This window comes from Dendrobates tinctorius, unplaced genomic scaffold, assembly GCF_039654945.1.
Source record: "Dendrobates tinctorius isolate UK_male_01 unplaced genomic scaffold, ASM3965494v1 ptg000320l, whole genome shotgun sequence".
NCBI classification, from domain to species: domain Eukaryota; kingdom Metazoa; phylum Chordata; class Amphibia; order Anura; family Dendrobatidae; genus Dendrobates; species Dendrobates tinctorius.
Genome location: NW_027361987.1, coordinates 1,955,134 through 2,016,081, shown reverse-complemented (window position 1 = coordinate 2,016,081; position 60,948 = coordinate 1,955,134). Strand labels below are relative to the sequence as shown.

Genomic DNA, 60,948 nt, shown 5'->3' with positions numbered 1-60,948 from the left:
CAGAACTGGAGAGGTGAGGACTCTGGAAATGTCTGTAGTGAGATTTATTAATGTGTCTCTCCATAACCAGGATTACACAGTGGTGAAGACCTCTAGTGATCGCTGTCAGGACCCTGTGTCTGAGGGATGGGGAAGACCCCTGAGCCCAATCACGGGGCCTCCACCTCACCCCCTGAGCCATGAGGACATCAATGAGCAGAAGATCCTAGAACTCATCTACAAGATGATTGAGCTGCTGACTGGAGAGGTGACACTGCTGGGAATGCTTGGACATTATACAGTAACACTATGAAGGGATCTGGGGATGACGGTATGATTGTATGTGTCAGGTTCCTATAAGGTGTCAAGATGTCGCTGTCTATTTCTCCATGGAGGAGTGGGAGTATTTAGAAGGACAAAGAGATCTATACAAGAACGTCATAATGGAGGTTCCCCAGCCCCTCACATCTCCAGGTAATAGACAGGACTAAATACACACGGCCTATAATTATCTGTATGTAGAGAATGAATTCAGTCCCTGTATGTGTTTCCTCCAGATCTATCCAGTAAGAGGACAACACCAGAGAGATGTCCCCGTCCTCTTCTTCCACAGGACTGTAACCAAGAAGATCCCAGTGCTCCTCAGGATCATCAGGTAGATGGAGAGAAGGTGTCAGGAGATCTCCCCTATGATGTGTAGACGGCTGTGAAGGTCTTGTGCTCAGTCTTGTTTTATCCACCAGTATTATATGTTTTATACTTGTGTAATGAGAGCGGTGGAGATGGCAGGATTAAAGCTGATCATAGATGGGACTTCTCCATCTGTCTGTGACTTTTACAATATTTGTTTCAGGGTGAAGATCTGACCCATATTAATACTACAGAGACATATGTGAGGGATGATGAGTGGTGTAAAGAGGAGATTCCTACATATGACTACCCAGGTGAGTAGTAACCACTGAATGCAGAGAAGTCACAGATTCCTCTCAGTCACCGGCTGTGGCTGCTTTATCGGTGGTGTAGTCCGGCCGTATTACCATGATCACCATTTTGCCTCTAGACCACAACATTCTCCTCCACCCAAAACTGTTCAAATGACTTTGGGCATTGAAAGCCCTTTTCTATAGAACTTACAACCTGGCAGATCCACCTACTCCCTGGGATTAGGAGACGCTGACCGTTACCTGCCCAGATCTGTAAACTATAAAGCCAAATGACAGCGTACGTAGAATGTGCTGGCTAGTTAGAAAATCACTTGATGAAAAATATTATACTGGGCCTGTAAGAGAAAGTGGAGTGTAATGATGCTGTTGGCTTCCTAGAATCCTGAGATCTAATTTCAGGGCTGAAATCTCATATCCTGAGATCTTGATACCGAGATCTCCATCTGCGTATGCGCCGCCCCGAGCAGCCATGTTCACTGAGTCCACCGCACAGGAGGAAACCACGGACATGCGAGGGGCTCTGACCTATCACGAAAAGTTGGCAGAGTCCCCCCCGCAGCAGCGGACACTTCAGGCAGCAGCAGCAGCGGTGGACACCCCGAGCTGCGGCAGCAGCAGCGGAGGCGGCCACCTTGGGCAGCAGCGGACACCCCGGGCAGCAGTGCCAGGCACCCTAGCAGATCCAAACACTCGCAGCGGTGCACTGCACATCGGACACCCCCTCATCCCACCCTGCGGTCTGCAGCATCACCCCACTCCTGCCTCCTCCAGCAGCGACCCTGGGACCCCGCTTCACCACAGCAATAAGACGCATGGATTATAAGAAGCACCACCGTGTTGTTAAAAAAAAATTCCTATTTTTCTCCTCAAAATTTGGGGAGCGTCTTATAATCCTGAGCGTCTTATTATCCAAAAAATACGGTAACATGTTTTTTTATTCTAGTTCTTTTTGTACAGGTTCATTTTGTATGGTAGTCTGATGATGGTGGGATCGGCCTGCCTCACTTATGTGAGTCTGCAACTACCTGGTAGCCTTTAAAATAAGGTCTCCATTACCTCTGCCAAATGCCTGAGATCTAAATTTAAGACACATCAGCTCTGCACTATTATAAAAAGTTCTCTATGAATATCTAATATTTCTTCTTGAAACTCATTTGACAGAAAATATTGGCCCTTACGATAGTTTAGATTGCCAAGAGCCACCGAGCCCCATACTCTAATTACCCAGAGAGTTTTCACCAGAATCATAGGAAACAAATGGACCTTACAAATTATTTCCCAATGTCTCTTGAGTCCAACAATCCCCTATATATGGTTGTACACTACTGTCTGGGCACATGGTAGAGTTAAGAAAGGAAGGAGCGCCATTTAGCTATTCATACACAGATCTTGATGGAATAGTTTGCAGACACGATGTACTGGGAGCACTGTTAGTGGTCACCTGGCAGATCAAAAGATGGCCACCATGAGAAGGCTTGGCTCTATCTACTCTATTTTCCAGATCCCAGTGATTGCCTTGCTCATCATCCTTTAACCCCTCTACATGGATCTGGACTTACACAGAGACCCCAAGGCTTGGGCCATGGTGTTACCCGCTATTCTGTGGAGTGAGATGGTAAGAAGAATAGTCAGGTAGTTGGTCATAACCAGGAGGGCAGAGAAAGTACAAAATCAGAAGACACAAGTGTAGTCAGTAAGCGGGCTGGGATTACACCAGGACAAATACACCAGCTGAGCACAGAGGACTGAACCAGAGGAGAACAAGGCTGTATCTAGCAGATTCCGGGAATAGGCTTCAAGCTTTAGGAGGGTTTGGTGCTTTCTAATTGGCTTAAGCAGGTAGCAGATTGCTACCAGATTGCTGGACAGCACATAAACCCATACTGCCAGGCTGGATCAAACTACTGGTCTCAGGCACCCTAATCTTAGTGGCTGGACAGAGCCAGCGCCACCCAGAGCTTCTGGTTTCGACGTCTCTTCTATTACCAGCAACGCCTGCACAATAAATAAGGCGCTGCTTGGTGATGGAATCAAACATCACAGGAGCAGATTCCAGTGGAGAGGGGACACACCATCTGCAGATGCCCTAATATAACACAATTACAGGAAACTAAAGCAGTAGAAATCCCCATAAAGTGACTCCATTATGGAAATTATAACCCTCAGTGAATTATCCTATGGGAGTAGTGACACTTTACGGAAATTAGCTCGCACTGGATGTTGCAACATGAAAATTGCACATTTGCCATTTTATTACCCAGCACATAATGCCCAGATTGTGCTCCAGGAAACACACACCGTAAATTAAGTGGGTTCTTCTCACTATAGTAATGCCCAATATATGGATGCGAAATATGGTTTGGGCGCACTACAAGGCTCAGAAGAGAGTGGATATTTGACTTTGGGAGAGCGGATATTGCTGGATTGGTTTATGGAAGCCATGTTGCTTTTCAAGAGCTTTTGAGCCACAAATATTGTGGAAACCTTCTGGTTTTCTTCTGACAGATGATGGACCTTAGTGGTGTCTTGTGTTTCCGTGAGATGAGTAGAAGTTTTATTGGTATAATTTTCACCTATATAACATTGTTTGTTGGCTTTTTATTCCATGTTTGGGAGGCAGAATGAACAAACCATTGAACACCATGATGCGCTGGTTCATGCTATGAGGCTTTCGATTAGACTGTGAACTCTCATTGTCTTGGTGAATAATTCAATGGTTTTAAAAAGCTTGTATCTTTTATGGACAGCTTAAGTAGAAATGTTCAAAAGTATAAAATTTGAAGATATTTTATTCAAAATTATTAACTGGTTTTATTTTTAGGAACGCTGACATCTTCAATTTTTAAATCTGATGATCTTGAGATCACACAGGATACAACTGAAGTGAATGCTATTACTCCAGATATACCATCATCCCTTCATAGCAAAGATCTGTCATCTGATCCTATGAAACAGGTCCCATCTTTTGGTTCATTACCAACTACTAAGGAAAATCAAAGTCACAATATAGGCATTAAAAAATTAATTGCTTCTAAAGGAAAGGAGCCATTTTCAGATTCAGAATATGGAAATAGTTTTCTTGAAAAGACTTTTCTTAAACATGAAAAAATACACATAACAGACAATAGATTTTCCTGTTCTCAATGTGGGAAATGTACAAAGAAATCAGATTTGGTTAAGCACCATAGAACTCACACAGGGGAGAAACCTTTTTCCTGTTTAGAATGTGGGAAATGTTTTGTGAGGAAATCATCTCTTCTTAGTCACCAAAAAACTCACACAGGGGAGAAACCTTTTTCATGCTCAGAATGTGGGAAATGTTTTAACCAGAAATCTAATTTTGTTACACACCAGAAAACTCACACAGGGGAGAAGTCTTTTTCATGTTCAGAATGTGGGAAATGTTTTAACAAGAAATCTAATTTTGTTACACACCAGAAAACTCACACAGGGGAGAAGTCTTTTTCATGTTCAGAATGTGGGAAATGTTTTAACAAGAAATCTAATTTTGTTACACACCAGAAAACTCACACAGGGGAGAAGCCTTTTTCCTGTTCAGAATGTTGGAAATGTTTTAGCCAGAAATCAGATTTGGTTAAGCACCAAAGAACTCACACAGGGGAGAAGCCTTTTTCCTGTTCAGAATGTGGGAAATGTTTTATCCAGAAATCAGATTTGTTTAATCACCAAAGAACTCACACGGGGGAGAAGCCTTTTTCCTGTTCAGAATGTGGGAAATGTTTTGCACATAAATCACATTTTGTTACTCACCATAAAACTCACACAGGCGAGAAACCTTTTTCCTGTTCAGAATGTGGGAAATGTTTTAACCAGAAATCAGATTTGGTTAGTCACCATAGAACTCACACAGGGGACAAGACTTTTTGCTGTTCAGAATGTGGGAAATGTTTTACAAAGAAATCAGATTTGGTTAAGCACCAAAGAACTCACACGGGGGAGAAGCCTTTTTGCTGTTTAGAATGTGGGAAATGTTTTACAAAGAAATCAGTTTGTGTCAAGCACCAGAGAACTCACACAGGGGAGAAGCCTTTTTCATGTTCAGAATGTGGGAAATGTTTTATCCAGAAATCACATTTGGTTAATCACCATAGAACTCACACAGGTGAGAAGCCTTTTTCCTGTTCAGAATGTGGGAAATGTTTTACAAGGAAATCAGATTTGATTATGCACCGTATAACTCACACAGGGGAGAAACCTTTTTCCTGTTCAGAATGTGGGAAATGTTTTACAAAGAAATCACATTTGGTTAGTCACCAAAGAATTCACACAGGGGAGAAGCCTTTTTGCTGTTCAGAATGTGGGAAATGTTTTAACTGGAAATCAGATTTGGTTAATCATCAAAGAACTCACACAGGGGAGAAGCCTTTTTCCTGCTCAGAATGTGGGAAATGTTTTAACTGTAAATCATATTTGTTTAAGCACCAAAGAACTCACATGGGGGAGAAGCCTTTTAACTGTTCAGAATGTGGGAAATGTTTTGTGAAGAAATCTTCTCTTCTTAGTCACCAAAAAACTCACACAGGGGAGAAACCTTTTTCATGTTCTTAATGTGGGAAATGTTTTCTACCAAAATTAACTCTTAATAAACATCAGGGAAGTCATACGGGGAGTTTTTTTCATGTTCAAAATGTTGGAAATATTTTAACTCAAAATTGTATCTTCTTAAAGTGTTGACCACTTCTAGGACAACCCCTTGTCATTCCTCATGTTTGGCCATCTAATATAAAAAGCTCAAATGTGTGTATGTATGTATGTGTGTATGTATGTATGTCCAGGATAGGCATCCGCACCGTCGCAGCTACAGCCACAAAATTTGGCACAGTCACACGTCTGGACCCTGAGAGCGTCCTAAGCTATGTTGTGAGGCGAAATTTTAACCCTGCGCGTTCCAATTCACCAATTTTGCCCCTATCTACATAATGGGGAAAAAGTGTGTGCGTATCAAGCCCCGCCCCTCATTATGATGTCACAATGGTTGCCATGGCGACGCTGATGTCATTATAGGTTGCAAGCCCCGACGCTCATTATAATGTCATAATGGTTGACTATAGGATGGAGGATGTGTGATGGGTATATGGGCACTGGACTATTGGATGGAGGATATGTATGACGGGAATATGGGCACGGGACTATGGGATGGCGGATATGTATGGTGGGTATATGGGCATGGGACTATGGGATGGAGGATATGTATGATGGGTATATGGGCACGGGACTATGAGATGGAGGATATGTATGGGCATGGGACTATGAGAGGAAGGATGTGTGATGGGTATATGGGCATGGGACTATGGGATGGAGGATGTATGATGGGTATATGGGCACTCGACTATGGGATGGAGGATATGTATGATGGATATATGGGCACGGACCTATGGGATCGTGGATATGTATGATGGATATATGGGCACGGGCCTATGGGATCGTGGATATGTATGATGGGTATATGGGCACGGGACTATGGGATGGAGGATAATTATAATTTGCTATAACTAACCACAGTTAGTTACTATGCCCGGGCAGCGCCGGGCTCTTCAGCTAGTGTTACAATAAAAACACTCATTGTACGAGAATGATCAGTACTAAATATATTGAACAGCCATGTCAGACTCAGCTGCCATCATGGAAAATCTTTCGCTAACTAACTTTGCAGCTAATGAGATGACCTTATGGGAGCTCTAGCCAGAATGGAGACATAGACATCAGAGCCATTAGCAGGTATGGTTGGCATACACAAGGGTTAATAGGAGTAGCTGCAGGGCATTGTGAGAGTAAGTAATGGTGTCATATGGTAGTAAGTAGTGTCTGTGATGAGGACAATACAGTAGTCAATATGTGAAGAGTTATGTGAGTAATGACATTAGATAAAAGGGACATGGGGATTTATGGATTGTAATGGAGTTTGGTGAAATACTCCTAAATATTGTCATTTTGTATTATCACTTTCTTCAGTATTCTAAAATACATGTCTTTCCCTGCAGTATGAGGTTATCATGTATACACCTTTTGCCGCTCTATGTAGTTCGTTTGTCTAACCATATATATAAAAAGCCCAAATGAGGTCCTCCATATATTCAGAAGTAGAAATCAACAACATGGCCTGCAAACGTTACTCCCATAAACAACATTTCAGTATGAAATATATCTGTATTTCAACAAAACACATAAAAAATGTAAAAAGAAGAGATTATGCAGAGAAAAATCATCAGGTATGTATATAAAACGTATCTAATCTGTCCCAAAGTATAGTTTAGAAAAATCCTTTACATATATATAATTGTAAGTGGAAAGCCCATATGGAAGAAGTATAACAATTATATCGCTTATCACCCTATATCATTACATATCTCAGGTGTAAGGTCTCCGCCGAATGGTCAATAGCAATTCACAATAAACCCAGATACAAAGAATATATAGAACGGGTTTACAATCCACACATGAATAAATATTACATTGTAGACTCATAAAGTGACAGTGCTCATGGAAACATTCATAAAATAGTACAAGCAATGACTGTTATAAAGCCGATTCCATAGGGCATGTGTGGCATTATGGGCATGACACGGTCACGGCTTCACATAGAGTCTTCATTGCTGGTGCATAAATCCAGAAGCAGCAGAACGGGGCAAACTGAACATTACCCGCGTTTCTCTTGTAGAAACCCCTTTCTGAGGAAGCATTACAAGCGAAACTGCTTAAAAGAGCGCCTCTGGGTAATGTAATCATCTCTATAGATCTGTCCTGTCTGTGTCTGCCTCTTTGGTATGTGGACATTGTGGGGTTCGCCACGTTCTCCTGCTTCTGGATTTGTACACTAGCAATGAAGACTCTATGTGAAGCAGTGACCGGGTCACAATACTATTTTGTCCTCACACTCACTCCCTGTGATTGTGGATGTGTCTGGCCTAAGAGAGACAATCAGCAACTGGGTTATAAATTAGGTATAAATATAATATATATGATCAAATATAGTTTCGTACCCCCTTCTTTCTCTCCCATAAGAAGATTCTTGCCGGTAGAATCAGCGCGGATGAGCACCTACTGTGCTCTCTCCCCGGCCACAATTCCCCATCTTACTTCCATCCTCACCCTTTCCCCCTAGTCATCTTTTCCCATCTAGATATATATCTACCATCCGACTATAGTGATAAGCTATCTGCAGATTAATGATATACTATATTGGTCTGTGTTCCTGGAGGATAGCTTCTGCTCCACTAGATACCATTGATAAGATACATGGTGCTTCACGTCCAGTATTGTGAATAGCATATATTATTATGGGCAGTTGTTCTTTGAGATCGGTAGATTTAACATATGTCAAACTAAAAAGCGGGTCTGTAATATCCCGAAATTTCAAAGGTTATTGTTACAATCGATAACTTCCTTGACAATTCCTGAACCTGGTGGGAAAATTATATTTCCACCTTATTAAAACCAAGCCAGGTATATATTGAGCCTAATATGAAAAACTTACCCATCAAAATTTTCTCTTTTCTTCTTTTTTCCATAAATTCCTTGATGTTCCTGATTTCTAGTTTTTTAACAGGACATCGGGGGCCCATATGTCCTGGAACCCATGTTTCTCTCTGTGTCCTAGTACACTGTGCTTCTGGTCTCCGGCCCATACTGCTATTAGTGAGCAGAACGGATTCCCAAAATATTGGACTCCGTTCACCTCAATTTCTGAAGTGATGCAGCGTTCGGCTCATTCTGCTGATTTACTGCCCTCTGTGCCTGCTCCTCACGCTGTGAAGTTTGAGCTTATAATTATTTTCATTTAAACAATTAAAATAAAATCTACATAAAATTAACATGGTTAAAATATTTATACATTTAAATAGCCACAAAAATACTCATCAGTACATAAGAAATGATTCAGGCATTTATTCTGGACCTCATAACTTTTAGCCTGGTATCTTACCTCTCTGGTTTTCTGTCCATGACCCTGGTATATTACATTTCTGGTTTCCTGTCCATGATCCTGGTATCTTACCTATCTGGTTTCCTGTCCATGACCCTGGTATCTTACCTCTCTGGTTTCCTGTCCATGACCTTAGTATATTACCTCTCTGGTTTTCTGTTCATGACCCTGATATATTACGTTTCTAGGCTCCTGTCCATGACCCTCCATGACCCTGGTATATTACCTCTCTGGTTTTCTGTCCATGACCCTGGTATATTACCTCTCTGGTTTTCTGTCCATGATCCTGGTATCTTACCTCTCTGGTTTCCTGTCCATGACCCTAGTATATTACCTCTCTGGTTTTCTGTCCATGACCCTGGTATATTACATTTCTGGTTTCCTGTCCATGACCCTGGTATATTACCTCTCTGGTTTTCTGTCCATGACCCTGGTATATTACATTTCTGGTTTCCTGTCCATGACCCTGGTATATTACCTTTCTGGTTTTCTGTCCATGACCCTGGTATATTACCTCTCTGGTTTTCTGTCCATGACCCTGGTATATTACATTTCTGGTTTCCTGTCCATGACCCTGGTATATTACCTTTCTGGTTTTCTGTCCATGACCCTGGTATATTACCTCTCTGGTTTTCTGTCCATGACCCTGGTATATTACATTTCTGGTTTTCTGTCCATGACCCTGGTATATTACCTTTCTGGTTTTCTGTCCATGACCCTGATATCTTACCTCTCTGGTTTTCTGTCCATGACCCTGGTATATTACATTTCTGGTTTCCTGTCTATTACCCTGGTATATTACCTCTCTGGTTTTCTGTCCATGACCCTGGTATATTTCCTCTCTGGTTTCTTGTCCATGACCCTGGTATATTACGTTTCTGGTTTCCTGTCTATGACCCTGGTATATTACCTCTCTGGTTTCCTGTCTATGACCCTGGTATATTACCTCTCTGGTTTACTGTCCACGACCCTGGTATATTACCTCTGGTTTTCTGTCCATGAACATGGTATCTTACCTCTCTGGTTTGCTGTCCATGACCCTGGTATCTTACCTCACTGGTTTCCTGTCCGTGACCCTGGTATATTACCTTTCTTGTTTCCTGTCCATGATCCTGATATCCCACCTCTCTGGATTCCTGTCCATGACACTGGTATGTTACCTCTCTGGTTTCCTGTCCACGACCCTGGTATATTACCTCTCTGGTTTACTGTTCATGCTGTTGTGAGCAGAATGAATTCCCACATTATTGAATTGAGTTGATTTTACTCTTTGAGCTCGGCACTATGGGGAATTCCATCCCAGAGCTTCCATCTAATATGGCGATCGGCTCTTTCTTTTTCTCAGTTCTCGGTGCCTGCTCTGCAGGCAGTGAAGTAAGAGCTCACTATGCTTTTTATTCAAATAGGTATTTTTGCTGAATTTTATTAAATGTTAACTAAAATGAACATGGATATAAATATTTATAAATGCGCTAAAACACATATCAGGAACTTCCGGTGTGACAAGAGCTCCGTAAACCAGCTTCTCTCAGTGAGATTCCTGGGACCTATTCAACCTTGCGACTGGCTAATTGCCTGTCAGTGAGACTCTCCAGACATCTCCATCGGCGTATGGAGAGATTTCTTAACAGAAGCGGGTCCCGGAAAAGTTTAAATCCCCACACACCACTAGAAGCGTGCAACAAGATGGCGCCCGACACTCCAAAAGCAAAGAAATCTAGTAAGTCCTTGGGCACAGCACCGCATACGATACAGACGGGGGAGGAAGACGGGGAACTACCAGCAGGACTTAATATACCATATAAAGCTCTGGCTGCAGAGGTGGCTAAAATATTGGCACCAGACATAAAAAACTCTTGAGCAGCTGCAGGCTTCCATCACCCAGCGGTCTGAAAGGCTTGATATAGCTGAGCACAGATTGAGTGCAGCAGAGGATGAACTTCAGAATATACAACTAAAGCTGAGGAAAGCAACAAAATTGAGCCTGCAATTGTCTGAAAAAGTAAATGATCTAGAAAACAGATCGAGGAGAAACAATCTAAGGATAATACGTCTCCCAGAATCTAGAAAACAGATCGAGGAGAAACAATCTAAGGATAATACGTCTCCCAGAATCTATCCCCCCTACTCATTTAATGAAGATTTGTATGGAGGAACTTCCCAGATCGTTGGGGATAGAAAACAGTATGAAAGTAGAAAGAGCCCCCAGAGTGGGTCCACCTCTGCCGCAGCAGCACAATTCTCCCTCTCCTTCTAGTAGACCAAGACCGGTAATTGTGAAATATCTGGACTTTGTGGATAAATCTCCCCTTCTACAACATTACAGAAAAAGTCGACTCAGATCACTATTAGACGCTACAAAGGTTTATTATTCAACGATTATTCCGTAGAAGTCACAAAGAAAAGGAGAGCATTTAGTGATCTGTGTACTGCAGTAGCTTAGCTACCGGGGGGGCAGAGGGGGCGGTGGCCCCGGACCCCGCACTCTGATGGGGCCCACCCGAGCTATGCTATGTAACTATATCGGCGTGCAGATCGCGCCGATACAATTACATGCTGCAGCAGGGAGTGAGTCATGTGACCGCTCTTCTGCAGAGGAGAGGGGAGGTCACTCACCCAATCCTGGCTGAGCGCGCTCTCCTTGAAATCTCCCTGCTGCAGAGAAGTCATCAGCTCCAGCAGCAGCCTGACCGCGGGGGGCTCTGCCTCTGCCTGTGAGCCGAGTTCACTGTCTGCTCTGCACTTGATTGCTTCTGACTGAGAGGAGCCTGACAGCTGAGGAGCCGCTGCTCCAGGACCAGTGGACACTGCACACAGCATGGGGATTGATGAGTATCTATGTTAATTGCTATTTGAAGTGTCTAATCTGTTGCTTTGGATATATACATACAACTTACTGCTATTGGGGTGTAATATTCATTACATGATGCTCTCCTTACGTGTTACATAGTTTTCAGGCACTTTGCAGCGGTCACTGATGCGCTATATGGCGATGCTTTGTCTTGGCCTGGGAATTTACTGCACTTTGGGACTGAGAGAAAACCAGGAAAAGTGCAAACTAGAGATCGCACTGCTGGCTGCAGTCATTGAGCTGTGCAGAGAGAGCGGCGCATCCTCCCTGGCAGAGGGAGGGTTAAACCAGTGTATCACCTTATCTCGCTGTTTGTGCTGGCGTGTAATTATTAACCTACCCGTTACCAGGCTGACAGCGAGTCCTAGAGGATTAGGGGATGTGCACACGTTGTGGATTACTCTGCGGATTTTTACGTGCGGATTTGGCCAAATCCACAGGTAAATCCGCAGGTTAAATGACCGGCGTTTTACCTGCGGATATAGTGCAGATTTTGTGCGGATTTCCCCTGCGTTTTTACACCTGCGGATTCCTATAATGGAGCAGGTGACAAAACGCTGCGGATTCCGCACAAAGAATTGACATGCTGCAGATTTAAATCCGCAGAAAATCCTCAGCGTGTGCACTGTGTTCTTCATTTCTCATAGACTGTACTGTACAACGCAGCAGAAACTGCTGCAGATCCACAGGACCAAATCCACCGCGGATCCGCAGCAGAATCCGCATCGTGTGCACACAGCCTAACTAGTGTTTGCTGCTCCTACTGGGAAGTGAAGTCTGGCACTTGTAGTGCCACAGCAGCAGTTAGTGCTTGATGACAAATAGCTGTGGAATAGTGTTTTTCTGTACAGCGATTGTTAGTGGCATGGACGTGTTACTAGTGTGATATATTAGTATCAGTAATGCAGGTGACTTATAGTTAATCCTACAATGTGGTGAGCTACAGGGGGGGGGGAGGTCACCCCGGGACCAGCGCTCTGAGGGGACCCGCCCACAGCACGCCGATAGTGTTACATTCTGCGGCCGATCAGGCAGAATCGATCTCCCTGCTCTGCGGGCACTTATTGTTATAGGGAGCTCAGGTAACTCTGAGGCTGAGTTCACACGTGGCGTTTTTTTCACGTTTCCGCGGCGGTTTTAACCGCGCGATTTTGCCGTGAAAACTAAGCATCCCATGCATTCCTATGAGATTCCGCAATGCTGTGCTAATGCTGCGGCTAAATACGCTTGCAAAATGCTAGTTTTTCCGCGGGAATTTAAAATGCGATTTTCCCGCGGAATGGAATTCCGGAATTCTCGCGGTAATTTCCGCAAGAGTTCCGGTACGTGTGCACTTAGCCTGACTGTCAAAGGGGCACAAATGGCGCTATTACTTTCTAGGGGACAAAATATGGGCACTGTTTTCAAGAGTTGCTTTAGAATTTAGAGGGCACAGAGAACCACACAGCAGGTACAGTTAAAGGGACACATACAGCAGCAGCGGCTCAGCATTGGGGTATCAGCAGGGTAAGGAGTTTGTGCAGGTAGGGAGTAGTCCCATTGGTGACAGTGCTGAAAATATGAGACATGAAATGAATCTTTGTTGTAATCTCTGCAGACGAGTCCTGGCTGGAAGAAGTTGTCATGTTGGTCTGGGCCAGATGGAAAAGTGAACGATTCCATCAGAAAGAACGTCAGCTGTAAGTCACCATCTGTAACTGTGCTGTGATCTCTTGTACGGTATGTTGTGTAGGACAGGTATCTACCACTCACTATATGGCAGTAATATCAATATTGGTCTTTATTTAGAAAATTATATTCAGCAACAGCGCGGTCCTCTGCTGAGGTTCTCCTCCACTATTACTGTGCGTCACCGAGTTGTAATCAAGGTTACCTGGTTGGGGGCCCACTGAGTTTTCCCCCCCTGACCCAAAACCCTAGCTACGCCTCTGCTCATTGATCTACTATGCTATAAATTCTCCACAAAATGATAAAAAATTGAAGTATACAGTATGTTACAGTGGGAGGAGGATTTGGGGTTTGAACAGTCATTTGATGAATGGTATCGTAGCTGTGACACCATATCAAGAGGTAGTCACCAGACTTACCTTGTGGAGTCTATTATGTACCGGAAAAAATTCACAGCATTTTTCCTAAAATCTCGGGAGACTGTTTTAGGGGCTGTGGAATATCTGGTGACATGAGACATATTTGGTGGTCTTGTATGGTGGTTTCTGGGCTTTGGGAGAAGGTGAAGCGTCTGATAGCACAGATGTATGGTTGACCGGTTGATCTGGAACCTTCTACCCTTTTACTGGGAACCAGGCCTTCCCGGCTTCCAGAAAGCTTTCAGAAGCTAGTAAACTACTTATGTATGGCCACTAAAATCCACATTGCGGCAAAGTGGAAGTCGCCCTCACTGTCATTATCTATGGTGAAAGATAAGATGAGCGACATTATGTTATTCTCATTTGTGGCCCCAGCGTTTCTTGTAGAATAAATCCCTTTCTCACACAGTCCTGTAGTACTGACTTTGTTCTCACGTTTTGTAGGAGGGTTCGTCTGACTCCATCTTATGTTTTCAGTATAAGTGCGAGAGATGAGAGACCGACGACCGCAGTTTTACCGTGTGTGTCCGGCGTCAGTTCTACAGTGTGAGAGATGCAGGGTCTGTGACCGAAGCTGGGGGTATACGGGTGTATACAGCATACAAGGGGTCTGTGACCAAAGCTGGGGGTATACGGGTGTATACAGCATACACAGAGGGGTCTGTGACCGAAGCTGGGGGTATACGGGTGTATACAGCATACACAGAGGGGTCTGTGACTGAAGCTGGGGGTATACGGGTGTATACAGCATACATAGAGGGGTCTGTGACCGAAGCTGGGGGTATACGGGTGTATACGGCATACACAGAGGGGTCTGTGACCGAAGCTGGGGGTATACGGGTGTATACAGCATACACAGGGGTCTGCGACCAAAGCTGGGGTTATATGGGTGTATACAGAGTACACAGGGGTCTGTTACCGAAGCTGGGGATATACGGGTGTATACAGCATACACAGAGGGGTCTATGATGAAGCAGGGGGTATACGGGTGTATACAGCGTACACAGGGGGGTCTGTGACCAAAGCTGGGGGTATACGGGTGTATACAGCATACACAGGTGTCTGTGACCAAAACTGGGGATATACGGGTGTATACAGTGAACACAGGGGGCTGTGACCGAATCTGGGGGTATACGGTGTATACAGCGTACACAGAGGGGTCTGTTACCGAAGCTGGGGATATACAGGTGTATACAGCATACACAGAAGGGTCTGTGACCGAAGCTGGGGGTATACGGGTGTATACAGCATACACAGTGTTCTGAGACTGAAGCTGGGGGTATACAGTATACACAGGGGTCTGCGACTGAAGCTGGGGGTATATGGGTGTATACAGCGTACACACAGGGGTCTGCGACCGAAGCTGGAGGTATACGGGTGTATACAGTGTAAAGAGAGGGATCTGTGACCGAAGCTGGGGGTATACGGGTGTATACAGCTGATAGGAACTGAAGGAGTTAAATTGAGTTCTGTCTATGTTGCATTCTCTTGTTTAAAACCTTATCTGTTCTTCGAGGAGATGTCTCAGACATCTCCCTTGTGAACCAAGGTCAAATACCTCTGCTTTTTCGCCTAAGTGACTTTCTTTGTAGAAAACAAGTTGTAAAATCATTTGTACTGCGCATGTCTGTAAATGTCTAAATTCTTTACTATAAAAGACGGAAGCCTAACTGATAAGCCAGAGGCGCTCAGCAGGCATCCCGAGTGGTTTTATACAGCTTGTGTCTGTGTTATCCTTCTCGACGGAGCAATTGATTAGAGACATATGGTGCTTCACACCTAAGAACATCGGTCCTTCAGATGAAAGAGTAATCTGAGGGATCCCGACAGTTTCCTGGCGCCCGAAACAGGGACCTGATATAGGCACCTCTCCAAGACTACCCGATCTACAGACCACTCCAGTTACTGATGAAATTGTGAACAGCAGACCTAAACACCTGGCCAGGTAAGAGATCAATTTTTCTCTTCTCTGCTCTTCATAATCTATCATTATAACTAAGGTCCGTATAAAGGGGAATCTAGTAGAGGAGGGGGCCATAAAATCAGGTCCATATAAGAACTCTGAGGAAATCGGGTGTGACACGCATATGTAATTTCTGCTCGAATGAGAGGTTACTGTAGGTTCTGTCTGTGCACAGCTATTTTTAGAAAAAGAGCTGATGCAAATCAAAATGGGAGAGGTCTGACATTACGGAATAGAAGGCTGGGTGAACAGTTCATACTGCGCAGCCCGGACGGACAAGTTTTTCACAATAGACGATTCCGCACTAGAAATAGAGGAGGTTGTTGAGTGACTGCCTTGATTTGAAGGACTGTGGAAAGTAGACAAATAAGCTGCACAGTAGGTATTCGTTCAAAGAGTGGTGATATTGCCTAACTGGGTCATGTGACAGCGTCCTTTCGGGGAGGTCACCGCCTAAGCTTAAATCAACACCCTTTACGAATAAACCTTGTGACAGATAAGAGTGTGACCGAATGAGCACAGGACCGTGAAATGAGCCTGTGACAGGATATGACTGAAGAACCCCAGTAGATGGACACTTTATTTACAATCCTGTGTGTTGTGGGAGTATTTCTGTTCGGATGCTACATAGCATATAAGTACACGAAACACGTAGTACACCGAGGAACAGACACTCCATTTAGCCTGTTAGCACCTTAGGAAGAAGGTAACGAGGTATAGTAGAGCCTAGTCTTGAGCTTACCCAATACACCACCTAAGGCAGGGGACTAACAGGAAGACAACAAGAGAAACAGGATAAGAATAAAAGATAAAATGGGGAACAGTCAGGGAAAGACACCTGAAGAAGGAAATCGGTTATGTGATATAATTGAGGATAGATATGGAAGTAGTGCAGCAAAGAACCTGGAAAAAGTATTAATCAAATCCAAAGTGCAAGATAGGCAGGCTGTGTGAATCCTTGTATATATGTCTATGAGAACCTCTGAATAAGATGAGAGATGAGTAATTGAGTATAAAAAAAAAAAAAAAAAAAAAATCAGTGAATGAGCACGTATGAATGAATCATCACACATCATTTTTGTGTCAAGAGATTTGTGACCTTTCTAGTTGTGGTGGAATCCCGGACAGATGCGTTATAGATATATCAAATCTACATCTGAGACTGAATGAATTGAGTAATGATATAGTTCGTGTTATATGTGGCATTACATTGTAAAGTTTCCTGAATGCATTTGGCCAGAAAAAGGGCAAGGCATGGTTAATCTCATTATACAGTTATCTGCCCTTACAGTGAAATCCCGTGATTTTGAGTTTCTTTGTAGAAATTGATTTTGATAAGTCTAAAGAACTACAGAATTCTGTGAAGGACGACGCTGCATTCTGATGGGAGGGGGGAAGGATGGAGCTGCGTAGTTTTTCTTCTCCCTTCGCTCTTATCTCTGCTGAGTGTGAGTTGTGCTCAAAATTCTCTGTAATTCTATCCGTAAGGTACGCGTTGAAAGATTTGTGCATTTTAAAGCAACAGTACTTAATTGAAGATTGGAAGTTAAAAATAAGATATGGTGCCTAATTTAGAAGGGAATTGTAAGTGATTGCTTGGTCATTAATGTGTTTGAACCTGCTTCTAGTTGTGTGATTGATTTGTATAGCAAATTGTGTCAAATTACAAAAGACAGAGAAGGAAGGAAGCAGTAATACAAGTGGGACAAATATTGAAGAAGGCAAAAATACCAGAGTGTGAATGTTTGGATGTACAAAAAGGCACAGACAAGGGAAGAAAATAGCAAGTGAATAAATGATGCTTGAGAATGTGCAGCAGTATGGGAGGTGTATTATGAATGTTTGATTGACAAAGTGTAACCAGAGACCCAGACAAAACAGATGGACTTGTAAACACTGTGGTCAGACTCAGACAAACCCAGACTGAATAGCTACTTGTGTGACCTGTGCTACTGACCTAAGAGAATTGCACTAAATCCTATCCAGACAAGATCATAAGAAGCTGACATAATAGTGTGGATAGTGGGTAGTGGGGACATTGGCCCTTGAGGAGTAAGCTGACAGTAGACATCAGACGGCCAACCCCATCAGGACCTAGAAGTGTGACTAGAATAAGAAAGATACAGGTGTATTATCCCTGGAGCCCCTCTGACCAGCTAGCTTTGCTGAAGCAGCTGCCTGCCCCTGAAGACCAACCATTCCCGTTTTACAGACACATAAAGGAAGTACAGCAGACATATAAGTGTACCTGGGCAGACCTAGAGAGGTTGGTGAGTTTAAAGGCAGGTGACGCACTAGATCATATAATTAAGACACACAGATGTGACAAAGAATCAGGCTTGGGGCATGGATGATAAATCTGCACGATCTGGGGAGACGTACTGTGAGTCACTAAGACAATGGGCTGCAGTGGAACAATCAGAGCAGTCCGTACTCCTGACTAATGTGACACAGCAAAAAGGAGAGAGAGTAGAGATGTACTTTGGACGGTTACAGCTGAAGTGGGCAGACATGGGGTACATTTGCATAAACCCACTTGATGTTAGAATACTGGTGAATGCATTCATTGACGGTATGAACAAAGACTTACGAGACGCAGTACAGACAGCCAGACCTGAATGGAGACATGTAGATCCGAAAGACCTCCTTAAGGTAGCTAAAGAAATTGAGCAAACAAGGACAATAAGACAACCTGTCATGTATGCTGGAGCACAAGGAAAAAAGTGGAGACGTAATAGGGAAGGCATGTGAGATGACACTGACGTTTCTTTTGACAATCTATTCCCCACATGACATCCATGCCATACTCCTACAAGTTCAACCAAAACATCTGTCTATGGCCAGACAGCTCCGACTTGAGTGTGCTCTACTAATTCCTGAGTATGTCACTCCTCAAAAGATGTAACGTTCTGAATCCAGCCACCCTCCTGCCTGTGGATTCAGAAAAGGGGGAATTGGTGACCGTATTGGCAAGTGAGGAAGGATACTTTGACATGACGCATGAACATGTCTGCATAGAACTGATGAGTCAGGAGACAGTTGGGTTTGCACACATTCATGAAAAACATGTTCCTAATGCAGACTTTGAGTTTCTTTTTTGTAGATGGCCCCAGATACCACCAGGATGGACGATTCTACACTGGATATGCAGTAGTATCCTCACATGAGGTAATCCGAGCGGAACCACTCTCTCCTCACATGTCGGCGCAGGAGGCAGAGTTGAAGGCACTCACTGAGGCGTGTAGAGCCGCTGCAGGTAAAGTCGCTAATATTTTCACAGATTCGAAGCCCATTAAAAATGCAGAGCTGGTGAAACAATTGATGGAGGCATTGATGTTACCAGTCCAGGTTGGCATTGTCAAGGTAAAAGCACACACAAAGGTGACTCCGTGGAGGTAGAGGGCAATAGAAGGGCGAACGAGGCTGCTAAAATAGCACAAGGCGGCCTAGAGAGAGCAGTGGACGGTGGCGGGGAGTCAGCGTATTCCAGCCACATTGGGTCTAGATGTCCTGAAATCCCTCCAGCAAAAGGCTGCCCAAACAGAGAAGGTACACCGGGGGAGACTGGGAGCTGAGCTGAACTCAAATGGAGTATGGGAGAATAAGGATAAAATATGCCCACCAAAGTCCCTGTTCCCAATCATGGCGCAAGCAGCACATGGCCCCAATCACACCTCAAAAAGTCACATGTGTGCCATGGTAGATGCCTTCTGGATCGCTCCTGGCTTCAGTTGCGCAGCCGCGAAACTTGTACAATCATGCCTCATCTGTGCACAGCACAACCCAGGTAAAACAGTAAAAGTCCCTAAGAAAGCGACACCTAGGCCTCTCTACCCGTTTCAGAGACGGCAGATTGACGACATACAGCTACCAAGGTAGGAGTGTATGCAAATATCCTAGTATGTGTAGATCTCTTCTCTGGTTGGCCGGAAGCCTATCCGGTAAAACGTGCAAATGCTAAAATGACTACAGACAAACTGATGAAAGAACTTATCTGCAGGTATGGTGTCCCAGAAACCACAGAAACAGATAGGGGTGCACACTTCACGGGAGAAATAAAGAGGGAAGTCATGCAGGCCCCGGGTGTACAACAAGCATTTCATACACCCTACCACCCACAGAGTTCAGGGAAGGTAGAGAGAATGAACGGGACACTGAAATTGAAAATACAGAAAACCATGGAACAAACCCATAAACCATGGCCAGAGTGTCTCCCATTAGCATTATTCTCAGTAAGGTACACACCCACGGGGAAAACTAAACTGTCACCCTTCGAGATACTGTTTGGAAGACCACCGAACACAGGGTTGTACTACCCACAGGTCTTAACACTCAATGTGGATAATTTGACAAGTTATGTAATCCAGTTGCAAAAGCATTTAACTCAAATGCATTCTCTAGTTTTCTCTTCCATTCCAGATCCAGATAGTGTGGAAGGAACTCACTGTCTACAACCTGGTGATTACGTATATGTCAAGAAACACTCCAGAAAGACCCTTGAACCCCGATATCAAGGACCTTACTAAGTACTCCTAACAACGCCTACTTCTGTTAAGTTGGAAGGACGACAAACCTGGATCCACGCATCGCATTGCAAACTAGCCACAGGAATTAACAAAGCATAAGAGTGCATAATGTTTTGGTTTGGTTTTGTTGCATTATCTGTAATAATGGTAGCTGCGTGGGACAATCTAAATTCTCCAATGTCCTTGAATAATAAGTTTATACAACATCATGAAAAATTACTGAATGATTGGTCAAATCATTTGCTGGATCTGCACACGTTCACCAGTATCAGCCACTAGTATTCCGTTCCTTGTTATTCCTATGCCACCCGAGGAATTATTTGCCTGGACCAGTTGTTCTGATACACTTGCTAATAATGCCACAAATAATGTGAAGTTATGGAACACAACTGTTGGAATACCTATTGTGGGATGGGTAGGATACCCTTGGTGGCAGGGTAATCTTTCAGGAAGTAATACATACCTTCAATATCTGGCATATAAAGGGGGGGCTTGGGTACCCAGGAATAGAACTCGATTAACCTACCTGGGGCAAATTCCAATGTATGGCCTACAAGTTAGTTTTAATGTAACTTCCCACTCTACTGATGCCTTCAAACCAATACTGCTAGAAAGAAGGTTGCATAACACGTCCTGGGAGTATTTCAATTTATTTCCCCAGGGCAATAATGAAACTTGTTTTAATATTTCAGGTAATATACCTTGCAACGAGTCATCTGGATATGAGAAAGGAACTCCCACCTGTGGAAATCCCGATGTAGGGTATTGTAGCCCTTTAGGACAACTTCCAAATTGGTGTATGCTTCAGAATGTATCTGCGTTCATAGATTTAGTTCATAGACTGGTATTACAACATTCAGCCTATGGGACCTACCTAGTGACATGTACTGGATATGTGGAGACAATGCATATAAATGGTTGCCAGTAGGGGTAAAAGGTGCTTGTACTCTGGGTCGTTTGACTCCAGCTACCTTTGTTATTCCGAATGACCAGTTGAATACTCAGAGCATACCTAAACACACGTTGTACAAAAGAGCTGCTGACAATACACCTCGCCTCTCTGGGAGACCACATATAGTGCAGATGAGTGTGGCTAATAAAATTGTCAGTTCTATTTTTATTTATCCTATGATTACTCAAATGTGGGATAAATTAGTCAGGGCTACAGATTACTTAGATGACCAAATATGGGATATATTGGATATATTGAACACCACCGTTGCTGTCCAAAATCATTGTTGTTTGTATCTTCGTAATATATGTGCTATTGAAACTTGTTTTTTGGTGTATCTCTGTATGCAAGAAAAGATGTAGAAATAGATAAGGAAGTTTGACTGTAAACAACAAGAATTTAACTATTATTCCTTTGAGTCCTAGATTGACATCTCATTTCTGGCATGAAGGAGCGTACTCTTGCAATGATGGACGTGGCTTCAGTATCTGGGGGATGGAGAAGGTAGAAGACCTGTCTCCCTTGGGCAACCCGTCGGCCTGGGATAGTACCTGGTGAACGAGCCACTATCCGCTGTTGTTGCAGGATCCAGTGTTCCAGATTGTGGAAAATGAAGATGTCAAAGGGGGGAATGATAGGAACTGAAGGAGTTAAATTGAGTTCTGTCTATGTTGCATTCTCTTGTTTAAAACCTTATCTGTTCTTCGAGGAGATGTCTCAGACATCTCCCTTGTGAACCAAGGTCAAATACCTCTGCTTTTTCGCCTAAGTGACTTTCTTTGTAGAAAACAAGTTGTAAAATCATTTGTACTGCGCATGTCTGTAAATGTCTAAATTCTTTACTATAAAAGACGGAAGCCTAACTGATAAGCCAGAGGCGCTCAGCAGGCATCCCGAGTGGTTTTATACAGCTTGTGTCTGTGTTATCCTTCTCGACGGAGCAATTGATTAGAGACATATGGTGCTTCACACCTAAGAACATCGGTCCTTCAGATGAAAGAGTAATCTGAGGGATCCCGACACAGCACACACACAGGGTTCTGAGACTGAAGCTGGGGGTATACAGGTGTATACAGTGTGAGACGCGGGGTCTGTGACTGAAGCTTGGGGTATACGGGTGTATACAGCATACACAGAGGGGTCTGTTACCGAAGCTGGGGATATACAGGTGTATACAGCATACACAGAAGGGTCTGTGACCGAAGCTGGGGGTATACGGGTGTATACAGCATACACAGTGTTCTGAGACTGAAGCTGGGGGTATACAGTATACACAGGGGTCTGCGACTGAAGCTGGGGGTATATGGGTGTATACAGCGTACACACAGGGGTCTGCGACCAAAGCTGGGGATATACGGGTGTATACAGTGTAAAGAGAGGGATCTGTGACCGAAGCTGGGGGTATACGGGTGTATACAGCACACACACAGGGTTCTGAGACTGAAGCTGGGGGTATACAGGTGTATACAGTGTGAGACGCGGGGTCTGTGACTGAAGCTTGGGGTATACGGGTGTATACAGTGTACACAGAGGGGTCCACACAAGCACGGCTTCGCTCCGTACACCTCGTACAGACACGGCTCCGCTCCGTACACCTCGTACACACACGGCTCCGCTCCGTACACCTCGTACACACACGGCTCCGCTCCGTACACCTTGTACACACGCGGCTCCGCTCCGTACACCTCGTACACACGCGGCTCCGCTCCGTACACCTCGTACACACGCGGCTCCGCTCCGTACACCTCGTACACACACGGCTCCGCTCCGTACACCTTGTACACACGCGGCTCCGCTCCGTACACCTCGTACACCCGCGGCTCCGCTCCGTACACCTCGTACACACACGGCTCTGCTGCATCCACCCTGTAAACCCCTCCTGACCCCACATAAACTTCCCCTCATCCAGCACCATGACAACCAGCACTGCAGAGTCCTGCACACACTGAGGCCCCTGATCATGTGACCCCTGACTCCTCCCCTCCTGTGACCTCATCACAGGTCCTGTGCACAGAGCAGCTGTAGAAATCTCCGCCTCGGGGGTCTCACCAGACTTCGCTCTTTTCTTGCAGGGGCCGCAGTGGATTTCATCCTGGATCCATAGAGCTGAATAGAGGAGCGATGTTCCTTCACTCTGATGGGAATTGATGGTGACGTTGATGAGTCTATGAGGAACGTGTTCAGCTGCCGACTCCGAGGAGGAAACTGCTTGTTGTCTGTGGCCTAAATATATAGGTTTTATTAGTAGATGTCAGGGGAGAAAACTAAACCCTGTAAGATAATAAATCTCCTCATATGTTTCCCTTATTATCTCCAGTAATTGTATTATTACACAGGATTCTTATCATGTTACATCGGATCATCTTCTTCTCATTCAGGTCTCTACAATATCGGATCCTCTCAGTGAAGATCTTCTACAGAAGAGAATTTTCCTGATTTACCCATCAAGGATGGATATGGACAGAGACAAGATGGCGGAGAGGATGTTACACCTCACCCTAGAGATCCTCTTCCGTCTCACTGGAGAGGTGAGAGATTCTGATGACGTCACATTCCATCATTCTTATCTGTGGGAATAACAGATGGACAGAACTGGAGAGGTGAGGACTCTGGAGATGTCTGTAGTGAGAGTTATTAATGTGTCTCTCCATAACCAGGATTACACAGTGGTGAAGAAGACCTCTAGTGATCGCTGTCAGGACCCTGTGTCTGAGGGATGGGGAAGACCCCTGAGCCCAATCACGGGGCCTCCACCTCACCCCCTGATCCATGAGGACATCAATGACCAGAAGATCCTAGAACTCACCTACAAGATGATTGAGCTGCTGACTGGAGAGGTGACACTGCTGGGAATGCTGGGACATTATACAGTAACACTATGAAGGGATCGGGGGATGACGGTATCATTGTATGTGTCAGGTTCCTATAAGGTGTCAGGATGTCGCTGTCTATTTCTCCATGGAGGAGTGGGAGTATTTAGAAGGACACAGAGATCTGTACAAGAACATCATAATGGAGGTTCCCCAGCCCCTCACATCACCAGGTAATAGACAGGACTAAATGCACACGGCCTATAATTATCTGTATGTAGAGAATGAATTCAGTCCCTGTATGTGTTTCCTCCAGATCTATCCAGTAAGAGGACAACACCAGAGAGATGTCCCCGTCCTCTTCTTCCACAGGACTGTAACCAAGAAGATCCCAGTGCTCCTCAGGATCATCAGGTAGGTGGAGAGAAGGTGTCAGGAGATCTCCCCTATGATGTGTAGACGGCTGTGAAGGTCTTGTGCTCAGTCTTGTTTTATCCACCAGTATTATATGTTTTATACTTGTGTAATGAGAACGGTGGAGATGGCAGGATTAGAGCTGATCATAGATGGGACTTCTCCATCTGTCGGTGACTTTTACAATATTTGTTTCAGGGTGAAGATCTGACCCATATTAATACTACAGAGACATATGTGAGGGGTGATGAGTGGTGTACAGAGGAGATTCCCACATATGACTACCCAGGTGAGTAGTAACCACTGAATGCAGAGACGTCACAGATTCCTCTCAGTCACCGGCTGTGGCTGCTTTATCGGTGGTGTAGTCCGGCCGTATTACCATGATCACCATTTTGCCTCTAGACCACAACATTCTCCTCCAACCAAAACTGTGCAAATGACTTTGATACAGGAAGGATATATATCTTTGTACCGTGTTAGCCAGTAGATAAAAGAATATTTAGAATTGAGAGTCCTCAGTAGTTGATACCTTTTAATGGCTAACTGAAAAGATGGTAGCACATTGCAAGCTTTCGAGACTCCTCAGGTCTCTTCATCAGGCTAGACTAATGCAACATCTGAAAAATCACATATTTATACACAAAACAGCACAAAAATAGCGCAACAGATAAGACAAGTAACATTTAGCAGAATTGTCATAAATATTGGAACAGTTTATAGATTAGGAGTGTGAAGGTTTTATTGCCCTCTGATTGGGGTCTGGTTCTGTGTTGTGTGATGACCCCAGAAGGTCTGAAGAGCAAATTCCTTAATTGATGTAAAAAGACATAAATCCAAGCGACACATTCATTCCTGCACTGAGTGTGTCAAAAGTTGTCATAAATTTATGCTCCCAGACCCTCCTGTCTCTCTGAGAGTTGAAGTTACCTTTTAAAACAAGTAATTTATTGTCCATCATGCTATGACCGGGGATACAAAAATGTTTGCCACAGGTAGATCCCTTCTTTTTTCTCTTATTGTGTGGCAATGAGAATTCATCCTTGTTCTCAGTGTTTGCCCAGTCTCCCCACATACAGACCCCCAGATGGACATTTAGTACAAATAATTAAGTACACCCCATTAGATGTGATGCAGCTGAGAGTACCTGGGATCTTGTAGTCCTGATGTGAGGTGGGGATCTTTATCTTGTCCGTGGTCATTATAAATGGACAGGTTTTACATTTTTTCTGGTTGCAAGGAAAGGTTCCTGCAGCTGTTGGAGAGGACAGGGAGCTTCTGACAATGATGCTTCTTAGATTTGGGGGCTGCCTAAAACACAGTAGTGGGGGGTCTGGAAACATGGATTGTAATCGGGCATCTTTTTGTAGTAAAGGTTGTAATTTCCGTGCCGCTCCCCTTAGCACCTCCAGATTTGGGTTGTAGGTGACCACTAGAGGCTCCCGGTTATTCTCTTCTTTAGCTTTGTAATGTGGCAGGTGATTCCTTGATATTCTGGTGGCTCTTGTAATTTGGTTTTCTATTGTTCTTGGATGGTAGCCCTGATTCAAAAAGGTCTTTCTGAGGCGACCAAGGTGTTTGTCTCCATCCATAGAGTTGGAACATACGTTATATGTTATATCTGTTATATATTGTTAACATATGATATTCCGATCACGCTCAGTAATGCAATACAATGAGTACATGGAAAACACCGGACTGCACTCCGATGACATAATGGAGAAGAGTTTGTTCTCCATCTTTTCCTCAGTGGTCTCTGATTTTCTCATCCTAGACAATCGGACCACACTGTGCTGACACTCGGGTCAGATCCTGATCCAAGTGTCAGCTGTACAGTATAATTGGCCGATTCTCTCAGATCAGAGGATATATATGGCCGTCTGCATTGGCCCTTAGAAATCCATGTAGCCGCACGCTCCGGTCCGAGTGCCGGGGGCAGTGCCGGGTGTTGTTTCTCACATCACACACCCTAGTGTGACCCCGGCCTTAGAATGATTCTTGTACTCAGCGTTTGCAGGGTGCTGTAGCCTAGTGTTTGTATCTAGGGTATGTGCACAGTTTTATTTCCGGGGCAGAGCTGCTTCAGGAAAGTGTCTCCAGTCTTTTACCTGAAGGCGCCATGTCTTTTGTGCCACCGGCGTCTTTTCTCGATAGTTTCTATTATAGTTGCAGGTGACAGAATGTGCTACTTCTATTAATGGCCTCAGTTTCCAAGCACTGAAGCAGATAAAAGACGTAACAGACGGAGCGGGTACAGCAATGTGGTTTTCCATTGCCGTGCACCAAGTTCATGTTTAGTGGCAGGTTTGTGGCGCTTCTTCAATCCGCCTGACAAAGATGTGTGCACATCCCCTTACCTTGGTTCTGCAGCCACAAAATACAGGCATCCCAGCATGAAAGCCATCTGTCCAGTGTCTGCTGCTTCTATAAGGAAGGCAAGGCAGCGATAAACTGGTTAATGAGTCACTACACATGGGCCGGTGATGGGTGCGGCCCCCAGACGGGAACTTTAGTGATTTTCACGTTTGAAAAAAACTAAATGAATGAAAATCTTCTCCTATACATCACAGTGTTAATCCGCGCAGAGTGTGCACTGGGGCGATCTATGTGGGGTCTGTGATCGGCGCAGGTTCAGAGACTTGTGGAGGGGATTGTGTCTGTGACAACGATAAAAAACGAAAATGTCTCTGATTTTTATTGGGGAGACACAGTCTGCAAAAACATGAGCCTGTGAGCAGCACCATAGACTATAATGGACGAGAACTAATGAAAACCACAGAGAGAACATGGACGTGAGAAACGGCCGTCTGACTGAGACTTTCCTGTCATTACTGTGCTCCAGCATGTCCACGACCACCGACCAGCCATATACACGTCAGTCAGTGTCCTCTACGGCCTGTTCACACAGGAGGACGCACTTCTCTGTGCACACAGCGACTGGTAATATGTTCTGTGCACGTAGACTGTCCTGTTCTCAGGAGCGCATGTCCTGTTTACCCCGAGCAATGTGCCACCAAGAACCTGGATTTTTAAGCCGTGACTAATAATCATTTCTCCTTCCATCAGGTGATTACTGACCTATTGAAATGAGCCGATAATCAGGAAGCCGCGCTCTTACAATCCCACATTTCATGATTATTGGCTCATCTAAAGTGGCCATAATTCAGTGGCTGTCAGCCCTGCAGGTCACAACACTAAACGTTGTGATTGTAGGCCGCGGACCTGTATTAGACTATCTAGACAGCAAGATTACAGAGGGTACAAGACGTGGGCCTGTGGTCTTACAAATGCCAGGGCTGAATTTCACTCCCAGTCCGGCCCTGGTTACACGGAAAATAAAGACACAGCCAGAATAAAGCCTTTTATTAGAAATAAAACTAAACACAGTTTTCCTTTTCTATTTAAAAATAACAAACACAGTTATACTCACCTAACGCCTATTTCCACCGAAGACCTCGCTCTCCTGTAATAAAAATAAAATACAACAATATACCATACCTGTCTGTCGCTCTGTCCCACGCCGTAATCCATGTCTGGGGGATAATTAGTTTTCACCCTGGACAGTGCCAAGATGCGACCGTCCAGGCTGAGAACCACTGGTGAATGAGCTGCTGCAAGCGCAACATCATTGACCAGCAGTGACATCATCGAGGTTTCCAGCCAGGCTGAACTGCAGTGACCTCAGGACCGTGGGAATTAGCCAGTGATGAGGTCACCACAGTTCAAGCCGTCACAGCAGATCACCGTGAGAATTCTCTGTGTTATTGTTAAATAAAAAATGAAAACTGTGTTTTATTTCTAATAAAAGACTTTATTCTGGCAGTGTCTTTATTTACCATATAACTATAGGATTAGTAATGGAGAGATGTCTATAGACACCTCTCCATTACTAAGCCATGGGCTTGATGTCACCTGACAATACAAGGGTGACATCAACCCCACAAATATGAACTCCACTTGCCATCACTATAGGGCAAGTGGGAAGAGCCGGGGAAAGGACCAGAATTGGCGCATCTAATAGATGTGCCTTTTCTGGGCAGCTGCGGGCTGTTATTTTTAGGCTGGCCCCTTACAAGCCTGAGAATACCAGCCCCCAGTTGTCAGCTTTAGCAAGGTTTGTTGTCAAAAATGGGGGGGACCCCATGCAGTTTTTTAAATTATTTAAATAATTTAAAAAACAGTGTTGGGACCCCTCTATTCTTGATAACCATCCTTGCTGAAGCTGACAGATGAGGGTTGCAGCCCCCAGTTGTGAGTTTTCCAGACTGGTTATAGGAAATACAGGAGAATCCTCGCCAGTTTTTTCATTCATTTACTTAGTTATAGCACAGGTGTCAGGTGAGGAATACTCCCATCATCCGCTCCTGCTGTCACTGTTCTTAGCAGCAGGTGTAGGTTGATGGGAGTAATAGTCCCAAAAGCCGCCACCTGCTGTCATCATTCTGACTTTAATATAACTCTCATTATTCTCCCCACCGGCAGAGCAGGGGAGAATGATGAGAGCATCTTCAGCACCTACCACCGGGGAACATCGATTAATGTAGCGCTTCATCCCTGCCAGCCGTCCATGTAGTACCGATGCTGCACACAGGCGGCACATGGTTGTCACGTGTGCCACGAGTATTACACACATGGACATCTCCGGTACCGGAAATATCAGGACGTGTGAAACCGGCCTTATACACAGTTCTCTTTAAATGCCTAATATTTCTTCTTAAAACTCATCTTACAGAAAATATTGGAGCTTAGGATAGTATAGATTGTGAAGTCTCCGAGATCCATACTCTAATTACACCAGAGAGGTTTCACCACTAGCTGCTCATTTATTACTGATGGAGACTGTGGAGTTTGATCATTTCAGTAGTTCCTAATCAGGCCCCATTATTAATATCTGACGTGTGTCACTTTATTTGATGGTAACTTTGGAATTCTGCACAAAGGATAATAGAAAACAAATGGATCTTACAAATTATTTTCCAGCTTCGCACTATACCCTACATACGATTGTACTCTACTGTCTGGGCACATGGCAGTGTTCAGAAGGGAAGGAGCGCCATTTAGCTATATGAATGCAGATCTAGCTGGAATAGTTTGCAGACACAATGTATTGGGAGCACTGTTCATGGTCACCTGGCAGCTCAAAAGATGTCCACCATGAACATGCTTGGCTCTATCTTCTCTGCTTTCTATATCCCAAGGATTGCCTTGCTCATCGCCCTTTAACAACCTCACATGGAATCTGGACTTACACAGGGACCCCTAGGCTTGGACCATGGTGTTACCTGCTATTCTGTGGTGTTAGATGGCGAGAAGAATAGTCAGGTAGCTGGGTCAGAACCAGAAGAACAGAATCAGAAGACACAAGAGTAGTCAGTAAACGGGCCACGGTCACAGCAGGAAACAAATACACAAGCCACAAGCTGAGCACAGAGGACTGAACCAGAGGAGAACAGCGCTGTATCTGGCAGATTCCGGCCAGGTGCTTTGCGCTTTAGTAGGGTGTGGTACTTTCCAATTGGCTGAAGTAGGGAGCAGATTACTCCAGCTGGACAGCAGGAACAGATCCCAGATGAGATTGGACACACCATATGCAGAAGCCCTAATATAACTAAATGACAGAAAACCAGAATAGTCGAAATCCCCATAAAGTGATTCCATGTTATTAATTAATTCACTGAGGGTTATAATCCTTAGGAGGAGTGAATATTTTGACTCCACAGCCACTTTCTGGGAATTAACACACAGTGGATGTTGGAGAGTGAAAATTACACATTTGCCATTTTCTTACCCAGCACATAGTGCCCAGATTGTGCTCCAGGAGACACACACCAAAAATTAAGTGGATTCTTCTCACTATAATATTGCTAAATACAGGGATCCTAAATGTTGTTTGCGCACACTGCAAGACTCCGAAGTGAGAGCGGATTTTGCTGGATTGGTTTATAGAAACCTTGTTGCTTTTCAACAGCCTTTGAGCCACTAATAGTGTGGGAACCTCTGTTTTTCCATTGACAGATGATGGACCTGAGTGGGGACTTGTTTTGGTGAGATGGGAATTGGTATTTTTTTTGCCTATAGAACATTGATTAGTTTCTTTTTATTCGATATTTGGGAGGCAGAATGAACAAACAGTTGAACACCTCACACTACTGGTTCATCCAACAAGGTTTTCTATTACACTGTGAACTGTCATTGTCTTGGTAAATAATTTAAGTTTTTAACATAGCTTGCCATTTTTATGGACAGTTTAAGTAGAAATGTTCAAAAATATAAAACTTAAGGATATTTTATTAAAATTTTCTTTTATCTTAGCAGATGACTGTACCAGGAGATCAGAGGGACAGCTGACGTCTTCAGTTTTTAAATCTGATGATCTTGAGATGCTACAAAATACAACTGAAGTGATTGCTATTACTCCAGATATACCATCATCCATTCACAGCAAAGATCTGTCATCTGATCCTATGAAACAGGTCCCATCTTCTGATTCATTACCGATTAAAAAGGAAAATCAAAGTCACAAAAGAGGCATTAAAAAACAACTTGCTTCTAAAGCAAAGAAGTCATTTTCATGTTCAGAATGTGGGAAATATTTTGCACGGAAATCACATTTTGTTTCCCACCAGAGAACGCACACAGGGGAGAAGCCTTTTTCATGTTCAGAATGTGGGAAATATTTTAGCAATAAATCAGACTGTCTTAAGCACCAGAGAACTCACACAGGGGAGAAGCCATTTCCCTGTTCAGAATGTGGGAAATGTTTTGCACAGATATCACAATTTGTTACCCACAAAAGAACTCACACAGGGGAGAAGCCTTATCCCTGTTCAGAATGTGGGAAATGCTTTAACCAGAAATGTCATCTTGTTAATCAACAGAGAACTCACACAGGGGAGAAGCCTTTTACCTGTTCAGAATGTGGGAAATGTTTTAACCAGAAATCAGATTTGGTTAATCACCATAGAACTCACACAGGGGAGAAGCCATTTTCTTGTTCAGAATGTGGGAAATGTTTTAACTGGAAATCAGATTTGGTTCATCACCATAGAACTCACACAGGGGAGAAGCCATTTTCCTGCTCAGAATGTGGGAAATGTTTTAACTGTAAATCATATTTGTTTAAGCACCAAAGAACTCACATAGGGGAGAAGCTTTTTAACTGTTCAGAATGTGGGAAATGTTTTGTGAAGAAATCATCTCTTATTAGTCACCAAAAAACTCACACAGGGGAGAATCCTGTATCATATTCTTAATGTGGGAAATGTTTTCTACCAAAATCAACTCTTAATAAACATCAGGGAAGTCATACGGGGAGAAGCTTTTTTCATGTTCAAAATGTTAGAAATATTTTAACTCAAAATTGTATGTTCTTAAAGGTGTTGACCACTACGAGGACAACCCCTTGTCATTTCTCATGTTTGGCCATGTTAAAATAAAAGCACTCATTGTACGAGAATGATCAGTACTAAATATATTGAACAGCCATGTCGGACTGAGCTGCCATCTTGGAAAAACTTTCGCTAACTAACTTTGCAGCTAATGAGATGACTTTATGGGAGCTCTAGCCAGAATGGAGACATAAACTGACATCAGAGCCATTAGCAGGTATGGTTGGCATACACAAGGGTTAATAGGAGGAGCTGCAGGGCATTGTGAGAGTAAATAATGGTAGTAAGCAGTGTCTGTGATGAGGACAATACAGTAGTCAATATGTGAAGAGTTATGTGAGTAATGACATTAGATAAAAGGGACATGGGGATTTATGGACTGTAATGGGGTTTGGTGAAATACTCCTAAATATTGTCATTTTGTATTATCACTTTCTTTAGTATTCTAGAATACATGTCTTCCCTGCAGTATGAGGTTATCATGTATACACCTTTTGCCGCTTTTCGTAGTTCGTTTGTCTAACCATATATATAAAAAGCCCAAATGAGGTCCTCCATATATTCAGAAGTAGAAGTCAACAACATGGCCTACAAACGTTACTCCCATAAACAACATGTCAGTATGAAATATATCTGTATTTCAACAAAACACATAAAAAATGTAAAAAGAAGAGATTATGCAGAGAGAAATCATCAGGTATGTATATAAAATGTATCTAATCTGTCCCAAAATATAGTTTAGAAAAGTCCTTTACATATATATAATTGTAAGTGGAAAGCCCGTATGGAAGAAGTATAACAATTATATAGGATATCACCCTATATCATTACATATCTCAGGTGTAAGGTCTCCGCCGAATGGTCAATTCACAATAAACCCAGATACAAAGAATATATAGAACGGGTTTACAATCCACACAGGAATAAATATTACATTGTAGACTCATAAAGTGACAGTGCTCATGGAAACATTCAAAAAATAGTACAAACAATGACTGTTATAAAGCCGATTCCATAGGGCATGTGTGGCATTATGGGCATGACACGGTCACGGCTTCACATAGAGTCTTCATTGCTGGTGCATAAATCCAGAAGCAGCAGAACGGGGCAAACTGCACATTACACGCGTTTCGCTTGTAGAAACCCCTTTCTGAGGAAGCATTACAAGCGAAACATGCTGAAAAGAGGCATCTGGGTAATGTAATCCTCCCTATAGATCGGTCTTGTCTGTGTCTGCCTCTTTGGTATGTGGACATTGTGGGGTTTGCCACGTTCTCCTGCTTCTTGATTTGTGCACTAGCGATGACTCTGAAGCAGTGACCGGGTCACAATACTATTTTGTCCTCACACTCACTCCCTGTGATTGTGTGGATGTGTCTGGCCTAAGAGAGACAATCAGCAAGTGGGTTATAAATTAGGTATAAATATAATATATATGATCAAATATATTGTATTTCCCCTTCTTTCTCTCCCATAAGAAGATTCTTGCCGGTAGAATCAGCGCGGATGAGCACCTACTGTGCTCTCTCCCTGGCCACAATTCCCCATCTTACTTCCATCCTCACCCTTTCCCCCTAGTCATCTTTTCCCATCTAGATATATATCTACCATCCGACTATAGTGATAAACTCTCTGCAGAGTAATGATATACTATATTGGTCTGTGTTCCTGGAGGATAGCTTCTGCTCCACTAGATACCATTGATAAGATACATGGTGCTTCACGTCCAGTATTTATGGTGAATAACATATATTATTATGGGCAGTTGTTCTGTGAGATCAGTAGATTTAACATATGTCAAACTAAAAAGCGGGTCTGTAATATCCCGAAATTTCAAAGGTTCTGGTTACAATTAGTGATGGGCGAGCACTAAAATGCTCAAGTGCCCAGTGCTTAGGTCAAGCAAATTGGAATACTCGGGTACTCGGACAGAACAACGAGCCCAATGTAAGTCTATGGGAGACCCGAGCATTTTTACCATGATCCCCCCGGGGGTCCTTTTAAGGTCTAAAAACATCGGGAAATGATGGAAACACTGCTCAAATGGCACAGGACCATCATGGGGATCGCCCCAGGAAGCATTCCTGACTCCTAGGTCACAGCTTTAAACAATGTCAGAGTTTCATGACATTTTTACCGGTGCACCAAAAAACATACCAAAACGAAACCAAAACGGATTTTGCTGGGAAATATGTTACGGTACATCCTTTCCAAGTTAATGACTTGTATATAAGGCAAAATAATTAACCCCAGACCAAATAGCCCAAGTAGTGGAGGAACAATGTGCAGATGCAGCGCTTTTGAAGCGTTTTTCAACTTTAACATTGCTTTAAACCAATACAAATGCATTCACTGGGAAATGTCAATGTAACATTTACCAACCTTAGCTGCTTTGTGGTGTGTGACACATAAGCAGACATATCTTGTTTCATTTATGAATGAGGGACTCAAAGTCATGGAGCCTATCTGTCCCGGGACATCAGGCGGCATTCATCTTCTTAAAGGGCCATTATTAAACAGTGGGTCTCCTAAACTGCTATAGCCTATGCAATGAGTGGATGGGCTGAAAAGAATTACAACGCACCCCAATACCCCTTTCACGAGATGTCCAGGAGGGCTTCCACAAAAAATGTTGCATTGACTGCAAGGCCTGCCCTGCTACCAAGTCATATGCACCCCAATAAGTCTTTGAACCCACATACTGGAAGGGAACAGGAAAATCCACTTCACATTCATTTTGTACTGCCCTTCTGTTTTCTTATGCATTGACTGCAAGGCCTGCCCTGCTACCAAGTCATATGCACCGCAATAAGCCCAATCCCCCCTTGGAAAAAACATGTAGGAGGGTTTTATGAACTCATTTTCGGCTCCACCAGTTGAGAGTTCCCCTCCCGTTCTCCCTCTGGTGGTGACAGGAGGTAGTGCGGTTGGTTTAAGTGGTAGTGATCTGCCACCTGATGAAGAAGATAACAATTGGATCCCTGGAGTATCAGACTGGATATAAGACAGCTGACGCCCTATCCTAGTGCTGGTTATTCAGTCGGCTTCTCAGGTCCTGGACTTCAGCTCTCTTCCAGTCTTCTCAAGTTAAGTTTGTTTTTTGCTATTGTTCACACTTGCGCTTGTTCGTCAGTTCAGTTTCTTGTGTGGTCAGCCTGCCCCTGCTGGGCTACGCTGAATTTCCACTCCTATGTATCAGTATTTGATAAGCTGCTTTTTGTCCCTTATTAGATTGGCCTCTTTTTGCTCTGTCTCAGAATATTATGAGTGCTGATATAGGTGTAGAAGTCTAGTGACTTCAGGGTTAATTTTGTTATCAGAAGTGTTGGACAATATTTTTGTAGGTTTTTTTGGCAGATTGCAGACAGTGTCTTTCCTTTCCTGTCCTTTCTAGTTAGTCGGGCCCCATCGTTTGCTCAGCCTATTTTCCTGCCTTTGTTTGTAATTTCATCTTGTTTCACCGTCAATACATGTGGAGGGCTGTCTTTCCTTTGGGGTCTGCTCTGGGGCAATTAGTTTTCCTCTTTTCCTGCTTTAGGCTTATGTAGCTCTTTGGTTGTGACGAGGTGTCTAGGACCATCGTAGGAACGCTCCACGACTGCTGCTAGTTGTGCGGTTAAGTTCAGGGATCTGCAATCTGTATAGTTACCAACTTCTCTGGTTTTCTGAGACTTAGCTTGTTGTTTATTTTTTCATCCTCGGTGACCCATTCATAACAGGAGGGCCTCTTAACAAAAAATGTCCCATTAAAAAGGAGCGGGTCTTCTAGACTTGTAATTGCCATACACTAAGTGTATTGGGCTGACAAACAATTCCCCCATGGGGATACACCTCCACCTTTTCCATAACAAGTATTTTATGCCGAGCAAAATTACTCACCCTTGTTCGGAATTTGACACTGGCTGTAACTGCACGGAACACGTTAACGCTGGTGATCTAGTGGCGGGGGATGATGAGAAGTGGAGGAAGGCCTGATTTAAAACTATGCCCAAATTAAAGGAGTGGATCTCCTAGACTTGGAATGCCCATACACTAAGTGTATGGCCTGGAAAACATTTCCCCCGGGGATAGATATCAACATAGTGTGAACATTTTTTTTAGGGGCATCATGAGCACCTTGCAAAACTGTAACATGGTTTCCAACACAGTTGCTGCTGGGAAGGTGCATGTTTTTAGTAACAATATGGCGGATGAATCGTTGGATGAAGTGATCTGGAAAAGGGGCATAGTGATGACAGGCATGGGAACGTACATGATTAATAACAGCAGTGGCTATGGGAGGTATGAGATCCAGGATACAGCCAACAATGATTCGTTGTTTAGCCACCATCAATTACCAGAATGGGTTTCATGCCCGTTTGAAGATCGGTGTAATAGATGTGCATGTGAGACTTGGCCTAAGAAATGCCTGTCCAAAATATGCTGCCAAAGACGCACGTGTCTGTATAAAGGGCTAAGTGCAACATGTTCGTGAGATGCTGAATTAGAGAAAGCAGATCAGTGGTGGAGGAAAACCAAACAAACTAATGGATGCTCGTGAAAAGTTTAACCCCTTCTGACATCTGACGTACCATCCCGTCCACGGTACCCGGGCCCGTATGACCGGGGACGGGATGGTAAGTCAGCACGATCAACGGCCCTCCCGGAGGGGAGCGCCGCTGATCGCGGTCGGGTGTCAGCTGATTATCACAGCTGACACCTGGCACTATGTGTCAGGGGTGGTCACGGACCGCCCCCTGCACATTAACCCCTGGCACACTGCGATCAAACATGATCGCGGTGTAGCAGGGGATTAGGGAAGAATTGCGCAGGGAGGGGGCCCCCTGCACGCTTCACTGAGACCCTCAGAGCAGCGCGATGTGCTCGCGCTGCTTCGAGGGTCTCCTCCCTGCAGGCCCCCGGATCCAAGATGGCCACGGGGGCCTGCAGGAAGGCAGCTTCCTCAGTGCCTGCTGAGAGCAGGCATTAAGAAAGCTTGTGCAGTGCCTGTCAGATCGCTAATCTGACACAGCGCACTGCAAAGTGTCAGATCAGCTATCTGACACTTTATTGTAATGTCCCACATTGGGACAATATAATAAAATGCAAAAAAAAAAAAAGTGTAACAGTAATTTATAAAAAAAATCCTAAATAAATAAAAAAAATCCCTAATAAATTCTTTTCTTGTAAATAAAAAAACAAAAACAATAAAAATACACATATTTAGTATCGCCACATCCGTAACGACCCGCCCTATGAAACTGTCCCACTAGTTAACCCCTTTAGTGAACCCCTTAAAAAAAAAAAACTAGACAAAAAACAATGCTTTATCATCATGCTGCCGAACAAGGTGCAATACCACACAATCAAAAAGACTAATATAAATAAACATGGTACCCAGGGCCGTATTTAGAGTTTATGCTGCCCTAGGAACTTTTCGTGCTGCCCCCCCCATTGGTGAGTATGACTAATGCAGACACTGTCGGTAATGACTTAGGCTACTTTCACATCAGCGATTTTCGCCATTCGCGGCAGATCCGTCAGTTTTTCCGCATCTGTCACGTAACAAATCACTTATGGCAATGCTGCATTCGGCCTGATTCATTCACTATGGGACTTGCGGACATGTGCGGCACTTGCGGTTTTGCCGCGATTCAGCAAAATGCGGTACTTGCAGCAATGGAAAAAACCGCTGCTAGCTGTGTTTTATTTGTCTCACCGCAAGTGCAAAACCGCAAGTGCAGAACATGTTCGCAAGTCCCATAGGGAATGAGTAAGGGGTCCGAATCTATGTGTATGCCCATGTAGCTCTTTCAAAGACAATTCCAGCAATATTTTTACATGTTCAGTCCATTCATCTGAAATCGGTTTGCACACATATTCAAATGAGGGAGCAGATCTGTTGCTCCAGCTCTAGACCCGCTCGGTGCCACCTCTTACTGATTGACTACAGCTCTTTTTTCCAGAAGGAAACACATCATAGATGCTATCAGTGAAGGAGGTGGCACTGTGTGGGAAATAGAGCTGGAGTGACAGAGGGATAAGATCCACCATAGTCTTTAGGCATTATTAATATATCAATTGAAATGCTGATTTCTGAATATGGGAGAAAGGGACTGACCATATAAAGGTATTTATGGAGTTTGTCTTGGAAACATATAAAAAGTTTGAAGGGGTGAAATGAAGCTAATATACAATGCTGCCAGCAAAAATATTCTTGCATAGCTATTATGGCAGCACGGTGGCTCAGTGGTTAGTACTGTACATGGTGGCTCAGTGGTTAGCACTGTACGCGGTGGCTCAGTACTGTATATATTGGCTCAGTAGTCAGCGCAACAGCTTTGTAGCAATGGAGTCTGGGGTTCAAATCCCAACAAGGATGACCTCTGAAAAGAGTTTCTATGTTCTCCCAGTGTTTGTGTGGGTTTCCTACCACACTCAAAAGACCTACTAATAGGATGTTTAGATTGTGAGCCCCAATGGGGATAGTGTTGATGATGTATGTAAAGTGCTACGGGGTTAGGCTGGGGTCACATTGCGTTTAGGCAGTCCGTTAGACGGACTGCGTTACACCACGGTATAGCGCAGTGTAAAGCAGTTAACGCTGCCATTGACCCCCATTATGTGGCGCATCGCGACACATGCCGTAAAGCGGCATGCACTCACGAAGTGCCGCCATTCTGTGACGGAGCCTCGGACGCGGCCTACAGCGTCTGAGGCTCCGTCACCGCTAGTGCAGATGAATCATTATAGTATTGATCGCGTTATGCTATACCGTTAACTATTAGCTATGCGCTGAACGGGCTGCAAAACGCAATCTGAACCTGGCCTTAATAGTGCAATATCAATGAATGAATATTGTTCTTAATATTATGTCACAATACCAGGATCTGGGGATCTTCTGAGGTCACGAGCTCTCTGATGCGATGTCGCTGCCTGTCTCACTGTCTTCCTCTTTGGACACAGCAGTGTGGTGGACCAGAGAGCAGTAACTGGTTAACAGCAAGAAGTCTGGTGTCTGTACTAACTGAGCAATAAACTCTCCCCACCCCATGTCCAGCAGACTTTGGAGGATTACTAGATGGATTTTATTCTTCTATTACTGCCCAGTCTCTGACTAAGGCCTCATTCATACATCCAATACATCCAGATGTTACGGCACAGTGGAGGGGATTTTATCATATCCCGTCTCCACTATGTGTTCAAACACGCAGGTGGCAGAGCCGCGTATGCGCACATGTGGCGCATCTCTCTAGACCGCAGCATGTCTGTTTATCTCACGGAGACGCTCAGTCTACACAAGATAAATAACCCAGTTCTATGAATAGGATGCGGAGATTCCACACGGTTCAATGATAACATGCGGAGATCAGGCCCGGCGTCAGCACCGGGCGTACACCGGGCAAGTGACGGGGCCCTGGCACGACAGAAGGGCCTACACACTGTCTGGCTGCTGGGGAATGCGACCTTGAATCTGATTCGGTGGCGCCGGCAGGAGACACGTGCTGTTAGCCAATCACAGTCCAGCAGCCCAGGAGTGTCTTCCTTTGATTGGTGGAGAGCACCCCTCCCCTGCCTCTTGTCACGTGTGCTGCAGGGAGTAAGTGACAGGGCGGAGGACGCAGCTTTGTGAAGCACGCTGCGTGCCTCGCTCTGGAAATGGAGGGACCGGGGGGCGACCAGACACCGGCGACGAGCGACACATCTCCTGACACCTAGTGAGTGGCTGGCGATCGCTGAGTGAGGCTCCTCACTGCAAGACAGTGAGTGGTGTGGCGGCTCCTGCTGCGGCAGCTCCAGCTGGCAGTGGCACCCGGCGCTCAGTGAGGCACCTCGCTCTGGCGGCTACTGCTGCAGCAGCTTCCACCGCTGCACCAGACACTGGCGGCTGATCTCCCGGGCCCCGGCGCTTGTTGTGGCTCCTCGCTCCGGCGGCTCCTGCTGCAGCAGCAGGCACCGCCGCACCTGACACTTGCTGACACACATCTCCTGGCTTCTCATCTCAAGTTCTCAACCCACAACAAAGGTGAGTTCTGGCTTTGGGGGGGAGGGTTGGTGACCACCTAACAGACCTAGCAAAGCAACACCAACAACCTCCAATGTCTCCAAACTCAAGACCCCGGTCTCAACCATCATTCTCCAGGACCTAGCTAGTGATGATCGTGGTATGTGTTAAAGGGGGGGGCCCACTGAGACTATTTTGCCCGGGGCCCTCAAAAACCTGGAGCCGGTGCTGTGTGGCGTCACCGCACGTACTAAAGCCGGCAAAGCTTGGGACGGAGCTGCGTCCTCTCTGCAGTGTTTCCTGAACGTGGAAACATAGCCTTAGGGTATGTGCACACGGTGCGGATTTGTCTGCAGAATTTTATGCACAAAATCTGCATCTCTTAGCAGAAAATGCAGGTAAAAATCTGTGCATTTTTATACAGATTTTCAAGCGTTTTTTTCATGCGGATTTGTATGCATTTTTGTAGGCTAAATAACAATCTATTATTTACCAAAAAGAATTGTGATGTCATTTCTTGTTCAACCTCTTCATTTACTTACTCCATTGAAGAATAATGTTTACACACACAGATAGATGATAGATATATCGATAAATGATAGATCTATCTATACAGTGCGTTGCGAAAGTAATCGGCCCCTGGAACTTTTCAACCTTTTCCCACATATCATGCTTCAAACATAAAGATACCAAATGTAAATTTTTGGTGAAGAATCTACAACAAGTGGGACACAATTGTGAAGTTGAACGAAATTTATTGGTTATTTTAAATTTTTGGGGCGTGCAATATTATTCAGCCCCTTTACTTTCAGTGCAGCAAACTCACTCCAGAAGTTCATTGTGGATCTCTGGATGATCCAATGTTGTCCTAAATGACTAATGATAGTAAATATAATCCACCTGTGTGTAATCAAGTCTCCATATAAATGCACCTGCTCTGTGATAGTCTCAGGGTTCTGTATGAAGCACAGAGAGCATCATGAAGACCAAGGAACACAACAGGCAGGTCCGTGATACTGTTGTGGAGAAGTTTAAAGCCGGATTTGGATACAAAATGATTTCCAAAACTTTAGACATCTCAAGGAGCACTGTGCAAGCGATCATATTGAAATGGAAGGAGTATCATCCCACTGCAAATCTACCAAGTCCCGGCCGTCCCTCTAAACTTTCATCTCAAACAAGGAGAAGACTGATAAGAGATGCAACCAAGAGGCCCATGATCACTCTGGATGAACTGCAGACATCTACAGCTGAAGTGGGACAGTCTGTCCATAGGACAACAATCAGTCGTACACTGCACAAATCTAGCCATTTCTCAAAGATATCCATAAAAAGTGTCATTTAAAGTTTGCAACAAGTCACCTGGGAGACACACCAAACATGTGGAGGAAGGTGCTCTGGTCAGATGAAACCAAAATCAAACTTTTTGGCAACAATGCCAAACGATATGTTTGGCATAAAGGCAGCACAGCTCATCACCCTGAAAACATCATCCCCACTGTCAAACATGGTGGTGGCAGCATCATGATTTGAGCCTGCTTTACTTCAGCAGGGACAGGGAAGATGGTTAAAATTGATGGGAAGATGGATAGAGCCAAATACAGGACCATTCTTGAAGGAAATCTGTTAGAGTCTGCAAAAGACCTGAGACTGGGACAAAGATTTGTCTTACAACAAAACAATGATCCCAAACATAAAGCAAAATCTATAATGGAATGGTTCACAAATAAACGTATCCAGGTGTTAGAATGGCCAAGTCACAGTCCAGACCTGAATCCAATCAAGAATCTGTGGAAAGAGCTGAAAACTGCTGTTCACAAACGATCTCCATCCAACCTCACTGAGCTCGAGCTGTTTGCCAAGGAAGAATGGGCGAGAATTTCAGTCTCTCCATGTACAAAACTGATAGATTACATACTATAATCGCAGCAAAAGGTGGCACAACAAAGTATTAAGTTATAGGGGCCGAATAATATTGCACGCCCCACTTTTCAGTTTTTGAATTTCCACAAAAATTTAAAATAACCAATAAATTCCGTTCAACTTCACAATTGTGTCCCACTTGTTGTTGATTCTTCACCAAAAATTTACATTTGGTATCTTTATGTTTGAAGCATGATATGTGGGAAAAGGTTGAAAAGTTCCAGGGGGTGAATACTTTTGCAAGGCACTGTATATATCTAATACCAAGATAATACCAAGCCTGATGTTTAGTAATATTTATAAAAGGTACATAGAGAGTTAAATAAAGAAACACACATAAAATCTGCGTTAGGCCGGGGTCACACTTGCGACAAACTCACATGAGTCTCGCACCTCAATACACGGCACTGCCGCCATCACTCGGGACTGGAGCGTTCAGCTACGTAGAAATTCATGCAGCCGCACACTTGCGGTTTTGCACTTGCGGTGAGATAAATAAAACACAGCTAGCAGCGTTTTTTTCCATTGCTGCAAGTACCGCATTTTGCGGGATCGCGGCAAAACCGCAAGTGCCGCACATGTCCCATAGGGAATGAATGAGGCCGAATGCAGCGTTGCCATAAGTGATCCGTTACGTGACAGATGCAGAAAAACTGAAGGATCTGCAGCAAATGGCGAAAATCGCTGATGTGAAAGTAGCCTAAGTCACTGCCGACAGTGTCTGCATTAGTCATACTCGCCAATGGGGGAGGCAGCACAAAAAGTGCCTAAGGCAGCACAAACTCTAAATACGGCCCTGGGTACCATGTTTATTTATATACATCTTTTTGATTGTGTGGTATTGCACTTTGTTCAGCGGTATGATGATAAAGCATTGTTTTTTGCCTAGTTTTTTTTTTTGAAGGGGTTCACTAAAGGGGTTAACTAGTGGGACAATTCTATAGGGCAGGTCGTTACGGATGCGGCGATACTAAATATGTGTATTTTTATTGTTTTGTTTTTTTATTTACAAAAAAATTATTTATTAGGGTTTTTTTTATTATTTATTTAGGATTTTATAAATTTGTTTTTACACTTGTTTTTTTTTGCATTTTATTATATTGTCCCAATGTGGGACATTACAATAAAGTGTCAGATAGCTGATCTGACACTTTGAAGAGCCCTGTGACAGATTAGCGATCTGACAGGCGCTGCACAGGCTTTCTTAATGCCTGCTCTCAGCAAGCACTGAGGAAGCTGCCTTCCTGCAGGCTCTCACGGCCATCTTGGATCCGGGGGCCTGCAGGGAGGAGACCCTCGAAGCAGCGCAAGCACATCACGCTGCTCTGAGGGTCTCAGGGAAGCGTGCAAGGAGCCCCCTCCCTGCGCAATTCTTCCCTAATCCCCTGCTACACCGCGATCATGTTTGATCGCAGTGTGCCAGGGGTTAATGTGCCGGGGGTGGTCCGTGACCACCCCTGACACATAGTGCCGGGTGTCAGCTGTGATAATCAGCTGACACCCAGCCGCAATCAGTGGCGCTCCCCTCCGGGAGGGCCGCTGATCGTGCTGACGTACCATCCCGTCCCCGGTCATACGGGCCCGGGTACCGTGGACGGGATAGTACGTCAGATGTCAGAAAGGGGTTAAAGTTTTCCCGAGCATCCATTTGTTTGTTTGGTTTTCCTCCAACACTCATCTGCTTTATATAATTCAGCATCTCACGAACATGTTGCACTTTGCCCTTTATACACACACATGCGTCTTTGGCAGCATATTTTGGACAGGCATTTCTTAGGCCAAGTCTCACACCACACTCATCTGTTACACCGATCTTCAAATGGGCATGAAACCCATTCTGATAATTGATGGTGGCTAAACGACTAATCATTGTTGGCTGTATCCTGGATCTCATACCTCCCATAGTCACTGCTGTTATTAATCATGTACTTTCCCATTCCTGTCATCACCATGCCCCTTTTCCAGATCACTTCATCCAACGATTCGTCCGCCATATTGTTACTAAAAACATGCACCTTCCCAGCAGCAACTGTGTTGGAAACCATGTTACAGTTTTGCAAGGTGTTCATGATGCCCCTAAAAAAAATGTACACACTATGTTGTTATCTACCCCCAGGGGGAAATGTTTTCCAGGCCATACACTTAGTGTATGGGCATTCCAAGTCTAGGAGATCCACTCCTTTAAATTGGGCATAGTTTTAAATCAGGCCTTCCTCCACATCTCATCATCCGCCACCACTAGATCAAAAGGGTTTATGTGTTCCGTGCAGCTACAGCCAGTGTCGAATTATTAGCAAGGGTGGGTGGTTATGCTGTGCGTAAAATACTTGTTCTGAAAACGGTTGAGGTGTACCCCCCAGGGGGAAATGTTTGCCTGGCCGTACACTTAGTGTATGGGTATTCCAACTCTAGGAGACCTGCTCCTTTGAATTGGGCATAGGTTTTAATCAGGCTTCCGTGTTGCTACAGCCAGTGTCAAAATCCTAACAAGGGTGGGTTTTTTTTGCTGGGCGTTAAATACTTATGGAAAAGGTTGAGATGTACCCCACAGGGGAAAATGTTTGTCAGCCCAATACACTTAGTGTATGGCAATTACAAGTCTAGGAGACCCGCTCTTTTTAATGGGAAATTTTTTGTTAAGAGGCCATCCTACATGTTTCTTCCAAGGGGGGGATTGGGCTTATTGAGGTGCATATGACTTGGTAGCAGGGCAGGCCTTGCAGTCAATGCATAAGAAAACAGAAGGGCAGTACAAAATGAATAATGTGAAGTGGATTTTCCTGGGCACATCCAGTACCTGGGTTTAAAGGCTTATTGGGGTGCATATGACTTGGTAGTAGGGCAGTCCTTGCATTCAATGCAACATTTTTTGTGGAAGCCCTCCTGGACATCTCGTGAAAGGGGTATCGGGGTGCGTCGTAATTCTTTTCAGCCCATCCACTCACTGCATATGCTATAACACTTTAGGAGACCCACTGTTTAATAATGGCCCTTTAAGAAGATTAATGCCGGCTGATGTCCCGGTAAAAATAAGCTCTGTGACTTTGAGTCACTCATTCATAAATGAAACAAGATGTGTCTGCTTATGTGTCACACACCACATAGCAGCTAGGGTTGGTAAATGTTACATTGACATTTCCCAGTGAATGCATTTGTATTGGTTTAAAGCAATGTTAAAGTTGAAAAACGCTTCAAAAACGCTGAATCTGAACATAGCCCAAGTGGTGGAGGAAGATTTTAGTCTGGGGTTAATTATTATGTACAAGTCATTAACCTGGAAAGGATGCACCTTAACATATTTCCCAGCAAAATCCGTTTTGGTTTCATTTTGGTATGTTTCTTGGTGCACTGGTAAAAGTGGCATGAAACTCTGACAACATTGTTTACAACTGTGAACTAGGAGTCAGGACTGCTTCCAGGGGCGATCCCCATGATGATCCCGTGTCATTTTAGCAGTGTTTCCATCATTTCCCGATGTTTATAGACCTTAAAAGGACCCCCGGGGGGGATTGCGGTAATAATGCTCGGGTCTCCCATAGACTTACATTGGGCTCGTTGTTCTGACCGAGTACCCAAGTATTCCTATTTGCTCGACCTGAGCAACATAGTAACATAGTTAGTAAGGCCGAAAAAAGACATTAGTCCATCCAGTTCAGCCTATAGAATTGTTAGAATAAATCCCCAGATCTACGTCCTTCTAAAGAACCTAATAACTGTAAGATACAATATTGTTACGCTCCAGGAAGACATCCAGGCCTTTCTTGAACTCCTCGACTGATTTCGCCATCACCACCTCCTCAGGCAGGAAATTCCAGATTCTCACTGCCCTAACAGTAAAGAATCCTCTTCTATGTTGGTGGAAAAACCTTCTCTCCTCCAGACGCAGAGAATGCCCCCTTTGTGACCGTCACCTTCCTTGGTATAAACAGATCCTGGGCGAGATATTTGTATTGTCCCCTTATATATTTATACATGGTTATTAGATCGCCCCTCAGTCGTCTTTTTTGTAGACTAAATAATCCTAATTTTGCTAATCTCTCTGGGTATTGTAGTTCCCCAATCCCATTTATTAATTTTGTTGCCCTCCTTTGTACTCGCTCTAGTTCCATTATATCCTTCCTGAGCACCGGTGCCCAAAACTGTACACAGTCCTCCATGTGTGGTGTAACCAGGGATTTGTACAGAGGCAGTATAATGCTCTCATCATGTGTATCCAGACCTCTTTAATGCACCCCATGATCCTGTTTGCCTTGGCAGCCGCTGCCTGGCACTGGCTGCTCCAGGTAAGTTTATCATTAACCAGGATCCCCAAGTCCTTCTCCATGTCAGATTTACCCAGTGGTTTATCGTTCAGTATGTAATGATGATATTGATTCCTTCTTCCCATATGTATAACCTTACATTTATCATTGTTAAACCGCATCTGCCAACTTTCGGCCCAAGTTTCCAACTTATCCAGATCCATCTGTGGCAGAATACTATCTTCTCTTGTATTGACTGCTTTACATAGTTTTGTATCATCTGCAAATATCGTATTTTACTGTGCAAACCTTCTACCAGATCGTTAATAAATATGTTGAAGAGAAGAGGTCCCAAGACCGACCCCTGCGGTACCCCACTGGTCACAGCGACCCAGTTAGAGAATATACCATTTATAACCACCCTCTGCTTTCTATCACTCAGCCAGTTACTTACCCATTTACACACATTTTCCCCCAGACCCAGCATTCTCATTTTGTGTACCAACCTCTTGTGTGGCACGGGATCAAACGCTTTGAAAAAATCAAGATACGCCACATCCAATGACTCACCTTGGCCCAGTTTATAGCTTACCTCTTCATAAAAACTGATTAGATTGGTTTGAAAGGAGCAGTTCCTCATAAACCCTTGCTGATATGGCGTTACACAGTTATTCTCATGGAGATGATCCAGAATAACATCCCTCAGAAACCCTTCAAATATTTTACCAACAATTGAGGTTAGACTTACTGGCCTATAATTTACAGGTTCACTTTTATTATTATTATTATTATTTATTGATATAGCGCCATTTATTCCATGGCGCTTTACATGTAAGGAGGGGTATACATAATAAAAACAAGTACAATAATGTTAAACAATACAAATCATAACTGGTACAGGAGGAGAGAGGACCCTGCCCGCGAAGGCTCACAATCTACAAGGGATGGGTGAGAATACAGTAGGCGAGGGTAGAGCTGGTCATGCAGCGGTTTGGTCGATCGGTGGTTACTGCAGGTTGTAGGCTTGTCGGAAGTGGTGGGTCTTCAGGCTCTTTTTGAAGGCTTCGATGGTAGGTGAGAGTCTGATATGTTGTGGTAGAGAGTTCCAGAGTAGGGGTGATGCGCGAGAGAAATCTTGTATGCGATTGTGGGAAGAGGAGATAAGAGGGGAGTAGAGAAGGAGATCTTGTGAGGATCGAAGGTTGCATGCAGGAAAGTACCGGGAGACGAGGTCACAGATGTATGGAGGAGACAGGTTGTGGATGGCTTTGTATGTCATGGTTAGGGTTTTGTACTGGAGTCTCTGGGCAATGGGGAGCCAGTGAAGGGATTGACAGAGGGGAGAAGCTGGGGAATAGCGGGGGGACAGGTGGATTAGTCGGGCAGCAGAGTTTAGAATAGATTGGAGGGGTGCGAGAGTGTTCGAGGGGAGGCCACAGAGCAGGAGGTTGCAGTAGTCAAGGCAAGAGATGAGAGAGATGATGATGGCATGGACTAGGGTTTTTGCAGATTTTTGGTTGAGGAATGAACGGATTTGTGAAATATTTTTGAGTTGAAGTCGGCAGGAAGTGGAAAGGGCTTGGATATGTGGTTTGAAGGAGAGATCAGCGTCAAGGATTTCCCCGAGGCAGCGAGCTTGTGGGACTGGGGAGAGTGGGCAGCCATTTACTGTAATGGATAGGTTCGTTGGGGGGGTCACGTGAGATGGGGAAAGATTATGAATTCTGTTTTGTCCATGTTAAGTTTCAAAAATCTAGCGGAGAAGAAGGATGAAATAGCAGTCAGACATTGAGGGATTCTGGTTAGTAGGGAGGTGATATCTAGTCCAGAGATGTAGATCTGTGTGTCATCAGCATAGAGGTGATACTGAAAGCCATGAGATTCTATGAGCTGTTCCAGGCCAAAGGTGTAAATGGAGAAGAGCAGGGGTCCTAGGACTGAACCTTGTGGGACTCCGACAGATAGTGGGCGAGGTGAGGAGGTGGTGTGTGAGTGGGAGACGCTGAATGTCCGGTCTGTTAGGTATGATGAGATCCAGGATAGGGCCAAGTCTGTGATGCCAAGGGATGAGAGGGTCTGTAATAATAGGGAATGGTCCACTGTGTCAAAGGCAGCCGACAGGTCCAGGAGGAGGAGGACAGAGTAGTGTCGCTTGCTCTTGGCGGTTAAGAGGTCATTGGTGACCTTAGTAAGGGCAGTTTCAGTGGAGTGGTGTGACCGGAAGCCAGATTGTAAGCGGTCGAAGAGGGAGCAAGAAGAGAGATGGGAGGACAGTTCAAGGTAGACGTGTTGTTCCAGTAGCTTGGAGGCAAAGGGGAGAAGGGATTTAGGGCGATAGCTGGATACAGAGGATGGGTCAAGAGAGGGCTTTTTGAGGATAGGTGTGATGGAGGCATGTTTAAAGCTTGAGGGGAAAACACCAGTTGTTAGTGATAGGTTGAAGAGATGGGTTAGGGTTGGGATGAAGACTGTGGTGAGGTTTGGGATGAAGTGGGATGGGATTGGGTCAAGTGCACAGGTGGTGAGATGTGATCTTGAGAGTAGAGTGGAGAGTCGATCTTCTGTAATGGTGGAGAAGTTGGTTTTGGAGGTGGAGGGCTGGGAAGTCGGGAGGAAGGGCTCTGGGGGTTGTTGACCAAAACTGTCTCTGATGTTATCAATCTTCTGCTTGAAAAATGAGGCAAAGTCTTCAGCTGAGATGAGTGGGGAGGGAGGAGGTGCTGGGGGACGGAGGAGAGAATTGAAGGTGTTGAATAACTGTTTGTTTAGGGTTGTGAGACAGGGAGGATATGAGAGATGAGAAGTAGGTTTGTTTAGCTGTGGCGAGTGTGGTCTTGAAAGTAGTGAGGGACTGTTTGAATGCGATGAAGTGCTCATTGTAGTGGGATCTTTTCCATCTGCGCTCAGCAGCCCTGGAAGCTCGCCTCAGTTCTTTGGTCAGGCTGGTGTGCCAGGGCTGTCTGTTGATTTTGCGAGCTTTGGTATGTGTAAGTGGGGCAGCAGATTCCAAAGCTACAGCTATTGTGGTGTTATATAGAGCAGCAGCATCATCCGCATTGTGTAAGGAACTTATATCTGTGAGAGGGAGGAGGGATTCAGAGAATGAGTGTAGGTCAAGAGGCACTTTTAGAGCCCTTTTTGAATATTGGTACCACATTTGCTATGCGCCAGTCCTGTGGAACAGACCCCGTCGCTATAGAGTCCTTAAATATAAGAAATAATGGTTTATGTATTACATTACTTAGTTCTCTTAGTACTCGTGGGTGTATGCCATCTGGACCCAGAGATTTAACTATTGTAATCTTATTTAGCTGGTTTCGCACCTCTTCTTGGGTTAGATTGGTAACATTTAATATAGGGTTTTCTTTGTCTCTCTGCATTTCACCTAGCATTTCATTTTCCACCGTGAATACCGTGGAGAAGGTGTTTAATATATTACCTTTTAATACATGTATCAAAGTACTACTGGCAGTTATAACATGGATGAATGTGACACGCATCTCTATTCTCTTCATACAGGTAACCAGCTTTTCCAATCTCTGCTCTGAATCCACTCCTGTGTCTCCATTCAATGTCAGCAAGCAGTTAATCCTGAATGCTATCTCTGTGTTTTCAACTCTGCAAGCTTATATCTAGTAACCAGCTTTTCCAATCTCTGCTCTGAATCCACTCCTGTGTCTCCATTCAATGTCAGCAAGCAGTTAATCCTGAATGCTATCTCTGTGTTTTCAACTCTGCAAGCTTATATCTGGTAACCAGCTTTTCCAATCTCTGCTCTGAATCCACTCCTGTGTCTCCATTCAATGTCAGCAAGCAGTTAATCCTGAATGCTATCTCTGTGTTTTCAACTCTGCAAGCTTATATCTGGTATATAGTTTTTTCAACTTACTCTGCTTGTCCCCTTATGTTGTGAGGTCAAGAAACTTTTCAAAGTGCTTTATGATCCATGTAGTGCTGGACATGTGTTTATTTGACCACAACATTTTATTGGGTCCTGGTGTCTCAATTTAGTGTGATTGATTAACGAGAAGAGAGAGAGCCAACAAAAAAACTTAGCCTTAACTCCTATATATTCAGACCTAGCTAGGGGGAGCATTTATGCAGGGGTGGCATTTATGCACATGTAATCGAAGTACATGTATCAAAGTACTACTGGCAGTTATAACATGGCAGTTAGACAGGGCAGTAGACAGGTAAGACATTTATATACATCTACTCCCTGTACATTAGGAGTGCAACAAATATATACCATATGCATTTGTGTAATTTTAATCCTGGCCACTGCATTCACACACATCCACCGCCCTGGCATTAACTCTCTACACTCCATCCATATCGGCCCCTCGCTCCTTTCCTCTCCTATGTATAGCACTCACGCTCTTTTCACGTTGTTAAATTGCACAGATCCAGTCAGTCCCTCCATTCAACATCAGAGACGCTCTCACAAATCACTTAACCATCTGCTCACTCTTTCTATCCTCCTTCTCCTAGTCGCAGGAGACATTGCTCCCAACCCTGGTCCCCCATTTTATAGAAAGTCAAGCCCCCCGACTGCTACACTTAGAAACCCCTCTAATCTTATTAATATTCCCTGCCTGCCATCTGTCTCTCTTAATTGTGCACTTTGGAATTCTCGCTCAGTGTGTAACAAACTCTCCTTCATCCATGACTTCTTCCTTTCTAATTCTCTTAACCTCCTGGCTCTTACTGAAACCTGGATCCAGCAATCAGACACTACCGCTGCTGCTGCTCTTTCATACGGGGGGCTACAGTTCTCTCATACCCCAAGATCAGACAGTAGAGCTGGTGGAGGCGTTGGTCTGCTCCTATCACCAAAATGTACCTTTCAGGTTATCCCTCAAGTACCCTCACTTGTCTTCCCTTCTTTTGAGGTCCATGCCGTCAGACTCTACACCCCCTTCTCCATGCGAGTGGCGGTGGTGTATCGTCCTCCCGGACCCTCCCATCAGTTCCTGGATCATTTTGCCACTTGGCTTCCACATTTTCTCTCCTGTGACATCCCTACCCTCATCATGGGAGATTTCAACATCCCCATTGCTCTTCCCCTCTCACCATCTGCTACTCACCTTTTATCTCTAACCTCCTCGTTTGGCCTTTCGCAGCTTACTAATTCTCCAACGCATGAAGACGGAAACTCCCTCGACTTGGTCTTCTCTCGGCTTTGTGCTGTGGATGATTTTGCAAACTCCCCTCTCCCGCTCTCTGACCACAATCTTCTTTCATTCTCTATAAAGAACTGCCAGGCTGCTCAGGTCACCCCCACTGTCCAGACTTATAGAAACATACAGGCCATTAACACCCAGAAACTTATGAAGAACTTGCAGTCTTCATTGGCCCCTATCTCCTCCCTCTCATGTCCTGATTCTGCATTGAAGCATTACAATGAAACACTTCAAAGTGCCCTGGATGAATTTGCACCCCCTATAAATAGAACACCACAACGCAGACGGCGACAACCCTGGCACACCCTGCAAACACGTTTCCTGCAGCGGTGCTCCAGGTACGCCGAACGTCTGTGGAGAAAATCCAATCTACACGAAGATTTCATCCATTTTAAGTTTATGCTTAGAACATACAACACTGCCCTTCACCTCTCCAAACAAACCTATTTCAACACCCTCATCACCTCACTGTCCAATAACCCGAAACGTCTCTTTGACACTTTTCATTCTCTACTCAATCCAAGAGTACAGGCCCCAACCACGGAGTTCCGAGCTGACGATCTGGCCAATTACTTCAAAGAAAAAATTGACCAGATTCGACAGGAAATTATCTCCCAATCCCCTCATACCATGCACTGTCCTCCCTCCACCACTGCATCTAGCTCACTCTCTGATTTTGAACGAGTCACAGAAGAAGAAGTAAGCAGGCTCCTTGCATCTTCTCGCCCAACTACTTGCACCAGTGACCCATTTCTGTCACATCTCCTCCAGTCCCTTTCCCCTGCTGTGACCCCTCACCTGACTAAAATATTTAACCTCTCTCTCTCTTTTGGTATTTTTCCCTCCTCATTTAAGCATGCCATCATACATCCACTACTTAAAAAACCATCCCTCGACCAAAACTGTGCCGCTAAATATAGACCTGTCTCTAATCTTCCCTTCATCTCTAAACTCCTGGAACGCCTGGTCCACTCCCGTCTTATCCGCTATCTCTCAGAAAACTCTGTTCTCGACCCACTCCAATCCGGTTTCCGCTCTTTACACTCCACTGAAACTGCCCTCACTAAAGTCTCTAATGATCTGCTAACAGCTAAATCAAATGGTCATTACTCCATGCTAATTCTCTTGGATTTCTCTGCAGCATTCGACACTGTGGATCATCAGCTCCTCCTCACTATGCTCCGTTCCATTGGCCTCAAGGACACCGTTCTCTCCTGGTTCTCCTCCTATCTCTCCGACCGCTCCTTTACTGTATCTTTTGCCGGTTACTCCTCCTCTCACCTCCCCCTTACTGTTGGGGTCCCCCAAGGATCGGTTCTAGGCCCCCTCCTCTTCTCCTTGTACACTGCCCCTATTGGTCAAACAATCAGTAGATTTGGTTTCCAGTACCATCTCTATGCTGATGACACCCAATTATACGCTTATTCTCCTGACATCACGCCAACCTTTCTAGAAAACACCGTGTCCTCACTATATCTGAAACTGAACCTGTCAAATAATAATAATAATAATAAATTTTATTTTTATAGCGCCGACATATTCCGCAGCACTTTACATTTCAGAGACTGAACTCCCGGTGTTTCCTCCCTCTACTAATGTACCTATACCCGACATTGCTATTTCTGTGTGTGGTTCCACTATTACTCCCCAGCAACAGGCCCGCTGTCTTGGGGTCATACTTGATTCCGAGCTTTCCTTTACCCCCCACATTCGATAGCTGGTTCGCTCTTGTCATCTGCACCTCAAAAACATTTCTAGAATTCGACCTTTTCTTACTTTTGACTCTGCAAAAACTCTTACTGTTTCTCTTATTCATTCTCGTCTCGACTATTGTAACTCTCTTCTAATCGGTCTCCCTCTTACCAAACTCTCCCCTCTCCAATCTGTCTTGAATGCTGCAGCCAGGATCATATTCCTCACCAATCGTTACACCGATGCCTCTACCTTGTGCCAGTCATTACACTGGCTACCCATCCACTCCAGAATTCAGTATAAACTTATTACCCTCACTCACAAAGCCCTCCATGGCTCAGCACCACCCTACATCTCCTCCCTTGTTTCAGTATACCACCCTACCCGCGCCCTCCGTTCTGCTGATGACCTGAGGTTAGCATCCTCAATAGTCAGAACCTCCCACTCCCGTCTCCAAGACTTTACACGTGCCGCGCCAATTCTTTGGAATGCACTTCCCAGGTCAATACGATTAGTCCCCAATCCCCACAATTTTAAGCGTGCCCTAAAAACGCATTTATTCAGACTGGTCTTTCGCCTCAACACATTAAACTAATCTATCCCTGTGTGGCACAGCCAAAAGTTTTACCATAACCAGATTTCCCGCATCATGTTCCCACATGCTTTATGCATCCATTAGCCCTCTGTGTCTGTACTGTCACACACTTAACATTATGGCTGGTCCATACAATCAGGGCAACTGTTACCACCCACCTTTCGTGTCTACCTCTTTCCTCATAGACTGTAAGCTTGCGAGCAGGGCCCTCTTTCCTCTTGGTATTTGTTATAATCTACTGTATGATTATTGTTATGCTGTAATGTCTATTGTCTGTACGAATCCCCTCTGAAATGTAAAGTGCTGCGGAATATGTCGGCGCTATAAAAATAAAATTTATTATTATTATTGCCTTTTTCCTCGTCATCTACAACCATTCTTTCCTCACAATTTTTTAATGGGCCTACACTTTCACTTTTGATTCTTTTACTATTGATATAGCTGAAGAACAGTTTGGGATTAGTTTTACTCTCCTTAGCAATGTGCTTCTCTGTTTCCTTTTTGGAAGTTTCAATTATTTTTTTAGATATTTTTCTCCTTATGGTTTTTTAGAGCTTCAGCGGTGCCATCCTGCTTTAGTAGTGTAAATGCTTTCTTTTTACTGTTAATTGCCCCTCTTACTTCTTTGTTTAGCCACATTGGGTTTTTCCTGTTTCTTGTCCTTTTATTCCCACAAGGTATAAACCGCTTACAGCGCCTATTTAGGATGTTCTTACACATTACCCACTTATTTTCTGTATTCTTATTTCTGAGGACATTGTGCCAGTCACCCAGATTAAGGGCATCTCTAAGCTGGTCAAACTTTGCCTTCCTAAAGTTCAGTGTTTTTGTGACTCCCTGACATGTCCCCCTAGCGAAACACAAGTGACACTGTACAATATTGTGGTCGCTATTTCCTAGATGGCCAACAACCTGCAGATTTGTTATTCTGTCAGGTCTGTTAGATAATATTAGGTGTAAAAGTGCTGCTCCTCTGGTTGGATTCTGCACCAATTGTGAAAGATAATTATTCTTGGCTATTAGCAGAAACCTGTCGCCTTTATGGGTTTCGCAGGTCTCTGTTTCCCAGTTAAGTATACTTGAAAAAGACCTTATTGTGGTCGAAACGTATGTTTTTACAATGGCAGAAGAAAAAATTTTTGTAAGCACTTTTTCACTCGGATTGGATGCTGCTCCTCTTTATTATTTGCTTGAGACATCTAATGTCTGTCATCCCCTGAGGAAGTAGCTCATACTTCGAAACGCGCTGGGCATAAAATATTGATCTTCTACTATAACAGCAATCGTGTATTATGTCAAGCAGTGCATGAAAGTCCAAAAATAAGTTCCATAGGATTTGATATATTGGCGGTCACTTGTTTGACCCTTGGACATGCAGCAGCTACCAATTCTATGTGCTTTATCTCTCCTACAGCAGGTGAGTGGATTTTTTATACTTTTTAATATTATCATCGGATAAGACCCTATTTGCGCTTTTCTGTTCCTATAGTGCAATATATATAATTGTTATACTTCTTCCATATGGACTTTCCACTTACAATTATATATATATGTAAAGGATTTTTCTAAACTATACTTTGGGACAGATTTAGATACTTTTTATATACATACCTGATGATTTCTGTTGTGAGCTCATCTGTTCATTCATCTTTTGTGTCCGAGGATCTTCCTCTTCTGGTGAAGGAAGGTAGTGAGGCTGATTACCAAACACCTGATCAGGTGGATGGTGACTGGGTAACGGGAACTTCTGACTGGATATAAGGCAGCCGACGCCCCTTCTGAGTCGCTGGTGACTTCTCTGCTGGATTCTTGGAGACCAGTCTGATTCCTGCTTGCCAAAGATAAGTTTTTGCTCTGCTATTGAACTTATCAGTTTTGGTTTTGTATATTTCCAACATTTTGAACATGAAAAAAGCTCCCCGTATGACTTCCCTGATGTTTATTAAGAGTTGATTTCAGTAGAAAACATTTCCCACATTAAGAACATGAAAAAGGTTTCTCCCCTGTGTGAGTTCTATGGTGATGATTAACCAAATCTGATTTCTTTGTAAAACATTTCCCACATTCTGAACAGGAAAAAGGCTTCTCACCTGTGTGAGTTCTCTGGTGCCTAACCAAATCTGATTTCTGGATAAAACATTTCCCACATTCTGAACAGGAAAATGGCTTCTCACCTGTGTGAGTTCTCTGGTGTCTAACCAAATCTGATTTCCGGATAAAACATGTCCAACATTCTGAACAGGAAAAAGGCTTCTCCCCTGTGTGAGTCCTCTGGTGAGTAACAAGCAGTGATTTACGTGCAAAACATTTCCCACATTCTGAACATAAAAAAGGCTTCCCCCCTGTGTGAGTTCTTTGGTGCCTATCCCAATCTGATTTCTGGATAAAACATTTCCAACATTCTGAACATGAAAAAGGCTTCTCCCCTGTGTGAATTTTTAGATGTATATCAAGATTACATTTTTTTATAAAACATTTCCCACATTCTGAACATGAAAAAGGCGTCTCCCCTGTGTGAGTTCTATGGTGGTTAACAAAATGTAATTTCCGTGTAAAACATTTCCCACATTCTGAACAGGAAAAAGGCTTCTCCCCTGTGTGAGTTCTTTGGTGCCTAACCAAATATGATTTCTGGCTAAAACATTTCCCACATTCTGAACATGAATATGGCTTCTCTGCTGTGTGAGTTCTCTCATGTGTAACAAGATGTGAATTCTGAGTAAAACATTTCCCACATTCTGAACAGGAAAATCTATTCTCTCTTATGTGAATTTTTTCACGATTAAGAAAAGTCTTTTCAAGAAAACTATTTCCATATTCTGAATATGAAAATGGCTGCTTTCCTTTAGAATCAATTAATTTTTTACTGCTTCTATTGTGATTTTGATTTTCCTTTGTAGTTGGTAATGAACCAAAAGATGGGACCTGTTTCATAGGATCAGATGACAGATCTTTGCTGTGAAGGGATGATGGTATATCTGGAGTAACAGCAATCACTTCAGTTGTATCCTGTGAGATCTCAAGATCATCAGATTTTAAAATTGAAGAGGTCAGCTGTCCCTCTGATCTCCTGGTACAGTCATCTGCTAAAAATAAAACCAATTAATAATTTTGAATAAAATATCCTAAAATTTTATACTTTTGAACATTTCTACTCAAGCTGTCCAAAAAAATACAAGCTTTTTAAAAATATTGAATTATTCTCCAAGACAATGACAGTTCACAGTCTATTCGAAAGCCTCATAGCATGAACCAGTGCATCATGGTGCTCAATGGTTTGTTCATTCTGCTTCCCACACATGGAATAAAAAGCCAACAATGTTATATAGGTGAAAATTATACCAATAAAACTTCTACTCATCTCACGGAAACACAAGACACCACTAAGGTCCATCATCTGTCAGAGGAAAACCAAAAGGTTTCCACAATATTTGTGGCTCAAAAGCTCTTGAAAAGCAACATGGCTTCCATAAACCGATCCAGCAATATCCGCTCTCCCAAAGTCAAATATCCACTCTCTTCTGAGCCTTGTAGTGCACCCAAACCATATTTAGCATCCATATATTGGGCATTACTGTAGTGAGAAGAACCCACTTAATTTACGGTGTGTGTTTCCTGGAGCACAATCTGGGCATTATGTGTTGGATAATAAAATGGCAAATGTGCAATTTTCATGTTGCAACATCCAGTGCGAGCTAATTTCCGTAAAGTGTCACTACTCCCATAGAATAATTCACTGAGGTTATAATTTCCATAATGGAGTCACTTTATGGGGATTTCTACTGCTTTAGTTTCCTGTAATTGTGTTATATTAGGGCATCTGCAGATGGTGTGTCCCCTCTCCACTGGAATCTGCTCCTGCGATGTTTGGTTCCATCACCAAGCAGCGCCTTATCTATTGTGCAGGCGTTGCTGGTAATAGAAGCGATGTCGAAACCAGAAGCTCTGGGTGGCGCTGGCTCTGTCCAGCCACTAAGACTAGGGTGCCTGAAACCAGTAGTTTCATCCAGCCTGGCAGTATGGGTTTGTGTGCTGTCCAGCAATCTGGTAGCAATCTACTACCCGCTTAAGCCAATTAGAAAGCACCAAACCCTCCTAAAGCTTGAAGCCTATTCCTGGAATCTGCCAGATACAGCCTTGTTCTCCTCTGGTTCAGTCCTCTGTGCTCAGCTGGTGTATTTGTTTCCTGGTGTAATCTCAGCCCGCTTACTGACTACACTTGTGTCTTCTGATTTTGTACTTTCTCTGCCCTCCTGGTTATGACCAACTACCTGACTATTCTTCTTGCCATCTCACTCCACAGAGTAGCAGGTAACACCATGGCCCAAGCCTAGGGATCTCTGTGTAATTCCAGATCCATGTAGAGGGGTTAAAGGATGATGAGCAAGGCAATCACTGGGATCTGGAAAATAGAGTAGATAGAGCCAAGCCTTCTCGTGGTGGCCATCTTTTCATCTGCCGGGTGATCACTAACAGTGCTCCCAGTACATCGTGTCTGCAAACTATTCCATCAAGATCTGTGTACGAATAGCTAAATGGCGCTCCTTCCTTTCTTAACCCTACCATGTGCACAGAGAGTAGTGTACAACCATATATAGGGGATTGTTGGATTCAAGAGACATTGGGAAATAATTTGTAAGGTCCATTTGTTTCCTATTATCCTGGTGAAAACTCTCTGGGTAATTAGAGTATGGGGCTCGGTGGCTCTTGGCAATCTAAACTATCGTAAGGACCAATATTTTCCATCAGATGAGTTTCAAGAAGAAAGATTAGACATTCATAGAGAACTTTTTATAATAGTGCAGAGCTGAGGTATTTTAAATTTAGGCATTCAGGCATCTGGCAGAGGTAATGGAGACCTTATTTTAAAGGCTACCAGGTAGTGGCAGGCTCACATAAGTGAGGCAGGCCGATCCCACCATCATCAGACTACCATACAAAATGAACCTGAACAAAAAGAAATAGAATAAAAAAACATGTTACCGTATTTTTTGGATTATAAGACGCTCCCCAAATTTTGAGGAGAAAAATAGGAATTTCTTTTTAATAAAATGGTGGTGTTTCTTATAATCCATGCGTCTTATTTCTGTGGTGAAGCAGGGTCCCAGGGTCGCTGCTGGAGGAGGCAGGAGTGGGGTGATGCTGCAGGCCGCAGGGTGGGATGAGGGGGGGTCCGATGTGCAGTACACCGCTGTGATTGTTTGGTGCTGCTGGGGTGCCTGGCGCTGCTGCCCGGGGAGTCCGCTGCTGCAGGGGGACTCTGCCGACATTTCATGAAAGGCCAGAGCCCCCCGCATGTCCATGGTTTCCTCCTGTGCGGTGGACTCTGTGAACATGGCTGCCGAGGGGCGGCACATGCGCAGATGGAGATCTCGGTATCAAGATCTCAGGAGATGAGATTTCAGCCCTGAAATTAGATCTCAGGGATCTAGGAAGCCAACAGCATCATTACCCTCCACTTTCTCTTACAGGCCCAGCATAATAGCTTTCTTCAAGTGATTTTCTAACTTGTCAGCACATTTTACGTACGCTGTCATTTGGCTTTATAGTTACAGATCTGGGCAGGTAACGATCAGCATCTCCTAATCCTAGGGGGTAGTTGGATCCTCCAGGTCGTAAGTTCTATAGAAAAGGGCTTTCAATGCCCAAAGTCATTTGAACAGTTTTGGGTGGAGGAGAATGTTGTGGTCTAGAGGCAAAATGGTGATCATGGTAATATGGCCGGACTACACCACCGATAAAGCAGCCACAGCCGGTGACTGAGAGGAATCTGTGACTTCTCTGCATTCAGTGGTTACTACTCACCTGGGTAGTCATATGTGGGAATCTCCTCTTTACACCACTCATCATCTCTCACATATGTCTCTGTAGTATTAATATGGGTCAGATCTTCACCCTGAAACAAATATTGTAAAAGTCACAAACAGATGGAGAAGTCCCATCTATGATCAGCTCTAATCCTGCCATATCCACTGTTCTCATTATAAAAGTTGTTGGAATAGGTTTAGTGCAACAACTCCATTCATGTACATGACTGTTTAGTTGCTAGATTTGTATGCTGTTTATAAAGTTTTAAAAAAAACTCCCAGAGGCTCACACAGGGAGAGCATGTGACTGTATTTCCTGTTTTCCTGCTGTGTCTGAGTATGAGAGAAGCAGCCTGCTGTAGATGATGCACAGATAGAGACACTCAAATGATTTATTCCTGATCTATTAAGTTTATCATATATTGTTCCTGATTGTTCCTGAAAAAACAAGTTCTGTGATGTATTAAGAGAAGTATAGAGTCTACATCACGTCAAATAATTATTCTCCTCTACTCCTTCTTGGTCAGATCTCTTCTGGAACACTGTGTCCAGTTCTGGGCATCACATTTAAAAAAAAGCATTGACAAGCGAGAGCAAGTTCAGAGAAGAGCTACCAGGAATGGTGAGATAAAACAAGACTGAGCACAAGACCTTCACAGCCATCATAGGGGAGATCTCCTGACACCTTCTCTCCATCTACCTGATGATCCTGAGGGACATTGGGATCTTCTTGGTTACAGTCCTGTGGAAGAAGAGGACGGGGACATCTCTCTGGTGTTGTCCTCTTACTGGGTAGATCTGGAGGAAACACATTCAGGGACTGAATTCATTCTCTGCATACAGATAATTATAGGCCGTGTGTATTTAGTCCTGTCTATTACCTGGAGATGTGAGGGGCTGGGGAACCTCCATTATGATGTTCTTGTACAGATCTCTGTGTCCTTCTAAATACTCCCACTCCTCCATGGAGAAATAGACGGCGACATCCTGACACCTTATAGGAACCTGACACACACAATGATACCGTCATCCCCCCGATCCCTTCATAGTGTTACTGTATAATGTCCCAGCATTCCCAGCAGTGTCACCTCTCCAGTCAGCAGCTCAATCATCTTGTAGATGAGTTCTAGAATCTTCTGGTCATTGATGTCCTCATGGATCAGGGATTGAGGTGGAGGCCCCTTGATTGGGCTCAGGGGTCTTCCCCATCCCTCAGACACAGGGTCCTGACAGCAATCACTAGAGGTCTTCTTCACCACTGTGTAATCCTGGTTATGGAGAGACACATTAATAAATCTCACTACAGACATTTCCAGAGTCCTCACCTCTCCAGTTCTGTCCATCTGTTATTCCCATAGATAACAATGATGTAATGTGACGTCAAAATATTCTTTAACTACATAAATAGTAAGAAGCTAAAAAATGACAGTGTAGGTCCCCTTAAAAATAGTCTGGGTGAAATGGTGGATGAGGAGGAGGAAAAAGCCAATATGCTAAATGACTTTATTTCAACAGTATTTACACAAGAAAATCCCATGACGATTAACATGATCAGGGATAAAAATTCTCCATTAAATGTCACCTGCTTAACCCAGCAAGAAGTACGGCGGCGTCTAAAAATCACTAAAATTGATAAATCCCCGTGCCCGGATGGGATACACCCCCGA

At 44.0% G+C, this 60,948-nt stretch overlaps 1 protein-coding gene and 1 long non-coding RNA gene across 2 annotated transcripts; both read left to right on the top strand.

Moving 5' to 3' along the window:
• The first annotated feature begins 304 nt into the window (after window positions 1–304).
• On the top strand, window positions 305–31,924 carry LOC141073917 (uncharacterized). Its single transcript, XM_073561454.1, is given in 6 exon segments — window positions 305–310; window positions 833–923; window positions 3,745–5,495; window positions 24,373–24,468; window positions 24,667–24,757; window positions 30,781–31,924. Coding segments are annotated over 6 exon segments (2,976 nt in total). The 3' UTR covers window positions 31,722–31,924.
• On the top strand, window positions 16,591–22,150 carry LOC141073947 (uncharacterized). Its single transcript, XR_012227100.1, has 2 exons — window positions 16,591–20,393; window positions 20,985–22,150. It is a non-coding gene; the product is annotated as an uncharacterized lncRNA (long non-coding RNA).
• Window positions 31,925–60,948: the final 29,024 nt, after the last annotated feature.